This window comes from Mus caroli, unplaced genomic scaffold (assembly GCF_978045245.1).
Source record: "Mus caroli unplaced genomic scaffold, Mus_caroli_1 scaffold_9, whole genome shotgun sequence".
Taxonomy (NCBI): domain Eukaryota; kingdom Metazoa; phylum Chordata; class Mammalia; order Rodentia; family Muridae; genus Mus; species Mus caroli.
This window is the reverse complement of record NW_028227264.1, coordinates 125,549,486-125,621,574: the sequence shown is the minus strand read 5'-3', so window position 1 is coordinate 125,621,574 and position 72,089 is coordinate 125,549,486. Positions and strand designations below refer to the sequence as shown.

Here is a 72,089-nt window from a genome sequence, read left to right as displayed (position 1 = left end):
ATGCCCCTTTAGCAGAATAGTATTAGTAGGTCATCTTCTGCGGCTCCCTCTTCCCACATCCCATGACCTGTCTAGCCACAGGTTCTTGCCTCAGATATCAGGGCCAGGTTGATTTTCATGTTGTAGAGCACACCTTCAATTTGATCAGAAAGTGATTGGCTACTCCCATGATGTTTATGCCACCATTAAACAAGTGACTATATCCTGCCTGGTCAGTAATGCTGTTCCTCTCAGAGTTCACACATGAGTGAGATTAAAATAGTTTGTGTTGTGTTCTAACGTATGAAAAGCAAAAACTGAAGCCCATATAATGTATAGGAGTTAATAGAAATTTAAATTATTTGGGCTCTTTTTTTTTTTTTAAGCAACTTTAAAGATGGATCTGTGTGATGCTGAAAACCTTAATAAGCTTTTAAAAGCCGTGTGCCACAGAGTAAATGATCCCTCCAGAAACATTAGTAAGCTTTTAAAAGCCGTGTGCCACAGAGTAAATGATCCCTCCAGAAACATTAGTAAGCTTTTAAAAGCCGTGTGCCACAGAGTAAATCATCCCTCCAGCGTTCAAATGGGTATGAACGTCACTGTGCACATCACATCTGGTAGTCAGTAGAACCAAACACCAAACACATTTCACTAAGCATCCATCCATGTTTTACCACAAGATATGTGACAAGTGTTGAGTGCTGGTATATCTGCCTCAAGATAGAGCCATATTCTTGTCACCTGAGGTGCTGGACCCACAGGGTCATTTTCCCATGCCCAAGAGAACACAAAATGATCACATAAAACTCAATGTCTTGACTATCAACAGTGACCTTCTACGGGGAGTTATTTTTTAATATAGGTCAGATAAAACATAAATCTTAAAAGTTTTAATTTCTTTTCCCTTGAAATTACAGAACTAAATTTTATACAGAGAAGTCAGAGGGTTTATTTTTTTTTTTAACCAATTATGCTTAAAGGAATTATTCCTTCCCAATTCAGTTTTCTTAGCGATTTAAAAGGATCTTCTATAGTTGGGCTTGTGTGCATTTCTTCTATCTTTAATGACTTGCTCTTGGAAAGCAGGAGCTAAAATACAGCTACTGCTGTATGTGTAATCAGCCAAGAAGGCTGACAGTCAAATGCTACAGATGTCAACTGTCCTGTGCTGCAAAGGGCGAGTACCACTTTATGCTAGACCTCATCTTATTCATAGCAGACATTACTGACATGGGACAGAGTGACTGTGGGAGGAAACATGGATGATCGATTGATCATACCTAGAACAATAGGTGTCACTCTTCCTCCTGGATGCGGCTGCCTGTTTGCTCTGAAAGGAGCTAAAGAGTCCAGCTTTACTGTTGCTGTGTAGATGCCATCCCAAGTGCTCACACATTAGCATAAATAGCAAAGAGTGTCTCCCTTGTTGCTTATAGACAATAATCACCCACTTTGCAAATTGCTGATAGTTAAGAGCACAGCCATTAACATTTGTTGAGCAGGCCCTGGGTACCTAGGGCACTACCAAGAAGAAAGGGGAGGAGAAAGTCATGGCAAAATGAAGGGCAGCTTCATAAGCTCAGAAAAATCCTAAGTTAGCTTTTGTTGTTTGTTCGTTTGCTTGCTTAGTGCTGGAAAGGGCACCTTCAAAAGTTTCCATTTTATAGTCAGGAAAAAACTGTCAAGAGAGGGTGACATTGTAGGCCTTGTATCCGAAACCTTAGAGATGTCTCAGGTCTGAACATTGTTGTCACTTAGGAAAGGCTACGGAGCATGAGGAAGCCTTAAATTGTTCCCTGACAACAGTGGGACACAGCAATCTGAGCCAACCCTTGAGGTCTGAGAGAGCATGTGTCTTCTTTGTTTAAAAAAAAAAAGGAAGAAAAGAAAATATTCACCTTCTTTAGATTCACCTTCTTCTTTAGTAATAACTTTATAGGTTGGACAAATATTCTCTGCTTTACAAAGGAAGGAGAACCAAAATTATCACTTAGCTGGAATTATGTATGTATACATATTGTGTAACAGACACACACACACACACACACACACACACACACACACAAAACCTATGTTGCAGAAAGTGGTGCTTTGAAAACATCTTTTCTTAAAATTAAGGTGGTTAGCCTAACAACATAATGATTTAGACATGATGAAGCATTTCATAACAGAGGAAAAGAAATAGATGGATTAATAAATGGCCTAAAAAATAATGCTAGAGCAACTAAAACTGATAAGTCTCTTCCCCAGTCAAATTTAGGGTAGACCATTATTTAAATTAAAAAAAAAAAAAGGCTGAAGGGACTGCTGATGGCAACCTCTCAACCTGGTATGGAGATGACTTACTACCATCCCAGCCACCATGGGAGAGATAAGCCAGAGGCTTGACTGAGAGTAGTAGGAAAATTGTTTGAACCAGATTAATACCTCAGGATTAAGTTAAACAGCACACCTGGAAACATTTGCAAACTTTATTATTAAGCATTTTATGGTTGATATATAAATGTTGTTTATATGCTCATTAAAGACTAACATTCTAAAAGACTGAGCAAAGAAATATTGAATAACAAATTCAGACACTCACAGAAAGAGGCAATAATCATATAAACGTGCAGTTTGGGGTTGGGGAGACGTTTCAAAACTCCTTTTAAGGATGAAGCGAATTCTCATGAGGAAAGGCCTTCAGGTTCCTTGGACTCTGAGATGTAACACACCTAAGTACTCAGGAAATACCCAGACACAGGTGATTTAAAGCAAGCTGGTTACTCAAACTAGCCTAACTGGCAAGCTTTTGGTTCAAGTGACCCTGGGTTCAGTATATAAGGTAGTGTAGAATTGGAAGGATGGAGCCAAGAAATGCAAATGACCAACGTCTCGGGCAATAGCCAACTTTATTCAGAGCATCAGACAATTCATGCTCTGAAGGTTAACAAAGGTCACATGAGTAAAGTTCCCATGAGTGCAAGCTGTTCCTAATCCAAGGACAAGGTAAGCCATGTTTTTCTATAGAGGCATCTAAACCAAGAACAATAGCCAGTTATGGTGAATAATCTGAAGTGAATTCACTCCTATCCTCTTCACTTCCAAGAACAATCCTGAAAACAACTGATGTCACAAGACTCACCTGGTCTTGGAGAATTCCCACAAGCACTCAGAATTCTCCTCACACGACCCCATTCTTGGACCATGCTCCGAAAGTGAATGATTGACAAAGATATTCAATATTAGCCTTGGACCACCATGAGTAAACACACACACACACCTATACACATGTGCCCCAAAATACACATACACACATGCATGCATATTATGTATACATTCACAGAACAAACAAAAAAACAAAACAAAACAAAAAAGCAAAACTGAAAGACTCCGAAAGGAGCCCCTTGCTCAGGCCTCAGGACAATAGTGGACACCCAAGAACTCATGATAGACCAAGCTTGTTGCAAACCACATGAGGCTTTATTCGGGGAAAGCCAGAGCTCTGGGGACAACTCATATCCCACGCAGGGGTAGAGGAGTAGACCTCGAGGGGAAAGAGGATCCAGTTTTTATAGTCCCTCAGGGGAGAAAGGAAAAGGGGGGGAGTAGGGGATTTCCAAATCTAAACAATATCTATTCTAAAATGATTGATTCCTCAAGAAAAGGGTATGGGAGGGAAACAAGGAAAGAGTCCAATGAAGGTGCAGCACTCCGGATTGGCCCCAACTATGGTTGCTGGGGAGATTTCCTGACTCTTTCCCAGCGACGAATATCACAAACACCTGGCACTGAGGTGCAGCAATGGGCACACACCTGGTCAGAACATTGGCAGACACACAAGTTCGAGGAGCAGCCAGAGCATTGTGCACCTCTATATTTCTAAATCAGTGAAGCTAGTTCTACTAACAATGAAATCTATTTTGCAAATTTCAGGGCTTCTGTGACCTTTTACATTCTGTCAGGATCTTTCAAAACAAAAACCCATAAGTCCATTCGGTTTCAAGTTAACTCGGTAAATGTTAAAACCCAGGATTGGCTGGAGATGATACTTCACTCTCTGCTCCTCCAGAAATCTGGAGTTCCATTCCCAGCACCTATGTGGTGGATCACAATCATCTGTAACTCAAATCTCAGGGGATCCAATGCCTTCTTCTGGCCTCCAAGGGCACCAGGCACACGCATGGTACACATACAAACATGCAGGTAAAGAGTCTATACACACAACAAACAAACAAACAACAACAATAAGACCTTAGAAAACAGGCTCGACTACAAGCTAATTCTTAACATAGAATACGTTTTCCGTTTGACAGTTTAGATCGTGAGAGAGTATTTAGGTTGTGTTTCATGTTCCCTTGGCTGCATTATAAAGACGCGGATAGGATTACGTCACTTTATCTCCTTCATAGGGTTATTATGTAGATCAAATGATGTTATTTGCTTTCAGGGTACTAAAAACTCTTTGGCATAGGCACTAAAGAATCTTAGCTAAATTAAAATAACAGCAAATTCTTTCATAGTTCAAATTATCAAATATATAGACAATACTTCTAATAAAACTTGAGAAATTGAAATGTCACATACATATAAACAGCTCAAATTCAACTTAGTGGGTTCCTTTTTTTTTTTTTTAAGGGGATTGCTCAGATGTTCAGGGCACTTGTTGCTCTTGCAGAGGACCCAGACTCTACTTCCAGTAGTTACAGAAAGGCTCACAATAACTCCAGTTCCAGGGGATCCAGAGACCCCTTGTGACCTGCATCAGTTCCAGGCATGCATATAACTCTGCCGAAAGGTTTTTATCCTTCCCATAAATAATCAATATGCTCTTGGACATACTGACATATAAAACTATAGAGAATTAAAAGCAATTAGATGAAGTAATGGTACTTTATTTTAAAAGGTCACACGGGACATATTAAAATTTTGAATTTTTCTCTAAGCGTAGCTGCACTGCTGTTCTTGGCTGTAGGTCCTCCGTGCATCTGTGAGAATGCCTCTTAGATCTTACATAGTCCTCAGCATAGCATTAGAATGCCTGCTGCAGTCTCGGTTGTGCTGGAACCTAGGGAGAATATGGAAAGTGTTATAATACTCACTTGTAGAGAGAATAAGAAAATATATTGAAAGCTACAACTTGCCCTCCTCTCTCCACACGCAAAAGGTAACTGGTAGGTTCCATTAGCTTTCTCGAAACAGAAGTGGGTCTAGGAGAACAATTCTGTTCCTGAGCCCTTCTGCCCTCAGCCATTAATTGTGGAAAATATAAGTCACAAGTGCATGGCTTGCTGCTGCAGTCTACACCAGGAGTGGGGGAGAGAGGCTTCGTCTCTTTAAATTACTCCCAAGGAACTGAGCGCATGTCTAGCCACCGTCTTTTCTTTTACAATTTTCCAAATAATGAGTCCTCTAATTGCTTCTGCTGGAACCCTTGGCCACCAGTATTTTCCCTCCTTCCCTCCATTCTGCCCACATGCTCACAGATCTGAGCATACTCCATCTTTTTTTTTTTTTTGGTCTGTATTTGATGAAGGTCTGGTTTTTACCCTTCAAGGTCTAATTGGTGAATTGAATCACACAACTTGCTTTGCTCAATCATCCAAGGAGTGGTTTAGGAGCTGGAGAAGCATTGTATCTGCAACTGAGCTATCCACCTGTGCTGACAGCGTGGAATTTACTGCTGCACTGAAAGCCTTACAACCCGCACCTCGGAAATCCCACCTTCTCCTGAGCTGCGTTATCACAGAGCATTTGTCAGGCAGCCAATTATGTCAGCCCCTAATTGATTTACATTAGCATCCGTAGAACAAAGTGGGGGAGGGGAGGGGAGTCCAGGGTCCTGGTCTAACTTCCTGAGTCCCTGGGAGACACTGCAGGATTGCATAGACACTGGGGTCCTCTTTCTTTCTTCTTCTCCTTCTCCTTCTCCTTCTCCTTCTCCTTCTCCTTCTCCTTCTCCTTCTCCTTCTCCTTCTCCTTCTTCTCTCTCTCTCTCTCTCTCTCTCTCTCTCCTTCCCTCTCTCTCCTTCCCCCCCTCTCTTCTGTTTTAATTTTATGTGACATGTTTAAGATCCTATTCATGCTACAAAGCCCCCAGAGCATTCTATGATTTTTCCTAAACGTGAGCTCATCCCCTCTGTGCCATTATTGCTAAACTCGAAAGAACACCTGGCCCTAAAAGACGGCCTTCATTTTCCCTGGGGTGGGAGCACTGTTTAATGAAACCAAAGAAACCCCTTTGACATTTCTCTTCTACAGTTTTCATTTGAAAAAAAAAAAAAAGGTTGTTGGCTTTAATAGCTTGTTTTTATATATGCAGACCCAACTTCTGCTGGATTAGAAGTATAAATCTATATTACTTATTCAGGAACACCTGGTCTGAGGTGAGCTCCAAGTTGAGGGAACTAGGGAATTCAGCCAGAAGGAAGAACACAAGAGCTTCATTCACCACCCTTTGGAGCTCTGGAACAGTTTTATGTATGTAAGAGTTCCCAAGCTAGCAGTGTAGCATCCAGAAGGTGTTGGCAACGTGCTTGTACCTGTTGGCATCTCAGGTTGTGGGGCTGGCCTCTGTTGACACATACATGTGTAATAATTTCTACCTAACCATCATGTGCTGGGCCCCTGGGATGGTCAACCTTTCTGGAGCTAGAGTGGGTATTAGAAAACAGAAGGATGAAAGAAAATACAAGGGTTACCCTAAACCTCTGCCTGGAAGACAGCCCCCACCAGGAGCGACTACATGCATGTGGTTGGCATCCCTTATGCTTCAGTTGCTTGTTACTATGTACCTGGCTACTATGAGTCTCTGTGTACTGGTATCATCTGTCCTATGGACTTGGCTACAATGTAACTTTTGTTTGAAAGAAAGAGCAATAATTGGAAACAATCTTTTGGAGTTTGGGAATTCTCTTGGAAGTCAGAAATAGGAATCCAGAAGTGAACTAAGAGAGAGGTGTGGGCACTTACCTTTAAAATTACATTAATGTGCACTTGGTAGATATTAGTTTTGTTTATTTGTTTGTTTGGTTTTGGTTTTTCGAGACAGGGTTTCTCTGTATAGCCCTGGCTGTCCTGGAATACACTTTGTAGACCAGGCTGGCCTCAAATCTGCCTGCCTCTGCCTCCCAAGTGCTGGGACTAAAGGCGTGCGCCACCACTGCCCAGCTAGATATTAGATTTTAACTGTCCCTTAAGGAACCATGTGTTAAGGGTTTAGTTTTCAGGGTTTGGTACAACCATAAGATAGTGGCTCTTAAAGCAGCAGAGCTTAATGGGTAAAAGGTACAGCACTGGGGTACGCCCTCAGGTTTCCCTCTCTTTGTTCCTAACCATCTGAGGGGAATAGCATTCATCCACAAGGTACTGAACACCCTGAGGTACTACCAAGCCCTCAAACACAGACAAGATAGATAACTTGGTGATCTTTTTAACTTGCTTCCCTCTTGTTAACCTAAGTTGTAATTTTTTTTTCAGGTATTTTATCATGGCAATGGGACTCTGATTAACACAGCTCTCTTAGTTAGGTTTCCATTGCTGAGACGAAACACCATAGCGAAAAACAAGTTAGAGAGGAAAGGATTCCCTCTGTTTATACTTCCACATTGTTGTTCATCACCAAAAAAAGTCAGGACAGGAACTTGAACAGGGCAGGAATCTAGAGGCAAGAGCTGAAGCAGAAGCCATGGAAGGGTGCTGCTTACTGGCTTACTCCCCATGGCTTGCTCAGTCTACTTTCTTATAGAACCCGGGAGAACCAGCCCAGGGATGGCATCACTCACAATGGGCTGGGCCCTCCCCTGTTGATCACTAATTGAGAAAACGCCTTACAGCTGGATCTCATGGAGGCATTTTCTCAAAGGAGGCTCCTTCCTCTCTGATGACTCTAGCTTGTTGACACAAAACCAGCCAATACATCTGATGCCTTGTCAACTTGACACATAAACACACCACTACTAAGGCCCAACCCTTCCTTTCTTATTCCTCCCCAAGATTTCTCATTAAAAACATAAATAACTTTAGAAGTTCCACAGTCTTTCACACATTCAAACATTAAAATTTCAATATCTTTTAATTATCCAATCTCTCTAAAAATCCAAATCTCTTTTAAAAGTTCAAAGATCTTTCAGTTGCGGGTACCCGTATAAATCAAAATTAAATAACTTCCTCAAGAGAGACGAACCAAGGCAAAGTCACAGACTGAACCAAGCAAAACTAAACTCCAACAGTATAAATACCTCGGTTTGCAATGTCTGGGATCAACTCACAGTCTTTTGGGATCCTCCAAAGCCCTCTTCAGCTCTTTCCTCTGTAGCACACAGCTTGTCTTGTAGGCTGTGGCTGAGTCCACTCCACTGCTGCTGCTGGTTTTGGTGGTCGTCCCATGGTAATTTTGATTTATATGAGTACCCACAGCTGAAAGACCCCATCTCCAAAATGATGGGGTCTTCTGCTGTAATTGGGACGCACTTTTACCAATAGATCTCATAGGCTTTCTTCCTTTTGTCAAGCCTCAACTTCTGTGCCATGACCCCTTTAGTCCTCGCCCTTCAACTGCTACTGATGCTGCACCTTCACCTACAGCCTCTCCTGGCCTCTCGCACTGCCACACCTCAGCTGCTCTCCATGGTCCCCTCGTGCCTTCAAGACCAGCACCATCTGCGTGATTATTTCACAGTACCAAGTCTGGCTGCCAGCACAAGGTACAACTTTGGCCGCCTCTGGAACATAGCTTCTTTGTGTGCTCAGGAAACTCTTCTCAGAAGGTTTACTTCAGTGACGCTGGTCTCTTCTTAATCACTGCTAATTTCTTAGCCTCAGCTGGCCAGCATCAATTGTGGCACTAACTCAAAGGTTTCCCTTTAATGGTGCTGGTCTCTTGTTAATCACAGCTGATTGTTCACCCCCAGCTGACCAGAAAGAACCACAGCCTTCTAAATCAAAATAGCAAACGGGCCTGCTAGAGTCTTTAATCTTCCCTCTGAAATGTCACAAGCCAGGCCTCCAATCTTCTGCACAGCTCTCAACATTCTTATCTTTCAAGCTCCTGCAGAACATCCCATGGAGGTCTTCACACTCAATGGTTCTTTAAGCCCAAAGTTCCAAAGTCCTTCCACAACCCTCCCTCAAACAGTCAGGTCTGTTATAGCAACAACCTCAGTATGCTGGTATCAATTTGTCTTAGGGTTTCTATAGTTATGACAAATCAGCATGACTCAAAAAGCAAGCTGTGGAGGAAAGGGTTTATTCAGCTTAGACTTCCACAGCACTGTTCATCACTGAAGGAAGTCAGGACTGGAACTCAAGGAGGGCAGGAAACTGGAGGCAGGAGTTGATGCAGAGGCCATGGAGGGTGCTGCTTCCTGGCTTGCTCCCCATGGCTTGCACAGCCTGCTTTCTTATAGAACCCAGGACCACCAGCCCAGAGAATGCATCAGCCACAATGGGCTGTACCTTTCCCCATTGATCACTAATTGAGAAAATGCCTTACAGCTGGATCGCATGAAGGCATTTTCTCAACTGAAGCTCCTTTCTCTCTGATGACTCTGAATTGTGTCAAGTTGACACACAAAACCAGCCAGAACGACAGCATAGCAAAAATAAGATGTGCTCCGGGAATGTTAAAAATGAACATTTTGGGCCTGGAGAGGTGGCTCAGTGGTTAAGAGCACTGTCTCCTCTTCCAGAGGTGCTGAGTTTAAATTCTATCCTGACTCCAGTCAAGTTATTCTCACAAGCATTTTTGATTTCCATATGACCTACAGAATCTTGGGCTCCATTTTTCTTGACCTCTTAGAAAGTTGCAGGTGGTCAGAGGTCAGTCTATGCTCCTTGACACATTTTTTTAACTTGATTTTCTGATACCACCACTCTTCTTGCCTAGGTACCAGCTCCATCTCAGATCTCAGTCGTCTAAGATGGGCTCTTCAACCAGATGCTTTGTTAGTGGCCCCAGAGCCCAGGCCTCTCTCTCTCTCTCTCTGTCTGTCTCTCTCTCTCTCTCTCTCTCTTTCTGTATGTGTGTGTGTGTGTCTGCTTTCTCCCTTAGTAAATAAGTTGTTCCAAAGTCCTTCCATGATATTTTCTATGTTAATGATTTCTGAGGTCATAAATTCATCCCAGATTCATATACCTGACAGCCAACCTGACATTTCCATTTGAATATCACTCAGAATTCCTGAGTTGGGTCCAAAACTGAGCTGACATTCTTTATAATAAACCTTGGTGTTCTACATTGTCCCCCTCCTGGAATTAGACAACTTTCCATCTTTATAGGCAACCGGCTTACTTCCAACGCCATTCACTTTAGTCTCTTATCAAGACAGCCATAGAGTTAACATGGTTAAATACAACTTAATAAGCACATGGCCTGACTTATTCCCCAAGCAAGTTGCTATGAATATATGTCTTTCTTTTGATCAAAACCCTTCATATACATGAATGTTCCACAAAGAAAAGACTAGATAACTGTCTTAGAGTTTCATAGCTGTGAAGAGACACCCTGACCAAAGAAATTCATATAAAAGTAAACATTTGATTGGGGCTGGCTTACAGTTTCAGACGTTCTGTCCATTATCATCATGGTGGGAAGCATGGCAGCGTGCAGGCAGACATGGCGCTGGAGGAGCCAACAGTCCTACAACTTGTTCCAAAGGCAAACGGGGAAGGGTCTTGGCTGCACTGAACAGAGCTTCAGCTCTCGGAGCTCTCAAAGCCCACCTACACAGAGGCACACTTCCTTCCACATGGCCACACCTCCCAGTGGTGCCATTTCTCATGGGCCAACCACATTCGAACCACCACCACTACTTCTCTTTAGTGCCCTGTCATAGATTTCCGTGCTTCTACCACTCCGTCCTGCCTTGCACACCGTAGACCAGCTGCTTGTTCCTATAACACCAGTGTATTTTCAGTTTGTCTTAAGCATTGAGTGCTGACCCCTGACATGAACACCTTTCTTAGGACAATAGATAAAATGAGTGAATTCTTGCAGTCATCTAAGGTAACATTTTATTCCCTACCACTGATATTGCAACATTTGTTACTTTGTAGCATGCCACACACCATTCATTTGGCTTAATTTGTTTACTTCACAATACCCTGAATGATAGAGGTAAGTTTTATTTATTTGGTCATTACATTTCTGCAGGTGGTACAGTATGCATTAAAAAGTACTCAGCATACATTTTAGATCATAAGGTTTCTTTTTTTTTTTTCACCCTGATGAGGTGTTTTCCAGAACATTCCACTCCATCTGTGTGTGTCTTCTTCCCCTGGTTTCTCTTACCTGCATCTCTGTAAATATACAACCTCCACACACAGACCCAATTTTCATCTAGTGCAGTGGTTCTCAACCCCAAATGCTGTAACCTTTTAATACAGTTCCTGATGTTAGGGTGATCCTCAACCTTAAAATTACTTCATTACTACTTCATGGCTGTAATTTTGGTAGTTATGAATGGTAATATAAACATCTGACATGCAGGATATCTGATATGTGACTCCCAAAAGGATCACAATACACAGGTTGTCAACCACTGATATAGTGGTTTTCTACCCTCTTCCTTAAGACTATTCTGTATGGCAAATGGGTGAAACTTGAGAATATCATCCTGAGTGAGGTAACCAAGAGCCAGAAAGATATGTATAGTCTGTACCCATTTATAAGTGGGCATTAGCCATAAAGTGCGAGATAATTATGCTACAATCCACACACCCAAAGAAAATGGGAAATAAGGAGGGCCCAAGGGAGGGGTATGAATATCACTCAGAAGGGAAAAAAATAGAGATCAGAAGTAGATGGAGAGAGTGACTGGGTGGGAGAGGGCATGGGAGGGGGTTATGGGACTGGAGATCAGGTGTGGGTAAGGGGGTGGGACAGGGCTGGGAATGAGAATGGAAATTGGTGGGGGACCATTTCTTGGACCAGCTGGAGACTTGGGATGGAAGAGGCTACAGCATATGTCTCTGACCCCATCTAAGAGTGCTAGCAGCTGGGGATATGGAGACTGAAGTGACCATCTCCTGTAGTCAGGCTGGACTTCAGAGGGGGACATCAATCCACCCACAAAACCTTCAACCCCAAATTTTTCTTGCCTTTAAAACATGCAGGGATAAAGATGGAACAGAGAGTAAGGGAATAGTGAACCAATGACTGCCCCAACTTGAGACCCATCCCATAGAAGACAGCCAACCCTTGATACTATTAATGATACTCTGTTATGTTTGCAGACAGGAACCTAGCATAACAGACTCTGGAAAGACGTCTCCCAGGAGTGAGTGGAGGCAGATGCAGAGACACGCAGCCAAACATCAGTTGGGGCCCAGGGAGTTTTGTGGAAGAGTGGGAGATAGAAGTGAGCAAGCTAGAGGGGTCAAGAACAACAGAGGGAGACCCACAGAGTCAACTAATCTGGGACCATGAGGGCTTCAGAGTCTGGAGCACCAACACAATAGCACGTGGGGGCTGGACCTAGGGTCCCTACACATTTGTCACAGTTGTGCAGCTTGGTCTTCATGTGGGCCTTCTAGAAAGTGGAGCAGGGCTGTCTCTACTTTCCTGCCATCGGATCCCCTTCTCTCTACCTGGACTGCCTGGTTGGGCCTCGGTGGGAGAGGATGTGCCTAGTCCTGCTGGGTCTGGTTGTTCCAGGGCAGGGTGGTTCCCAAGGGGGCCATCCCCTTCTCCTTAGGGCCATGGGGGATTTGTAAGGGTGGGGCTGGGAGGAAGGAAGGAATTGGGCTGTGATGTAAGTGTGCCTGCATGCATATGCATGTGTGTATGTTGTTTTTATGAGACACAATCACACACACAAACAAATGAGACGTGCTGTGGTTGATACCCACTGCCAATTCCAATGACTGAGTTTAATCCCTTGCCTAATGGGGTGAAAGAAGGGAAGTGGCTCCCATGAGTTATCCTTTGACCCTCACTCATACACTATGACACACACACACACACGTGCGCACACGCACACCACAGTCATGTGAAGCCCCTTTTCCTAGAGGAAAAAAAAAAATAATCTCTGGACACATCTGTTTACCCCGGCACAATACACATGAACTCAGCTTCGTGGTAAGTGGGCCATATCATCTAAAGCAGCGGTCCTCAGGCTTCCTAATGCTGCAACCCTTTAACACAGGTCCTCATGCCGTGGCAATCCCCAACCCTAAAATGACTTTTGTTAATACTTCATGACTGTAATTTTGCTACTGCTATGGATTGAATAAATATCAGTGTTTTGGGATGGTTCTTTGACTCTCATTGGGTTGAGAATCACTGATCTAGAGAGTGTTTCAAAACAAACAGAAACAAACAAACTGCAGGAGTTGGAGCTGTGTTCTCTTGGTTTCTGTTACTATAACGAAATACCGAGGTGGGGAACTTATAAAGAAAAGCAGTTACCTCGTGGTTTGGAAGCTAAAGTATGGTTTGACGTTCTGCTGGCTCTGGTGAGGGGGCAGATGGCACGAAGGGGACAGGACCAGGTGTGGAGGGGATCACAATGTCAGACAGGAAACCAGAGTTCAAGGGGGGCCCCAGCCTGGCTTTTTTAAGCAACCCTGTCAGTGGGAACTTGCAGGTCTCACAAGAGCTATTAAATTCCTTCTGAGGCTGTCTCCAGTGACTCAGTTGTCCTGCACTGGGTCCCTCCTTCAATAGACCCATCACCTGTTACCATATTCAACACCACACTGCTTATCACACATAGTCCCTTGGGGAGCATGCCACACCCACACCCGACATAACAATTTCACGTTTTTATTTTTGTAGAAGCTGCCCTATTGGCGTACAGATTGACTCTATTTAGCGTTTACCATGTATCACAAATGGATTCACTAACACTACTTTCTTATGATGTTCTCCTGGTAGCTCAGGAGTGAGAGAGGAAAAAGCTTGCATGGATATGATAAAACCACAGGCTTGGTCCTAGAGAGGCCAGCCAGGGGAGCCAGGAGGAAGAACAACCTGGGCAATAATTGTTTGTGTTCAATTAGGGATTCAAGGGAATACTGGTTGTAAGAATAAATATTTATTTGAGAGTAAATATCATGGGGCTGATGAGATGGCTTAACAGGTAAAGGCATCATCGACTTGCTTGTGAAGCCTGACATCCTAATTCTATCTCCCAGCAAGCCTGGTAGGAGGAGAGAACCAGCTAAGGTGAATTGTACTATGAGATCCACTTCTATTCTATAGCACCCATGTGAGCATGTGCACATGTGTGCACAGGCACACACACACACATGCACACACACACACACACACACACACACACACATGTAAATGTTAAAAGAATAAATGTTACAGCCATAGCATATAAGACAGCTCCTCAATGTGTGTTTTCTAAAACAAACATGACAAGGTACCCTGCACGAAGGTAGCAGTGGGCAGGCACCCTGTGCTGAGGCTTATAAGAACTATAGAGTTGAACTATAGAGTGGAGGGCAGTGGTGGTGCATGCCTTTAATCCCAGCACTTAGGAAGCAGAGGCAGGCAGATTTCTGAGTTTGAGGCCAGTCTGGTCTACAGAGTGAGTTCCAGAACAGCCAGGGCTACAGAGAGACCCTGTCTGGAAACCCAGTCCTCCAGGAAGGAAGGAAGGAAGAAAGGAAGGAAGGAAGAAGGAAAGAAAGAAAGAAAGAAAGAAAGAAAGAAAGAAAGAAAGAAAAGAGAGAGAAAGAAAGAGAATGAAAAAGAAAGAAAGAAAGAAAGAAAGAAAGAAAGAAAGAAAGAAAGAAAGGAAGGAAGGAAGGAAGGAAGGAAGAAAGAAAGAAAGAAAGAAAGAAAGAAAGGAAGGAAGGAAGGAAGGAAGGAAGGAAGAAAGAAAGAAAGAAAGAAAGAAAGAAAGAAAGAAAGAAGGAAAGATGGGAAGAGGGAAAGAGAGAAAGAGAGAAAGAAAGAAAGGGAAAGAGGGAAAGAGAGAGAGAAAGAGAGAGAGAGAGAGAGAGAAAGAAAGAAAGAAAGAAAGAAAGAAAGAAAGAAAGAAAGAAAGGGAGAGAAAGACAGAAAGAGAGAAAGACAGAAAGAAAGAAAGAGAGAGAGAGAGAGAGAGAGAGAGAGAGAGAGAGAGAGAGAGAGAGAAAGGCAGGCAGAACGAGAGTGCTATGGGGATGGGGTGAGGGCATGAATCACCTAGTTACCCTGTAACTAGGATTTAAAGTTAGCTACGTGAGGATTTTAGCACGGACATGATCCCTTTGGATCCACTTTAGAAAGCTATTTCTGGTCATTGTGAACACCGTGCATGGAGTACGGAAGGGAATGAGACTTGCTGAATCTCTGCTGCAAGAGACAGATAAGAGTGTGAATTCCGACTGCCCTGTGGGATGTGTAGGATGCAGAGGGGAGAGGGCAGGGCAGACCTTGAGACCATTCAATAGGACCGGTGAGGGCTCACAGGTAAACAGGGAGAGCCTGGGCTGGGATTGTTCTGTCCTGAGGGTGGAGAACACAGATAAAATAGCTAAGGCTGACGCACTGCTCAAAGTTCTTATCAGGCTTCCAGGTTACCGGGTGAAGAAGCAAAGGTTTTAGATACAAAGTCAGTGCCACCGAGGCTTACCGGGCCAGAGCATTAGCACTCGGCCAGGATAGTTAGCTAATCGATAAACTCTTACTGTCCTCCGATTCTTCTGCTCATTTTCAAGTAACCTGGGGAGAATACACAGCAATGTACATAAAGGACGCTGGGCAAGGGAGTTAATCAGTGAGCTGGCCAAACTCAGCCCTGAGCTGGAGACAGACCAAAGAGGCCACGTGTAGAAAGAACAGACCACTAACGGGCCTGGGGATGTAGCTGTCCGAGAAAGCTCTCTCCTAGCTCAGTTCTGCATCTCAAAAAAACCCCACAGCAAATCAAAATGAGCCACAAACACAGCATCAAAACCATGATAAACAACAATAAATGTAAACAAAACCAACTTCATGAAAACCATGATAACCTCTTGATGACAGTCACTGCTGTCTTCCGACTGGACCCAAGACTTTAAGCCTGATAAATAAAAGTCGCTCATGAGGCCCAATGAATATTTGAAGCAGAGAAAATAATTATAATCGTAGATAAAACCTAAGCATTAACTTATCACAGCTGTGAATTGCTTTCATTCTTAAGGATCTTTAATAACATAAATGCAATAAAAAGCTCCGAGAGTATTGGTTAACCTTTTCTTCATCCCTGGGTATCTAATATATGATACAGAATTGAGGATCAAGTATTCCAATCCTTAGTATTAATTAAATCAAGTGAGCAGGAAAGAAAACGAACCCAAAATTTGTACAATAAGGATGAATTGATCAACTATGTAAAAATAAAACATTTTTTTATCAAAAGATTCTCTATCCAATATCAAATTTCCTAAAGAAAAATAAAAAGACAAATGGCTCCAGATAGTGGGATAATTCTGTAAATGCACATGAACAAACCCTCTAACCTATGAAAAGATTGTACCAACTACTTTTAAGTCGTATTTGAAATCTCTCAGAGCCTTTTCCTGTACTCTTGTGTTACAGACTTAAGGAAGTCTTTGTGAAGAAAGAGGAGCCCTGGTAACTAGATATTTCTGGAGTACTGAAATGATTTAGGTCATGAAGGGAGGGGCCTCTCTTTGAAGACTGATTTTGGAGAGATAAGGCATGTGTCCGATGTATTAATAGCATGCTGTATTAAAAATACATGTTCCAAATTGTCCTATGCATACGCCTCGTCATTCCGGATCCCGAAATCAAAGAAGACAGAGAGAGCAGTCTGCAAGGACCCCCGTCCTCACTTCTCTAAAACAGCAGCACAGCACATCTGTGTAACACCGGCTACACGGCATTTCTCTCACTTTAACAACACAGTACAAGGACCAAGCTGCTTTATGCACTCTTATCTCTATTCAAAAGGCACCGACCACCCTGCTCTGAGAAACCACTTGTGCCATCCTCCTGTAGGAAAGCAATGAAAACCATATTATAGAGAGATTCTCTTTTGAGCATCACCTGTCAATAAAAAAGCTGATGGCCAATGAGCTGAGGCAGAAAAAAGGAGGTGGGACACTGGCAGGAAGAGAGAATTCTGGGAAATTCTGAGACTAAAAGGAGATGTGAGGAGAGATGCAGAGGAAACAAGAAGGAAGAATGGGGCTAGGACTGAACGGGACTGGGTAACTAACCCTGTGGAAGGGATAGAATAGTCTGAATGGGTTACATAAATTATGAGCTAGTCAGAGAATGAGCCAAATATGGCTTGTGACCTAGGTATCTATTAGTAAATAGTCTCAGAGTTGTCATTCCAGGAGCAGGGTCTGGGAAAGACGAACAACGGATTTATAGTTTTGTTTGTTTGTTTTGTTTTTCGAGACAGGATTTATCTGTGTAGCCCTGGATGTCCTGGAACTCACTCTGTAGACCAGGCTGGCCTTGAACTCAGAAATCTGCCTGCCTCTGCTTCCCAAGGGCTGGGATTAAAGGAGTGCACTACAACTGCTCAGCCTGGATTTATGTTTTTAAGCCTTGTATGTTACCGTGGGTCTTCCCTACTCTAAGGCCGATTCCAAGATCTTAAACAGGTCAGGATTAGACCTAATAAATGTCTCTATGCCAACAGTGCGATGAAGAATAATACTACAGTTCTGTGAACACCTATTAAGATAATGTTTATATGAGGTGAGATTTACTATCAGAAAACAAACAAACAAACAAAAAGCCTATGCTGAAAGTTAAGTATTTTGCCTAGAAATAAACCAAATTTTAGGTCAGAATGTAGTTCAGGGGTAACACATTGGTTTAAGGTCCTGGGTTTGATCCCAAACATTACAAAAATAAAGTAAAATGAGCATAACAAGCAATTTAACTTGTATTGGCATTTGCCTGTTCCTTTATGTTGTTTTATAAGGATTTGATGCCTATGTATTGGATGTTCATCTGATATGAAGCATACATGAACACAGCGTATACTTGTCTTAGGGTTTTACTGCTGTGAACAGACACCATGACCAAGGCAAACTTTATAAGGACAATATTTCACTGGGGCTGGCTTACAGGTTCAGAGGTTCAGTACATTATCATCAAGGCAGGAACATGGCAGCATCCATGCAGGCATGGTGCAAGAGAAGCTGAGAGTTCTGCATCTTCATCTGAAAGATGCTAGCAGAATACTGGCTTCCAGGCTGCTAGGATGAGGGTCTTAAAGCCCACACCCACAGTGACACACCCACTCCAACAAGGCCACACTTCCTAATAGTGGGAGTCCCTGGGCTGAGCTTATATAAACCATAACAATACTCTCCTTGCTGATGTCAAAGAAGTTCAATTTCTGAACTTTTTTATAGATAGATATGATTTACATTTGATCCCCAATGTTGGGCCCCTACATGGTAAAATCATGTTGATGAGTCCAGTGTTTCCTTTTGTTATTTATTTTTATGTTACATGAGTTTTTCTACAAGCATGTCTGTATATCATGTGTGCTTCTGGTGCCTGTAATACCAGCAGAGGTTGTCAGAACTCCCTGGCACTGGAGTTAGAGTGTTGTGATCCGATATATGGGTGTTGGGAACTGAACTCAGGCCCTCTGTGAAATCAGCAAGGGTTCTTCCCCACTGAGCCTTCTTTCCAGCACTGGAATCCAGTGTTTCAGCTTAAGGTGCTGATTTAAACTTTTGTACTAAAGTTAGAAGAAAAAAAAAAAGCTCCTTTAAAAAGACGTTCCCAATTAAGAAGCCCACGTTTGCAGTACTTGGGGTAACAATACAGACGAAAATGACTAAAATCTACAACCTCAAGGTTTGTTTTCTGACTCTTTTTTAAATTTAGTATGCTGTGCTATCTCTTGTCATGACAATTTGTCTCAGACCAAAATGTTTTCTTTAAATGGCACATACAAACCAGTATTCCCCAACAATACATGTCCAGTTTTATCACAAGAGTCTTCCAATGCATAAGTTTATCTATTCTTTTTCTTGCAGCCATATTATGTAGTGTTGACAATCTGCTCATTCCTATGTGCATGAGCTTGGCATGTAACAGTCTCCCGAATACTATTTATTTTGGTTTTTTGTTTTGGGGGGCGGGGGAGACAGGGTTTCTCTGTGTAGCCCTGGCTGTCCTGGAACTCACTCTGTAGACCAGGCTGGCCTCAAACTAAGAAATCCGCCTGCCTCTGCCTCCCAAGTGCTGGGATTAAAGGCGTGTGCCACCACTGCCAGGCTCCCTAATAGTATTTAAAGCAGACACCTTAAATGACCTTCGGTATTGGAGTAACACATTCAGTACCTTAAATTCCAACCAAGTAGAACTAAAATGACAAAGTTGGAAAGATATGATCATTAAAAAAAAAATTACTTCAGAATACCTTCAGAGCACTGTGCACATTCCAGCCACATTGGTATGTGTGCACCCACCACCTCTTGTGAAGACCAGTAACCAAGTTGCTATGTGTGCACCCGTCAGCTCAGCATAGCAGGATAGTATCCCATAGCAGCTGCAGATGAAATCCGATATTCACAGTATCCCTTTCCACTTCAGAGACATGCAACGAAGAGCCCCCTAGTTATAGCATAAGCCACTGTGGATGGGAAGCTCCTGGGTAGACACTAGATGCAGGCCCACAAGGCATCAGCTTCATGAAGGAAACTTGGATTGTGCAGTCACATCAGCTACAGTGGTGGCCAGACCGCAGCAGCAGCAGATCTGTTTGTGAAGCTAGAAATATGTTTCTGATGGCTGTGAGTGACTCCTCATGTAGTGTGCTTGGCTGTGGACCACAGATGTCAGTCCATTAACACAGCACTCCGGGGAGGTGGGAGGAATGGGATGTTTAGCTATCCTTTAATATACTAAATATAACTTTAATTCATTTGAGATGTGATAACTGGAATGAGTTAGGTCTAAAATGCATTGGAGACTATTATGGTATAAATGGGGCGTGGCACCCAATGGCACATTTTATTAACATGGTGTGTGGAATCGTAGGGAGCGAGCGACCGCCACTCCGAAGAGCGAGTTAAGACGGGGTTATTGAAAAGGCTTCAGTACTCCATAAAAGAAATCTGGTTTTATAAAAAATACATAAAATAGTCATGGACTCATACCATTAATTTACATAAGCTATTTTCATATAAAACAAAGTTATAAAATACTTTTAAAGACGTATTTTTTCATATGAAAGTTATTCCCGGTATAAAATTTTTATAACGTTTTGTAATTTTGGTTCATCTATATAAATAAAGCATCTCTTTTTTTTTTTTCTTTTTAAACTTTGTAAGTCCGTTTAAAACCTAGGATTCTGTCTCCTTTAAATAGAAGCCCAGCTGAGGTAGCGTGTGGAAGCTTTTTCTTGGTCCCTTCTGGTCTATGTGTCTGAATCACAAGGCTGGCAGTCTGGAGTCCTGTAAGTGTGGAATATCTGTTGATAAGTACACCTGTGATTCTCTTCCCGAAAATCTGTCCTTTCTTTGTCATCTTCTTCTGATTCAGAGTCCAGCTCTGGCGAGGAAAGCGAGTTCCCGTGACAGGGCCTTGGCTGACCGTCTGGCGGTTGTGCGAAGCTTGAAAAGGCATCCAGGTGTGGTCTCCTCAGAGGTTTTCCGAAGGTTCCTGAAAGAAAAGAGACCCCATGAACGCCTGGGTCCTTCTGCTAGCACCTGAACGAACCCTGAAAGGGACAAGGGTGTTTCCACTAACACGGGAACCTCCTCCGTAAGTGCCTGTGCGGTGTAGGTCCTCCCTGAGAACAGGCTATTTACAGAACACAGCACTGCACACCCGCTTACTTAGAACCATCAGATAAATGCGTCCATTTTATTCTCTGCTCACAACTCTTAGGAGCACTCATCGCGGAACAATGAAGTTCCTGAAGTCTGCCGAGCCCTTGGCTCGAGGATGTGTGAGCCCACAGTCCAGGATTCTCCCTGAAGGAGGACTGCACAGTCGGGAAGCCATTCTGCCTGAATACAGCGGGCCTTCTTTCAAGATTTGGGTCCTGCCTTTTCTTCAACTGCAGCAAAAACTCATTCAACTAACTAGAATTCCTTCCCTAGTTATATAAAACATACTTCCATTTTCTTCCCTTCAGGGAGGTATATAAATAATCATACTGGGACACAGGGTAAACACTCAAGTAGAATCGTTTGGAATTCTCCTTTAAAAACAAACCAAGAACACAAAAACACACCAGGGCAGGTTGAGGCTTGCTTTTGTTTCTTCCCCTGATTGCTTCACTCCATAAAAAGAGCATCCACTCTCTGTTCTTCCCTCCAACGGTTTCCACACATGAGACCAAAAAATTCACACTCTACCCACAGTGCTAGCTGCTGTCTGAATGCGCTGGCTTGTGCCGCGGGCACCACAGGCCTCCTCAGCTGAAGGTTGTCTTGCTTGTCTGAAGCTAGGCTAGGTAGGATGTTGCCTTCCCCACTGTGAGTTCAGTCAGAAGCCACAAGACATCTAAAAACCACAACCACGCAGAGTATACAGCTCCGCCCCTCAGGCCGCTGGGACCCAAAACCACTTTTTCCACACGGCTGACAAGCTCAGCTACTAAGTCATCCTCCAAACTCTTGTCTCCTGCACGCCACACACAGCACCATCCAGAAAGCTCCTGGGCTTAGGTACAGATGAAACACATAACCACACACAATTCCCACCCAAGTGTATTTCAGAAACTCAGAGGGTTTAGAACTCGCAGGATCTCACGGTGACATCAGGAATGAAACTATTGACCAATGCTTAGAGTCTGAGTCAGAGACGTCAGCTTGACAAACGTACCCATGAAAGAGTTACTTGAAGTAACCGATCCTGGTTCCGGACCTGTACTGAAATCCACGGAGGACTTGTTTAGACACAGAGTCTGAATTGTGTGTCCCTCGTTCGGAGGATACGTGGAGTTGGTGAGCTTTCTGGAATGTGGCCATGGGATGCTCTTGAGGCTCCGTTCACAGGGTTCCTCTGAGGGATGAGCACAGGAGAAGTGGTCCTTCTTCACGTAGCTGGACTCACAGTGATCCATTAAAGTAGTCCTTGGGTCAGAACTGCAACCTTTTCAAGTTGGAATCCATAACAAAAAGAGACAGAGTTAGTATGCTAAGAAGTCTTCCCAGGAAACAAAACGGTATTCAAGCAAAACAAAAACAAAAACAAAAACATACCTGGAAGATAAACTTCAAATGGATCTGGGCTGTACAGATTTCCCTGTAGATACACAGGGCCTGTGGAGTCCACGAATGGGCAAAGAAATGGGTCAGGGGCAGCTTCCACATCAGCTTCACTGCTGTCGTCAAAATGGCAGGTCCCTTTAAAACACAACCTTCAGTCAGTGAACCAGCTATACTCAACACTCTCTCCGAGTCTGCACTTTCCTTATTTATAGAAGAAAACTGGGATAGAATGTCCTAAGGAGGAAAAAGTGGACACGCACGGAGTAATTTTTCAAACTTCCTGAGGCCTGTGAATCTGGGCTCCCAATGGCCTGCTGAAGCTATCCTTGGTCCAGAACTGTAAACACTGCAAGTTAGGATCCACCAGCTCGGGCATCTAGAGCGAGGCCTGATTATCCATTGAGCTAGGTATGCCAACCTTGTAACTAGCCCCACTCGAGTTTTAAGGGAAATGGATCTGTGCCTACAGCCATGGTTTGAACTCTCCGGACTATTGCTTTCCTGAAAAACGTCAAAACTGACTAGAGCCAGGTATCAACATTTGCCTAGTCACCTCTTAGTTTCCTGCCTCAAAGAGGAGTCAAAAACCAAACCATCTCAGGGTAGTCAGCAGTCATGGGAGGACTAGGAGGAGGACTACTGATAGGATCTTATTGGAGTTGCCATGGCAACGGGATGGATGCTATGTGCACTAAGAGAGAAGCACACTGTGGCTCAGCAATGTTTGGAGGTCCTGAAGCTGCTCTATACCGGCATCCTGTCCCTGAATGGGTATTAATCATGTGTTCTCAGTCTCATCATACCTGGCTGAGGTTGGGTCTCTGCTCTTTGCCAATCTTCACACTCACTTCATGCTTGGATCTTATCGCTGTATCTGCTTACTGTCTTGCCAAGCATTTCTGCATAGCTGGTTGGTGTCTGTCTGTCTGTCCTCACCACCCTCCCCATGAGCATTTGTCTCACCAGTGACTAACTCTGAAGCTGAAAGGAAGCACACTTCCTTCCCAACCATACAGTCTGATATCGAGCAAGCACAAATACTCAGTATGGGCTCGTGCTACACATAAAATGCTGAGAAGAGCCAGCAGCAAAGCAGAGTCCGTGGCATGCACCAAGCATGCGTATGTTCCTTTGAACCACCTCTCTGGGCAGCGTTGCCACTGCCTGTGCATGGAGGGAATGAATGGGTCTGAGCGGGGCTGCTCCTACATCACGCTCCCTCCGTGGATTGGCTGATATCTAAGGCACCTACAGTAGGGGTGGCATCAGCTTTTCAGCTGTAGTCTTTAAGCCTCTGACACTATGCAGGAGATGCCAGCTGGGGACATTCAGTGCCCAAGAACAGTCACAATGTGAAGGAAACGGGACGGTCCTCAGAGAAACGAAATTTGACCAATTTGTAATTTGTCTCTTTTTTTACCATCAAAAAAAAAAGTGCTTTTCAAGAATTTAAAAAAGGATTCAATGTGTGTGTGTGTGTGTAAAAACATAAAAGAGAAGATCTCCCAGAGCTGAAATTACAGGCAGTTCTGAGCCACTGGGAAGCAAACCAATGTCCTTTGGAGGAGCAGTAAGTGCTCTTAACAGTTGAGCCATCTCTCCAGGCCACCGGCGCTGGAATCTTGTGGCCGTTGCCATGAATCTGTAGATTGTTCCTGATCGTATAGCCATTTGCCTGGATATTGATTTTTCCAGTCCCTGAGCATGGGAGGTCTTTCCATTTTCTATCATCCCCTTCAGTTCCTTTGTTCTGTTTTTTTACATGTATTGGTCTTTTTGCTTCCTTGTTTAGATTTATTCTCTGAGCAGTTATAAAAGAACCCTATTCCTACTCAGAGCAGGTGGATCCTCTTTCTCTGAGAATTCACCCGCTGTGTGTCTGTCCACAGCATCTAGTCTTTAATACAACTTTTATGTCCAGTCTCAAAAAGCAGATGTGGGGAGGGGATGGTAGCTTTGTTTGTAACCTTGGGCCAGGCCCTCATCACTGTTAACAATCTCTTCTGTGAAAAACTATTCCACCCAGGACCCTCTCCGTGACCTCAAAACAGCCCACGGACATCTCAGACACTCACCAGCACCGTCGTGTTGTGGTAAGAAAAATCCGCCTCCCGAAGAAGTCACGAACTGGTGGTGACTTCCGCTTTCTGAGGAGATGTACCCGTCCTGCCTGTCAGCTAGTGTTCCCTGAGATGATAGATAACTAGGGATGTCAGCCGGCAAGTTGGTCTCATCTGTAACCAAACAACAGCATTCCATCAATAGTTGTGCTTCACTATGGTTGGTGCAGGCAGTACAATTCAGGCTGTTTTTTGTTTCTATAACATCAGTCAGGGAAGAGATCTATTCTGGGAAAACCAGGGATGGCAAGGGATGGCTTTGCAGCTCTATGACCCTAGCTAAGTTTTACTTTGTTACCCAGGGAATACACCCCTGCCCAAATTTCAAAACATGTTAAATAGGAAACGACTCAAAACCATGACTCCAGGCCTTTGACCAATATCTCATCCACAGTGGTGCATCCTCACAACACACAAAATGCTGCGTGTGCTCATGCACACACAGATCATAAACTAGGACAGCATGCTGGAGACTCCCTGATGGCTCCTGCGTCCCTAGATCCATCCCAGAGATGAAGGGCTATTTCACTCTGCTTGGATTTTCTGTCTTGGCCACCAGGAGTATCCTGATGAGGTTTTAATAACAGGGTTCACCTTTGTGCAACTCGTTCTTTCAGAATGGTATCACATTTTAGCTGACGACATCCCTGCAGCATGCAGCCAATGAGTCATCTCCCGAGACCGACTCGGACTGGGAGACACGTTCTAGCAGCGAATGTCTGTGAAACCCACCGCAAGCACACATGATGGCTCGTGTTTACACACCTGTGTTGGTAATGCTGCAGTCTTCGTTCCTCCGCCTTGTGTGGTATATGATGACCACCCACACGAGGGATGTGCCCACCACACAGCAAACCACGGCTATGATCACTACACCCACGGTGGCCCATCCATCACCGTCCAGCGATGGGGCAGTCATGTGAGGGGAGTCGCAGGTTGGAGTAGGGATCACACTGAGGCGAACGTTGCCTCTCTCGGTGCCAAGGGTATTGGACATCTCACACGTGTATTTCCCTGCGTCACTGACGTCCGAGTCCACAATGATCAGCAGCTGGTTGCCTGCTGCAAAAAAGTGCCTCTCGGTCACCACCAAAGGGCTGTCATCTTTCGTCCAGTTCAGCCGAGGGGGCGGGCTCCCTCCAGCAATGCACTGCAGGACCGCTGTCTCTCCCTTGGTGACGGTTCTGTCTAACAAGGGCCGCAAAAATGACGGTGTCTCTGAAAGCACAAGGTTTTAATTTCCTAGATGAAAACCGGGTTCCACATAAGACCTAGTGGGTGAACTTATTTAAATTGGACGCTCGCTCCTACAGATCGCCGGACAAGTGTATTAAACAGAAGCTGAACAAAGCAACCTTGGGTCATGTCACTCCTCCCACCAGGTTAAGGGTCAAACTGACTTAATTTTTATCTTGACCTCCCTCAGTTTTGCCAAGGTTAACAAATTTTTAAAATCTAGAAAGTATGTGAATTTAATGCGTCTCGGATGCTTTTAGAGATTTCCCTTTATTACTTTTTATTATGGGCACTGTACTTGTGAGTCTGTCTTTGGGAATGTGCATGCAAGAGAGATGCCTGTGGAGACCTGAGATGATGGGTTCCCCGGAGCTGGAGTTAAAGGCACCCAAGAACTGTCCAGTGTGGGTGCTGGAACCAAATGCAAGTGGTCTGAAACAGTACAAATTCTTAACTATGGAGTCATCTCTCCAGCCCCACACTTGATTCTTTTAAAATCAAGTTTCTCATGTCAGTTACCTGGGTCTGTATGAAAATCTTGGACCTGCTTCTACTACCTGGCACCTTGCATCTTGGTGGGTTATTGTAACTCATCCAAAGACACGTGAATCACGAATATTTTCCTAATCTGACAAACAGGTGAGGTAAGGTAAGGACTGGAACTTCTACACAGAGACTCAGCAGGAGGAACAGAGACAACAGGTCTTCCCGATCTAGCTATAGATGCACTCTTACACATCCTTTATAACACAGAGAGGACCAATGGTTGTGAATAATCCCTGTACACAAGGGTAACCCCTGGAGATTGTACTTGGAGCCAAGGGGACAGATTCATCTCCCTGACCACAGACATGAATGTGTAATATAACCCTGGATTCAGAGCTACCCAGAAGCTGTTTATAGTTTTTTTTTGAAGGCAGAGCTCTCTGGCTCTTCACCCCGACCCCTTGCCCATCTCCCAGCAGCTTCTAGCATGGAGGGTCTCTGTGTGAGTTGGGGCACTGGAGATGACTTTGCAGTCTTCAGAAACTGCCTCACCTAGCACAGTCAGGGTTGCGTTTGCAGAGACGCTCCCTGCACTGTTCTGAGCCGTGCAGCTGTAAACCCCAATGTCCTCAGTCTTCACGTCCACGATGAAGAAGACGTCATCCTCGGGCATTACGTGCATACGTCTCTCTCGGGCGGCCGGGAAGTCCGTGCCTCCATCCTTCTGCCAGGCTATCTGTGGGGCTGGGTGCCCCACGGCAGCACACTCCAGGCGAGCCATGGCCCCGGCACGGATGGTGAGGTCCATGGGGGTCTTGGTAAAGGAAGGCAACACTGAAATCACAAAAGCAATGTATACGTGAGGTAGGTCCTCTCCCCAGGTGAGGTGGCTGGCTGTGGTAAGAAAGGGTTCTTTCTAACTCAGAGTCAGAGCCATAGACATAAAGTTTACAAAGGTACAGGTGTGAGGGAGTCAGAATGACACAGGGTTGCAGGATCCTCAGGTGAAGATCCTCCTGGCTTTCTCTGGCCACATTTGAGTTTTCTCAATAATTTAAGTGTGAGAGCTTGGCCAAATCAATACATCTTTCTGTACTGTGAATATTCACGTCATCTATTTCTTTCCAGTCCTGTAGGACCTAACACTTTGTGACTTTATCCCATCCTACACTCTAAATTCTCCTATGTGCCAGGCCTTGGCACCTGCCTGCTGAATGAATTCAGTATGAATCATCATCTAAATGTTCCACCAGGCAGACGTCGACAGTCAAAATGATAAAGGGAGGAGCAGGGAGCACCCAAAATACAATCTTAGAATGGTAGGATTGTGTGCCTGTGGTACAAACGATGCTACAAGGGCTACTGTTTATTAACAGTGGCTGCTATAAGTAAGCGCCTCACGGAGCATGCCCAAATGTGAAGGCACTACATATATAAATGTACATGTATGTATATGTATGTATATATATACAAGATGTATATATGTGTGTATGTATTATATATATAACATATACTGTAACATACATAACCAAACACAAGAATAAATACACATACATGTATGTATATATGCACAGGTACTCCACCAAGCCTCTGACACACATTATCTTTTCTATGAGTCATGACATTTATATGAAGTGACACTCAGAACCTATATTTTTTTAAGTGCGTTGGTGTTTTCTGTGTGAGGCTGTTGGATCCTCTGGAACCGGAGTTAGAGACAGTTATAAGCTGCTCTGTGGGTGATAGGAATTGATCATGGCTTCTTTAGAAGAACAGCCAGTGCTCTTAACCACTGAGCCATGCCCCCAGCCTCCTTTCTTAAGTTGAAAGATACAGGGAACAGAGTTAGTCAGTTGCTGAGAGTCGCACAGCCATATTCCAGGAGTGGCGGGATTCACACCCGGAGCTCAGTTAAAGGCCATGTGCTTTAAACCTATACTCTGTGGCCCGTCACATTGCTGTGTCCCAGACAAAGGGTCTGGTTCATTTTAATCCTGGTTAACCCTGTCACATTTAGTGAGATATAAATAATCACCAACCGTGTGTGATTTTGTGTTTCGAGAGGCAGGGAAGGGGCTGGGTGGGAAACAATGAGAGAGAAAAGCATTGGGATTGAGAGGGGAGAACGGGGAACAGACAGACAGGACCGCTTTCTCTAAACATCTCTAAACAGTGGCAGGGAGTGGATTACTCACTGTTGATGGTGAGCTTGGCTTTGACGGAGTACGACGAACCGAAGTGGTTGGAGATAACACACTGGTATTTCCCTTCGCTGGCGAATTCCACGTTGCGCAGCCTCAGGATGGTGGTATACTCCATCAGCTCGCCTCCCTGGGCCCGCAGGTGCGCGTAGTTCTCCATCTCCGCATCCTGAAGCGCTTCGTTGTCTTTCTTCCAAGCGAACGTCATAGGGGAGTCACTGCTGCTAGCAGCCGAGCAGGTAAAACTCACGTCGGAGCCCTTTATTGCCGACTGCGTTTCCGGCTGGACGGTGATCTGGGGTTTGGGAAAATCATCTGTTTAAAATGGAAAGAAGGAAACAAATGACTTGAGGGCCTGAGAGTACACTGGCCTAAGACGTCAACAAGACAGAAAGAGTCTAGGGCAGCTAGGGTTGATGCCCTGCCTGGGTCTCACAGACATAGCAGCTGACGCAGGAATGAGCAACAACCAAAAGAATGTGCATATGTAAACTGCCCAGTGGGGACAGAGGTTCCACCATTATTTACCTGAGAGAAGTGCTACCCTGAAATGATCATAAGGGTTTATGCCATGTGTCTGGTGTTATGTGTAAGCACAGGAGGAGTAGGTAACAAGTCATGAGGGACCTAGAGTGACATAGTGGCTACCATCGCCTGACAGCAATTACGTGACGATTTCAGGAGCCTGTGGAGGGGATGTGCAATACTCCCAGCACAAAGAAGTGATTTAGGTTTGAGTTGATGGATCCACCAGGTAGCCTGATCTTGCAGCACAACTTCCTATACTGAACTGTCACAGTGTATCCCATGCACACATATAATTACCATATTAATTACCATTAAACATAAGAATACATATATACATACATGAATTTATATTTACATTTATATGTGTGTGTATTTATTCTTATGTTTGGTTATGTATGTTACAGTATATGTTTTATATATATATAATATATATACACACACATATACATTTTATATATATACACATACATATACATACATGTACATTTATATATGTAGTATACATTCTAGCACATATGTTTATGTTACATATACAGATTACACACATGTACACACACACATATATGTGTGTGTATATATATATATATATATATATATATATATATATATGTGTGTGTGTGTGTGTGTGTGTACATATATATACACAATGCATACACATACATTTTTGTTTTGGTTCGGGTTTGGCCTCTAGAGTGCTGGGATTAAAGGTGTGTGCAACTACTACCCAGCAAGAATATTTTTTTTAAGGCAGACAGAAAAGCAGATTAAACACCTCTAGGCTCACAGATGGTCTTTGAATGTTATTCTCAACTACTGCAACCTTTTGCCCAGGCTTGCCGTCAAAAACAAAGTAAAACATATGCAAGCAAAGAGCAATGGCAAATGATCCTAACCCATATCATCAAGATGGTAACTGGCTGTGCCTGCAGAGGACCTGGGTTTGGTTCCCAGCGCCCTCTCATTGTCTGTAACTCCAGCTCCTGGGGTTCTAATTCCACTTCTGGCCCTATAGTCACCTGCATAGACATGATGTACAAACAAACAGGCACACACATGCCTAAACAGATTAAGAAAAGACAGCAAAGAACAAAAAGAAAGCAAGCAAACAAAAAAGCCAACAATAAATAGAACAAATGGAAAAGCTCTGCTAAGGCCTGAAGCAGGTCAGTCCATCAATCAGGCTGCACTGCCTGTCAGGGCTACATTGTAATTAGAGCTGGGCGACTCTGCTTCTACACAGTTATTTTTAGTTCCCTGTTACTTTTTGGAAGAGTTACCTTTTTTTGAACTTCAGTTTCTCAGAGATGGTCTACACAAACCCAAAGGAAACTACCAGACCTCCCAACACTGACTTCTGGATAACAGCTAATCAGAAATCACAAGTTTTCGGGGCCACGAGCTGAAGCAGGGTGCTGCTATGACCATGGCTTAGCTGCCGGCCTTCTACACTATGCCCATGCCTGTTATATAGAACGGTTTCTCTCTGTGGGTTTCCATCCCATACATCGTTGTTCTGGTCACAATGGAGAAGGAAAGAAAAGGACAAGCACTATGGGCAATGTGGATGGGTTTGTCTCACAGCCCGCAGAGAACTGGGAGATTGTGGGGTAAAGATATAAGAAGGAATAACATAGGCCCTTGTGGATGATTGCCCAAAGCTTACTTGCATCCAAAAGCCTATATCAGAGGTTTTATTTCCAAAACTTGCTGACACCATTAAATCCTGCAACCTAAAATACATATATTAATATATTTAATATGATGATATGCAATATATTAATATGTGATATAGGCTATATATAGTACATGATTATATGCACAAGTTATATATTTATATAAATATATACATTTGTGTGTATACAATATTATACACACACACACACACACACACACACATATATATATATATATATATATATATATATATATATATATATATGCAAAGCAGTGTTAGTCACACTTAAATGTCAGTATAAAATGGGGGTCTGTAGTATTTTCTCACATGAGCTTAAATTTAAGCAAATTTAGATTTTGTGTTTTATACACACATTTATTTTTGTAAAGAGTGAAGAGCTGACAGAAAGCTGAGTCAGAGATGAAAACTGTATTTTTTTAACCATGGTCTGTTCCTAACTATATACAGGAACTCTGGGAGATTTCAAATTCTGAGACTCGTGATTGCTAAGACAATGGATCTTTAAGTTATTTACAACAAATTCAAACTTGCCATTCCTAACGCTTTACCCACCAGCAGTTAATATCTCAGCCGCCCTAATTCTTTAGCTACTTATTTATTTTTTTCCTACAGGCCTCTCAAAAAACCCCAGGGATAAAGAGCAGAAAGCAAACTGCCCCAAAATACAAGGCTGGGTCATCAATATTTCTATCTTGGCTGCTGGAGGGGCTCATCGCTAGCCCTACTCCTCCTTGAGAGCTATAGGCAGTTAATGGTTACTGAGGGATGGGGAATCACAGGCTACCATGCATTGTCCTTTCACACAAGTAAATATTTCACTCATCCATGCTCACACAGATAACTCTGGTTAAACACAGCAGGCCACCAAAGAAAGGAAACTTGGAACCCGGTTCTGGAAGAAGGGGTCTGGGGTCTGGGGGGTGGGGGAAGGGCTGCAAAAGGATAACTACACATATATGTGTATGAATTCATGATTTTTATGAATTTATAATTATATGAATTTATGGATTTATAACTTTTAAAAGACAGCATACTGATTTTTAAAAGGGGGGAAATGGCAGTTAAGAAGTTTTCAAGTTCCCTGGACTGGTAGGTAGCTCAGAGTTATGACCCCACCTACGTAGAAGGCTGGACTGTAGAGAGAGTTCAAGACTTCTCACTGAGATCCCCCCCCCCCCACACACACACCTCAAATATTTAGAAACAAAGAAAACAGTGACAGGTAGGGAGCTGGTGGTGTGGCTCAGCGGTAGAGCACACAGAAGCCCCCAGGTATGACTGCCACTAACACAGACAAATGCAGTTCCCAGGTCCAGGGACCATGTTTGAAAGCGACTACTAGGAACTACCGTTTTCCCAACAGTCTCTAGAATTAAGAGAGCAAGCCTCAATGTAGTATCATGACAGACAAAGGTGCATACTATGACATTTTCAGAAGCGGTACCAAAACCCAGGAAGGGTCTCCATTGCCTGGGTGCAGGATGGTGTGGGGGAAGTGCAGTGAAGGGGAGCCAGGCCGACTCTCAGCTCTCTCAAGCTCCCATTTCATTCCTGCCAGCAAACCACGCGGATGCTAAAACAAATAACAAAACTCTACCAACATCTGTAAAACTTTAACAAGCGGCAGACTACGGATCCACTTCGTCTACCTCAGCAGAAAAAGAAAAGCTTATTCAGAGGACACAGATCTCTTCGAAACCATCATTTGGACAAAGGAGCGGGAAATGAAAGAGAATTAATAAAAACCAAGGATGGCGCTTTCCTTACCGCACACAAAGCCATCTGGGCTGACAGTGAAAATGCTCCTCCCTTTCAGCAGCTGAGGGTGGGCACAACTGGCATTTACGAAGCTCTGAAAGTTGTTCTCCGCCACCCACTGTGGGAGCCATCTCAGCTGGCAGTCACACAAAAGGCTCGACGTATTTAAATGCCTGAGGAGAAGAATTACATTCATTTTGTTTTGCACAAAATGCAGATTTCTAAACATAAATCAAACCTGCGTAAATATGAGGCAAGCGGGGGTGGGGGGGGTGGGAATCAGGAAACCGAACATGTGATGTTGTAAATATTCTATAGTCTACGGTAAACGTAAGAAACAGAGCTAGCAGGGCCCCTGGTCTTTGCTGTTCTTATTGTCCTATGGAGGAATAAGCACCGATACATCAGAAATTCCTAGCTAATGGAAAAAACGAGAACTATATTTAGGAACCATACTATATATGGTCTCACGAATTTAAGCTACAAATTCAAAACAGAAAAAGAAATTCCAGTTGCAACCAAGGGACTAAATGGCCTGGCCCGCTCCCCTTGTTTCCCAGTATAACCATTAATAATGTCAAGAATGTGCTAGACGCTTTCTTGTAGATGTTGCGTCACGTGACGTCCCCCTTGGGGCAGAAAAAGGGAAAACTTACAGCTGCTGAAGTTTCTTCATTTGGGAAAACGCATTGCTCTGTAGAGACATGATGGCGTTGCCACTCAGGTCCCTGGAAGACAGAAAATCAAACCCATTGATGAACTATGGCCAGGGTGTGTGTCCTTAAAGCCTGGGCCACACCCTACGACCCAGCCTGTTCACCAACCAAACACTTCATGCTGAAATGTGTCAACGGGACAAGCGCAGAGGAGCCCCTCACAAAGCTCCAACCAAGGCACCCAGAGTCTGGTCAGGGAAGTTATTTGTGTCACCCGCCCAGGATGCCCACTCCTCAGGGCTCTCAGGCTGATCTGCCTGCTGTCTCACTTCATTTCTCATTATTCAAATTCACTATTAATTAGGGGTACAACCTAGGAAACAACCCTGGTAGCCCACTTTCTGTGAGAACGTGCCGCGCCGAGTGATTTTAGCATACATTATCGCACATATCCCCAAAGCAACCCAGCTAAAGATGGCTTCACTATGCAGCTTGGCATGAAGGGGGAAGGAGGTTGTGAAGTCCATTATTTTCTATTCCAGCCTGATTCTGTCCCACAGAGCTCACCGCTGCAAAGGCAACAATGTATTTATTAAACCAAGTAATGTTTCAGGCAGGACATCTATAAAATGGGAGGACATTTTGTGTTGGCTTTATTTTTAACTGGTACTTTGTAGCAGTTTGAAGCCACAATGGTTACATTCCTCCCTCCCCCATCCCTCGTGTGCACGTGCGCGCGCGCGCACACACACACACACACACACACAAACACACAGGGCTCACAGAACACAAAGGAGATTTTGAATGAGACATGTAGAAATAGAAAACAAAGACCAAAAGTGCCAGACTTGGATAGGGAAAGAGTCTGGGAGAGTCAGGGAAGGTTAAAGAAAATTGAAGCAGAGGTTAATACTCTGCTGATCCACTAATTCCACTTTCCCAGAAACGGAACGGGCCAGTTGACAAACCCTTTGGCTAGTTTTCCTTTGAAAACAATCCTTTTCAATAACAGCCATCCTGGCCTGATGCTGTGGCGCTCAGTTTTGCAGACTCATTCTGCCATTTCTAACTGCTGTGCTGTCCTAGGTGGGGCTGGCAGTCCGTGTCTCTCTCTCTCTCTGAACGACTGGTACAGTGTCGGGAAATGCCCACAAGGTTGCCAACAGACAGATCACACCCAAATTCACAGTCCCGGTGAGGTACAACCCAAATGTCCACTTAAATGATAGCATGTGTCCAAGTTAACACACAGGGAAACTGCTGGCTACAGCATTCCTCAATAAAGCAAGCACAGTCTAACCTACATTGTGATCTGGCTATCCAAATAGGAAAGTAACAGTTCGTTGGGCCAGCTTTCACAATATTAAATGTCTTCTTTAAGTAGCTGAGAACCTTCCACCCAGAAATCTCATTTTTAAAAAATGTGTGCCAAAGGTTCCTGAGACCCACATGGACTCAGGACCATAACCGGAGTGGTCAAGGGCTAAAGAGATACGGGATAGAGGGGAAAAGGGATAAAGGGATATAGGGTCTTTGTGAAGCCAGAGAAAGCCTATTTTCCTGGCAGTCCTCAACTGATGAGTGCAGACCAGGAGAAAGAAACAGAGAAATCTCAGCTGTATGTTTTACATCAAGCAATTACAACAACAGAGTTTCTCAAGATACCACCATCTGCCCTCAAATCCCCACCGTGGCACTCCCAAGGATTTCTTCTTGTTCTTTAAAATTTAAGTCATCTTGGCTTGGAAACAAACAGAACCCATGAATCTTCAGGGATTCTAGTTAACTTTTTAAAACAATAGCAACAGTTACTGAACAGAATTCTTGTTAAGTACTAACTAAATAGTGTGTGTGTGTGTGTGTGTGTGTCTCCAGACTATATTCTAAGAAAGCTAGAGATAAGCTACTGATGGTAGACAGAAAGCAAGATGACAGATGACAGGTAGATGTGTAAATAGCTTTTCCAACATGGGGAGGATATTGTCACAACTGTTTTATAAACAGAAACCCCTCCTGGACCACCCTTAGGAGAACTAAATTCCAAATACTCACAGGTGTTCCAATGTGTCCAAACCAGCGAAGGCCTTTTTGGTAATAGATCGAATCCGGTTTCCCTGGAGAATTCTGCAGGCGTGGCAAGAGGTATAATCACATTGTAGTTAACTTTAGAGAGCCATTCGGTAACATTATCTAACATGGGTTTCAAAGCACTCAACAGACTCCTCCGTGTAGCAGTTTGAATACGAAATGACCCCATGAGCTCATGTATTTGGACATGTGGTCCCTAGCTGGCAGAACTGCCACGGAAAGCTTAGGCTATGAAGACTCGCTGGAGGAAGTACGTCACTGGGGCTGGGCTTTGAGAGTTTAATTGTCTGGCACCAACTCTGCTTCCTGTGTGTTCAACGGAGATGTGGTCTCTCAGCTTCCTGCTGCCAACGGACGCCATGGCTTTCTTACCACGGTAGACAGCTAGCTGTCTAGACCATAAGTTAAAATAAACTCTTAAGTTGCTTTTGGTCAGATTTTATCCCAGCAATAGAAGAGTCATCAGCAAGTGCTCACACAGGTGCTACGGAAGTCTCTCTGGGGGTCACACTGCTCACTCCCGCCCAGTGCAGCTTGCTCCCCCACTTTCTCCGTAAATGCCCTTCATCATCAACTGAAAACAGAACAGTCTACAAGGCCATTTCATTGCAAAACAAAAGTTTGCATCCCTTAAAAACAGTCATTTCTACACAGTGACGGTCCCTAATGAGTAACAGCCAACATAATTTGCAAGTTCCTATCTAGGTAACAAAATGAGTAGTTAGACAAATTCCAGGATTGAATTTTCTTCCTTTCATCCAAAGACGGAAGAAAAGGTAATTATATGCACACACGTCATGAACCATACCACTTGCTTAGGAGAAGGACCAAGCATGCAAGCCTATGATGTCACCTGATGGGTCTGACTTCAATGAAGACAGCAATTTTAAGTCATAGAGGAGGCGAATCATACTCACAGTTGCCTCAATCTGTCGAGCCCAGAGAATGCCCCACTCATATCTTCGATGGTCCATGAGATTTCATTGTTTCTCAGATCCCTACAGAAAACACGGTATTCTCTTTAGAGTCACTTTTCAGAAACCTTAGCTGCTACCCAGGTGGTGTGCTATTTGTAACGAAGTCCTCCTAATCCCCCACCTTCACCCACTTCAGAAGAAGACACTCAGTTCCCCAAGGTGCCTTTCACATCCTGAACCCTGCACTCAACACTTTAAAAACTTCCCCCAAATCAAGACAGTAACCCTGGCCCTGTTAAGTCTTCTACGAAGATGACTAAACGCTCACATCTCAAACAACTTGAAATATACATTAAAATTTAAAACCAAGTTCCTTCCAGTAAGTGGTAGCACATGCCTTTAATCCCAGCACTTGGGAGGCAGAGGCAGATGGATTTCTGAGTTTGAGCCCAGCCTGGTCTACAGAGTGAGTTCCAGGACCGCCAGGGCTACACAGAGAAACCCTGTCTCAAAAAAAAAGAAAGAAAGGAAGAAAGAAAGAAAGAAAGAAAGAAAGAAAGAAAGAAAGAAAGAAAGAAAGAAAGAAAGAAAGAAAGAAAAGAAAGAAGAAAGAAGGAGAAAAGAAAAAAGAAAAACAAGTTCCCATCACAAAGACAGACAGGAGCCAAAGCATATAGCATGTCCTTCCACTCTGTAGCGGTTCAGATGGAACAGAGCACAGGTTTCTGAGTGCAAAATCCCGAAGCCCACATTAAATTAACGTTGGAGAGATTTTTCAGGTCAGTTAATGCAATACTTTTCTTCCTTAGGACAGAAATCAAAGGGTGGGAACCAGAAGAATAAACACTGGGCTCCCGTAAGGCCCTGTCTATAGTCCTTTCTGCTCCGTCTTGTTTTTAATCTGCGTTTTATAAAGACAAAAATTAGTGGACTTAAATTTTTCTTTTTTTTTCTTCAGCAGTTCTGAACTTCCTAGCGATGCCATGAAAGAGGAACACTGCAATCACCAGGCAGGCTGATCAGGGTCCTTTTAAAATCCCTTTAAGAAACACACATGGATGAAATAGATCTATTCTAATCAGACTGCTCTGGGAAAGATTAAGAACCCACTTTTGAGGCTGTACACATTTCCTCAACAACAAAGGAAATCTGCTGGGAGAAAAGTGGGCACATTTAGGAACCAATTAGGCTCGTGTACCAAGAGCAAAATGTGTAACTTACAAAGTCTTTAAACTGGTAAGCCCCCGGAAGGCACAGTCAGCAATGTAGCTGACTTTGTTATTCCCAATGTGGAGGGCATTTAGTAGGCTTAGGCCAAGGAAGCTGGAATCGTCTAGCCTTGATAAGTGATTGAAAGTCAGGTCTCTGCAAAAAACAACAACAACAACAACAAAGCTTTTATCTTTCCATTCAACATAATAATCTGGTTTCTAAAAGAGAGGTAATAAGTGTAACTACAATAATCCTGTTTTAACATTCTGACTTACAGTATCCAGGTAAACATTACTTCTAATCCCAGTAATTAAAATTAAATAAATAGTCCATGAAACAATGACCACTTCTGTCAACTCAACAAAGAACTGCAAAGAGAGGCATTGGCTCCAACGCATCACAGCCAAAAATACAGCATCAGGGGCACACAGGAAAGCGGCTGTCGCCTTGGCAACTTTGTTGCCAAATTTTCACAGGTTAGTGGTAAGAAACTCATACTCCAGCAGGATCCCTGCTCTCGAACCTGAGGAGAATAAAAGGCAACTTACAGCTCACTGAGTTTCTGGCAGAACTCCCAGGCATCCGGGCTGATCCTGTTGATGGCGTTCTGGCTCAGATGAAGTTCCCGCAGCATCAACAAGCCATAGAGCCAGCCTTTGGTGATCTCGGTTAGGTTGTTATGGTCCAGCTGCCTGCATGGACAATGAGAACCAAGGGTGGGATCCAGAGTTCATGATCTCTCTCTTCAAAGCCATGCGTAGCTGGCTGTAAGCGACTGATGACAATCCCTAATGCGCCTAGAGAGTCGGCTTTGATATATAAGGAGATCAGCAAAAGATGTATGCAGTTCACCTGGAACATAACTAAATGATTATAACTATGATTGTATAGCATGAGAATTTAATGAGGCTTTTCAAAGGAGAGCTACCGAGTGTCCACTGAGTATTTGGGGGTCAGTGTATCTGAGTGGGAACTTCAGTAACCCACACTTACAGGACTTCCATGTTGCTCAGCCCCCAAAAAGCTCCATCCATCAGCTTTGTCACTCCGTTTCTTTGCATTTTCAGAGACTTCAGTGCACCAAGCCCTTGGAATGTGAGTCCATCCACGTTCTTAATCTTGTTTCTGTTCAGCTCACTGTGTTGGACATTACAATTAAGCCGTTAATTCATGTGACAATTAAATTCTAACGGTAAGAAAAACGTGTCATACACTGCAATATATTTAACCCAGTCAGTGCTAAAACTGCCAGAATATTTTCCATTTCCCAGGCACTTTATTGACAAGGATTTCATTTTTTCCCCCTCCAACTTATTACAGGGAGTGAATGCCTATGTAAAACACGATATTTTTTTTTTTTTGGAATAATACAGGAAACACACTAGATTTTCATTTCTAAATGGATGTCCACTCAGGATAGCCAGTCAACAAATTTATATTCAGCCTTTGTTGATGCAGAACGAGCATCATAACCATCCCAGAAAAGCAGGAGGGGTGCCGGGGGGTGGTGTAGAAATCCTGCCCCGCGTGTATGCAAAGCTGTACCGTCATTCCCAATTAACGTTCAGTTTGGTACCTTCCTGCAGGCTGCAACGCTTTCTCTGTCTGCCAAACACTAGAACCACCTAGGGAGCTCTAAAAGTTCTCGAAGCCCGAATTGCAACCCCCAGAGGTTTTAGTATAATTGGTCTAGGGTGCATCCTGGGCGGGCTCTGGGGTTTTAAAAAGCTCCCCAAGTCTCTGTAATGTGCAGCCAAGGTTGAAAAGTACCGTTGCGGGAGCCTTGTTCACAAAGCATTCTACCATTCTTAACGAGACAGTTCTTTACTGCCACTTAGGCTATCAAAGCACCCTGAAGTTGTGGGTATTATTCTCATAAACCACAGCTATGGAGAGACGCTGTGGTTTCCCCAGGTCCACAATGGCACCTTTGTGAAGGGGCAGCAGACTGATCACCCTGCTCCTTCAGCCACCATCTAAACATGTCCTGTCAGGCATCTGCTGGCCTGAGGTAACTAACTGGCAAGCCTTTTCCCAATCAGGAGATTCCACCACTTGCGCCATGAAAGCGAGGACAGTCACCTGCTTGCCTCTAAACTTCTCCTGTCCCACTGTGGGCATCAGGCCGAGACCCCAGAGGCTCAGAGGTGAGAGTGTGATCTCCTAGAGGCCATGTTCACTTACAGGTGCTGCAGCTGAGGCAGTTTAAACATCTTGGGCGGGATGGCTGAGATGCGGTTCCTGTTCAGCTTCAGCACCAGGAGGGTGCTCGCCAAATTGTCAAAATACCCTGGTTCCATGGACGAAACTCGGTTGTTATTGATATACCTGTAGAGAGTTTGAAGGTCAGCAGAGGCTTGCTCAGGTTTCCTTGGGAAGTTAAAGTGCTTTCCACCTCCCCACGGCAGAGACTCTCCAGTGACCATAAGTGCACCCTTAACATTGTTAATACTGAGTTCCCCGTGAACAAATTAAGGCTTACACATATGGACTGGGATATGGCTCGCTGGCAGAGTGCTCGCCCGGTAAAGAAGCCCTGGGTTCATATCCAGTACCAGGAAAATAGTAAATAAAGATAAAAAGATTCACACCCTGTAGTTTTAATATAAAATGTCCTGTGGAGGCTCATGAGGTCTGACACTTATTGTCCAGCAGGTGGCACTCTTTTGGAAGGTTGTAGAATCTTCAGGAGGTAGGGCCTAGCTAGAGGAAGTACACCACAGAGGGCGGGACCTGAGGTTCTATAATCTGGCCTGACTTCCTGACCACAATGTCACAGGGCTGCCTGCCACTTCTCCCAGCATGCCCTCTCTGCCATGATAAAACTGTGCCCTCAAACTGTCAATCAGAACAAGCCTTCTCAAATGGCTTCTTGTCAGGAACTGAGTACAGGCAGCAAGTAACTAATATACATATACTAACAGCAAAGACTGACAGATCTTTGAAGGTGACAAATAGTTGTTACATTATATATATACTTTGTGTGGAATGTGTTACTAATGCCCTAGTTTGGAGCATTTGTTTTTAAATTGTGATACAAAGTTGTAAGAAAGAAGATTGAGCCTATTCAACTTATTCAAATCCGTGAGAAAGTTACATTCCGCTCCACAGTAGTGAAATCGGGTTCCCTGCATCTTAAACACAGCCCTGCCCCCAGTTATAACAGTATTCTCACTGGGTGGGTGGGGGGGGGGGGTAATTTATACTTACAGATACTTGAGTTGCAAGGGCGGAAAGGCAGTTCTCAGGTCTGAAATATTATTGTTGCTCAGGTCCAAAGTCTCAAGGGACTGAAAGGCTTCCAGCTGTTCAGGGAGGATTTTGTCGATGGCGTTCCCAGCCCTATCATTAAAACACAGTCCCAGCAACTGGTCAGCAGTATAATCCAAAGGGAGAAGAGAGCGCCTCCTCCTGACCTGTTCTGCAGAAACTAGTTGGTCCAAACCGTATTTCTCAATGACAGTCAGCAGCCCATGGCCATGTATGCTCTGAGGTCATCCTAGAGCATATGAAGAATGCCCTTACACCAATCTGACAGGATAATCAGCATATAGAGTTGCCATGCTTTTAAACACAACGCATGGTTCTTTTTTTTTTCTTTCAGATTATTTTTCTATGTCTTCCTGTTTTATTAGATAGTAAATGAAACATCTAGCACAGAATGGGAACACCAGCCTACACTCCCTTATTCCACATTCCATAATATATATTATAATATATTATGGGTATTGTATATATTACATATTATACATATAATATTACGGAATATTATATATATAATACAATGAGTATTTAAAACACATATATGTACACTCATGTATTTAAACTTAGTGTAGTTATTACTATTAGTGGGACAGAGCTGCACACGTGGAGATCGGAAGAGTAGTTTGTGGAGTTAAGTGTTTCCCTCCCATTTCTGTGTTTGCAAAGGCTCTGGGCAATCCTGGTCAGCTGGGCAGGCTTGCACTGCATGCAGGCATCTCTACCTCCAGAACCGCCTGGCCAGCCCTGTGTCTCCTGACTGCTAGTCTGATTCTTCTTTTAGAAGGTACTCTCACACAGCAGTGCCAATCAGAAGGTACTCTCACACAGCAGGGCCAATCAGCTCCCTATCCTTACAACTTTGTGGCTGCTTTAGCTCCTGGCTAGAAGGAGGCCCTGTTTTTACAACCAGTTACTAAGTTGGCAGAGGCTTCAGTACCAGAGAAAGTATTACATAGTTATCCCAAAAGAGCTACCACCTAACACAGTCCCTAAGGACAGTCGATTAAGAGATACTTGACATTACCAGTCTGGACAACAGATCAAAATAGACCACAATGGTAGTCACTGGCTACATACAGCTCTTTATGAGTATGTAAATACACACACACACACACACACACACTGGCTACATATAGCTCTTTATGAGTATGTAAATACACACACACACACACACACACAGTATCTGTCACTGAGCACGAAGGCACACACTTCTAATGTCACCACTCAGGATGCAGTGGCAGATGTTCTGGGTCAGTCCAGCTATATAAGAAGACTATGTCTCACAACAACAACAACAACAAAAAACAAAACAAAACAAAAGGCTTCCTTGATTATAATATCTATATGTCAAGAGAGCAATAGCCAATGTACCTGACAGCATCAAGTGAGACAGAACATTTCCACCATTTTTCTGTTGCATTTCAAATGGGGAAATGCCCAGCCAAATTCTCACAAATGGTCATAGGTACTAGAGGTACCAGTACTACTACTATTTAGCACTATACTGATGAGTTCTACTGGACAATCTTAGTAGAAAACAGGAGCGAACTGAACTTGCAAGCCAGCTCAACTGTCACATAAGTTTCGGTAGCATGGACCTTTCCCCCCCATTAATGTTTATTCACTTGACATCCCTATTCCCTATTGCTGGGTGCCCCTTCCCATGCTCCGTCCCCCCTTCTCCCCTTTCCTTCCTCCTCTGAGAGGGTGGAGGTCCCCACTGGATATCCACCCCCCCCAATCCTGTCACATCAAGTTACTGAAGTACTAGGTACATCATCTCGCCTGAGGCCCGACGAGGCAGATGAGTTAGGGAAAGAGGATCCACAGATAGGCAAGAGCTCTAGGGTCAGCCCCTGCTCCAGTTGCTGGGGAGCCCACATCAGACCATCCTGAACATTTGCTACACAGGTGCAGGGAGGGAGGCCTCCATCCAGCCATGTTTGGTCTCTGGTTGTTGATTCAGACTCTGAGATCCCCAAGGATCCAGGTTAGCTAACTCTGTTTATCTTCCTGTGGTACTCCTATCCACTTCAGGGACCTCAGGCCTTCCCCCAATTCTTCCACAAGAGTCCCCAAGCTCCGTCCAATGTTTGGCTGTGGGTCTCTGCATCTGTTTCAGACAGATGTTGGGTGGTAGCATGGACTTTTTAGACCATCGCATAGCAGGAGAAACCATGTTAAGTTAAAAAGCTGGGAACAACTGTAACATGGGTTTCTCTTTATACCCTACGGAATAGCCACGGGATCTGATCCTTAGTCAGAAAACAGTCCCCATGTATGTGTGTATCTCACGAGTAACTCAGACACGTCTCTCCATCTCAGAAGTTAGGTAGACCACTTTTATGGGATCCCACATTCTACAGTGCATCTTACTATAACACGCTCACCACCACCCTCTTCCATATTGCAAACTCCTTTGAGGCAGGAATTCGTGTTCACGCCGCTGTGTTAGAATGTCACGAAGCCAGAAATACTGGGGCACACAATAGGTGTCAACACCTCTGTTCAACACGGTTCACACATTACACCATCCACTCACAAAGTAATTTCTCTCTTTCAAATATAATCTAAAGTTGGGAAACTGGGGCTTTTTGCATAACCAGTCCAACTACTTCTGAGGCACCTCACATAGCAAGTCTGGGTCGGTCCCCTTCTGAGGCACCTCACATAGCAAGTCTGGGTCGGTCCCAGTCGATCCCCGGGTTCTTTACAGAGCACAAAGCAGCAGTGATATTCTGGCAGTTAACCCGCCGGCAGTTCTCACCGTATGCATTCCTTCAGAAATATCTGCTACTTCTTACCTTGACCAAAAAAAATCAAATTCTATTTTCAAACTGATGTAGTAATCCAACTGGCTCACTGATCCACCATCACAGGGATAACCAGGGCCCCTTGCAATCTGTGCCTGCACTTTTCTCCTGGAGGAGACAGACTTCTAGGGAATCTGTGTGCTCTGTGCCCACTACAGTTAGAAGAAGGTCGACTTCCTGAGACTGCAAAGACCAGGTGCTGCTGTCTCCACAACAGTAAGGAGAGAACTCCAGAGACGCAGGCTCTAAACAGCGCTCGAAAGCCTCTCACACTGAAGTCAAGGCCCATAGTCTAGTCCCTTTAAGTTTAGGGTTATTGTCTGTTTGATCTTTAAGAGACCCAAATCATCAGAGAATGTAACTCCACGGGGGGGGGGGGGGGGCAGGGAGGGAGAGAGAGACAGACAGAGAGACAGACAAGAAAAAAATCCTACACAGGATAACAAAGAAACAAGCTGAGATAATAGTAAAGTTCAAAAAGAAAAGAAAATTCAGCAATTCTACATACAAGTCACAGATTACCAAGTTCCTCGGATTCCCATAAAGCATTACAGACTTTGTTTAGAGTCAAGTCATCCATGACCTCTGATTCTGACCATTTCCCACATCTGGATTTGCCAGAGCACAAACTCCTTGATCTAGCTGTGAGGTACAAGTGAGACAATTAGTCAATCTCTAGGTCCCGGAGATGGAGGCAGGCAGGCTAAGCCCAGCCAAGAGGCCTTAGGGTCAGGGTATAAGGGATGAACAAAACCACAATTTGGGAGACAGAAATTTTCTCTTAAATACATAGACCAATGTTTCTATCACCAGGATGTCCTCCTCCAAGTCACCCAGCAGCTAAAACACCCAGACCCACCCCCGTCTGTCTCACATCTCTCTTCAAGTCTGCACCTGGTTTGGTCCAGGCTGTCTGGGGCTAGACTACCCAAACTTAAACACTATTCTGCAACAACAAAAAGAAAACAATAGTGTAGTGTTTAGTTGTGTTATTATTAGGAGGTTTTTTTCCCCTAATAAATGGAGCACATTAGTTTTTTGAGGTAAGGAGAGAGAGGCCCACCAGGTGTCTATCATATTGGTCAAATAAGGCTAGGAGTTAGATAACAAGCCACACAATCTCTGGTTTATATATTCGTTTGTTTATAAGGTAATTATGAACAAGGTATTAAAACTGCCAATTACTTGAGTGACCAATAAAATTTTCCTTGCAGTAAAAGTATGGTCCAGCCAAAGCCAGCAATTTCCTGAACTGCACAGCTCCTAAATTGCAGTGTGAAAGTGCCCCGCTCGAGATGGAGTGTGCACACTGCGCTCTTTGTCAGCCTCACTGCCCAGCACAAAAATCCCTTACAACCGCCAGGATAATAGCCCCTGTATCACAACATTTAAATCTGCCCTAATGGAACTGAATCAAATCCAAATTCGAGTTTCTTATTACCTTAGACTAACTGGCGAATTACCACCTGATAGGTACCAGTTTAAAACGAAAACAAACAAATACATATTTAAAAAAAAAACTTGCTTTATATCATGAAAGAGGGTTTTAAAAAGAAAGAGAGAGGTAACTACATTTTTAAAAAATGAAAAAAAAAATTCTCACATCACCTGAAAGTCTCAAAATAAATGTAATCCAGAGATTGGGTCCTAAACAACTGGTTGCAGAAGACAAAGATCCAATTCAGGCCCAGTTTTAGCTTTTCTCCAAATAGGGATAAATGCCAAAATTCATCAACACATCGAAAAGCGCCACAGCTGATTCATACTGGGGCAGAGTGTGCACAGGGCTTGATTAAAAACAAACTCCTTATCCATCATTACCATTACATGTACATGGCATCTTTCCACTGCCCAAATAACGAGGCCTGGAGGGTGTTTCAGCCCCGCACACACCCGTTGGAGACTCGGAATATTTAGTCCTCCGTTTGTTGATGGTACAGAGAGTTCCTCGGTCAAATCACTGCTGAGGTGACTTATAATTAGTCCCTTCAAGACAAACAGACCTCTGGGGCATGGCTGGTGTGAGCCTAAGACAGTTGCTTCCTTCCAGCTACCAAAGAGGCCACAGGACAAACAGTAGCCCCAGGTATTTCAACCTTGGCTTCCGTTGTCCAAAAATAATGGCTTCATTTTGTCACCAACGCCACCTACCAAGAAACTATGCCAAACACCTTAAGATGAAGAGGCAAATATGGCACACCAGTTTTCTCTGATGGTATTTACTCTAAAAATGCTGGAGAGAGACCCAATCATGAATAATATCAAGACGCCCTTGACGTCCCTGGAAACTGAGAGACTGACAGAGGTCAGTATTAGGGTTGGTTCTCTGAAAAGGAAGAAAGGGACAAGGCGAAACTCAAGCATCAGGCACCTCAAAGGCAGTGGGAAGACCATAGTGAGGTTGGCAACAGTTACCAAGGAAGTCAATGATGAGACTCCAGGTGTGCAGAATCAGCCTGGCAAGTGGGAGGCCAGGCCAGTGTTGGTGTGAGCAGAAGCAGGGCTGCAGGTCAGCTGCTCAAACAGCAGACACAGAGAACGAAGCAGAGTGTCGTTTCAAGGAAATGGTGTGTGCTTGACTAGCCGGGATACAGTGCTTCACAGATGTAGACAGAAAGGCTGACATTCAAGAATGAGATAGCTGGGTGTAAAGAGATGGCCCACAGGTTAAGAGCTCTTGCGTCTTTCCCAGAGGATATGAGTTCAGATCCAAGCACCCACAATAAGGGGCTCACCATCCCTTGTAACTGGAGGTTCTCAGATCCAACACTCTATCCTGAGGACGCCTGCACTCATGTGACATAAACACACAGATATGTACATATACATAAGTAAAAATGATAAACCTTAAATAAAAAAAGAATAGAGTAGCTGAGATGAGCCTAGGTCGTGGGATCTCCTGCAAGGAGAGGCCTGGGGCTTCCGAGTGATAGGGTGATGTCATTACCAGCTGAAGAGTGGGCGAGAACAGATGTGGGGCACCATGCGTGAGGCTTCCAAATCAATAGAGAGGACAGAAGATGACACTGTGGTGGCACGGCCACGATCTGCTTAAATGTTATGTTTGGGGGTCACAAACCACCCTTCTTCTGGCTTCTAGAGTCCAGCCAAGGCTTTGTTCCCGCCTGCACACAAGTTGGGGTTCCCCTCTCTACACCTTTGGCCATGGGACCAAGCTCAACTCCAGAGGAGTTTGCATTCAATCTGTTACTCTCATGTTTGGTGTTGGGTGTGAGGTGCAAGACTCTGTCTTGCGATGCATGTATGAAGCGTTGCAGATGGAAATGATCCACAGCAACACTACTTCAGCAATGCCCAGAGCTTCTGGGGAAATGGTAGAGCGCACAACCTGCACATACTAGGAATACGCTCCTTTATCCAACACTCAGAGTAAACCGGCGTGGTATCACCAGGAGCAGAACACAGCCGAGGCCAGGATGGCTTCTCACTTTCTACTTGCTGTGGTCTCCAGGATGTACAACTGTCTCCAAAGCACTCACACACGCCGTGAAGTGGATTGCAATGGCGATTATTTACCTCCAGGCTGAGGAAAGGGACTTTCAGAATGGAATGGTCTCTGTTGGTGAGGAGCAGGAATGGCAGGTTTCTCTCACACCGGAATTCCTGAACCAATCTGGCTCCTTGATAAGTGAGGAACCTCTGCCAATAGTTTCGGCTGTCTTCTACCTATTGCGCCAGATGAAAGGCAGCTCAAGACCTTACAGGCCGAATGTGTCGGGGCATGCAATCTTGGCTACATAAGGATGCTATGTGCAGGAGGCCCTCTCTTTTGGAGAGGATGGGAAACCATGTTTCAGATGTGGCAGAGCCTCTCGGAATGCTTCCCCCTCCCGCCCCACACTTGTATCCCTCCAGTTCTGTTCTGCTGCCTTTACCAACTATTGAATCTGTGGCCATTCCCTGCAAACATCACCATGCAAGCACGTTAAATATACTGACAGTCTGGCCTAGCTATGGGAAAATACTGATCGCTATATATACTTACGAGCAACCAGCTTAACACCATGTATAAAGAAATCACAAGTTACTAATGAAAACACAACACTGTCCAAAGACATTAAAGGGCACTTGTTTCCAACATTCGTCACATACACACACACACACACACACACACACACACACACACACACACACCATTTCTACCCCAGTCAAAAAGAAGAAGAAGAAAAAAAGGTTTCCTTGAGCCTCCTTGAAAGCTACTTTGGCGGAATCAACTAATTCCCCATAGGGTCCGACTTCTTTTCAAAGAAAAAGTTGGCAGGAGAAATCTGTGTCTCTCACACAGATGAAAATAAACAACAGCCTTTGCTCGCCTCTGTGAACAAGATAACGAGGAAGTTTCATTAAGAGAGCACACGTGCCTAGACTGGCCCACTAGCACCATGCCGTCATGGAAGGGGGCCAACCGTGGAAGCTTCCGAACAGAGTCTTGATTAAGGACTGATGCTGTTAACCAGCAAGGGAGCCACGGTGTGGGGAGAAGGCTGTCACTTCTTCTCAGCTAAAAGCCAGATCAACACGGAGTATAATTATCTTTTGGATCACAAGCAGGGTAAGGATGGCCACAACACAGTATTTTAACAGTGGCTCCACAATAATCAGGGCTCTGTAAGACTGCCAGGTATAACACATGTTAAAATGAAAAACAAAATCTGTGTCAAAAGCCCATTCACACCACACACAACACAGCCCTTCTGTGGTCCCAGGTCTAGGTTCAAGTTGGTCCTCTGTGCAAACAGGAGTTGACAGCAAATTCCAAAAGAGGATGATGAAGGAGGAAGTTACTGCAAACTTATTTTAATGTGAAATAACGTAGGTGCGATAAAGCCAATTCCGGGGCCAGAGAGATGGCTCTGCAGTTAGAAACACTTGCTGTCAGACCTGACAACCAACCTAACTCTGGGCCCACGTGGCAGATCTGTAGTCCCCATATTGTCCCCTGACCTCCACACTTGTGCTGTACATATTCATGAGAAGGACGACCCATGCCTCTGTGCACCAGAAAATGGTCCACGCCTCTCTCCGTCCCCCAGGAGGGCAGGAAAGCAAACACACCCATGGCGACTTACATGGAACAACTGGCTCAAAGTTAAGGCCCTTTGATACAATAATTCCAACTGCGGTGCCTGAGAGGACTTTAATCTCTTCCCGGTTCAACGTCCTGCTCTACTGTACTTGGTGAACCGGATGGAAATGAAAAACAAAGATCTTGCCCAGTCATGATCAGCTGGGAAGCGAGATTTGGATGACAGAGCACTGTGAATGGCCAGGTTTGCTGCAGAGGCTTCAGAAAAGAACTGCAGCATCTGACTCCAGAGACCTCTTTTACAATGTGCCCCTGTACCCCCTGATCGTTCCTGGTATCAGTTTATGCTCTCATTTTACCCCACACCTCATCTTCCATTAGCTTCTCCATGTTTGGTAACGACCGTGAGTCTGGCTGTTGTCCAGACAGGAAGAGGCTGTCCTTCAGGACTGGGAAGGCTTGGTGCTTACTGATGGAGTGTTAAAACTCAGGCCCCTTCACCCAGTGTTGCTCTCAAACCTGAGCCAGCATCCGGGCTGGAAGAGGGGATTCTTGAGGCAGGATTGTGTAGACTGCAGCATCACTGGGGTTCTATTCAGTGTGTGTGTGTGTGTGTGTGTGTGTGTGTGTGTGTGTGTGCAGAGGAAGACTGATCTAAGAGTCTGTGTTTCTGCCATGTTCTCTGGAGGGTCCTGCTGCTAGGAGTCCTGAGGCAGGATCAATGCCAGCCAATCATCCTGAGAGACCTTCCTTCAAGCTCCCCTCCTCTCAGAGCTTCTTGCCATGGTCCCACCATGTTGAAATTTCACAGCAATGTCCCCCTAGAAGCCTTTTGTCTTTTTCCACTGTGGTGGCAGACAGTGGGTCCATGTGCTGACACACAGTAGGCCCTTTCAAGAAAACTATGTGGCTTCTCAGTTCTAAGATTGTTTTTTTCCTTGCCCGTATGCTTGGTAATCTTTTTCCTTAAACGTCTAAGGATGTCTTTTGGTGGAATCCAATGCACAGGGGAGCCTGCTTTCCCGGGCAGTATTTCCAACCTCCTCAAGTTCTCCTTCCTGTCCCCCACCCCCACCCCCTTTGCCCTTTGTTTCTCTCTGGGAGGATGTTTCATTCTCCCAGCACGTTTATTTCTTTGTTACAATGACTCGGTACTCTTAAGCCCAATTTTCCAGCTTGGTGAACATCTGCACTCTCCTCTCTGCCTCCTGAGTACTCCTGGCTATCCTACGCTGTATGCTCTCACTAGGTTCTTTTGTTTGGGTGGGTTGAGTATCTCATCTTTTGGCACCAAAGAGATTGGATCTGTTTCTCCCTCTAACGTCTCCAAATCCCTTGTTTCCATTTGTTTCAGACCCTCACTTTCAAACGCAGCAGATATTCATTCATATTTTCTAAATAAGTGCTTAAGAGAAAAGAAAGAAAAGGTCTTACTAAAGCCAGGCAGGATAGCAGGCACATGTAATCCTAGCATTCCGGAGACCGAGGCAGAGAGATACTGAGTTCAAAGCCATCCTGAGCTATTTAGCAAGAACTTATCTCGAAACCCCAAACCAAACCAAACTAAAACAAAACAAAACAAACAAACAAAACAAGCAGACAAACAAACAAAAATCAGCTGAAAGGGGGCAGGGTGTAGCTGAAGGTAAGGTGGTGGAACACTTGCCTTGCAAGCACAGATCTCTGGATGTGGTCTCCTGGACCACATACACAAAGCACAGCAGCAGCCTCCATTAATCCCAGTTCTTAGAAGAAGAAAGCAGGAGGATCAGAAGTTCAAAGCCATCCCCTGATTTCCAGGGAAGGTACTGAGGGCCCTGAGAGCCGTCTCATTAAGAAAGTAGGGAATATAAGCTAACTAAAGACTTCAGGCAAGCATGTTGCTGAACGGTAAGCATCCGCATAGGTGACACAGAGGAGTGATCTTCTGCTGGGTGCCCCCGAGGGAGATGTTTGTAGCTATCCCCAGGCTGGAGGCTATGGGTATAAGCATGGCTGCCGCCTGAGAAAGCTAATGGAAATAAGGGGAGAGGATGTACCCTAAGCATCATGTCTGACTCTGTTTCCCAGACTGAGGCAAAACCCTCCATCCCACCCAAACTCCACAGAGTCTGCTCAAGTTGTTCTGGACATAAACTCGCAATCCCGTGTGTCAGATGCAGGGCAATCACTGGGCTCTGAGCCGGGAATGAGAATGCGGTGTCAGGTTACTTCTTATAAAAGAGTTGTAGCTAATTGTCTTTTCAGTCCTATGGTGCACTTCCGCCTCTACAGGTTTTCAATCTTTGAAATATCCTGAGGATCAATAGCATATGCACATGTGTATACACATACATGAACACACCTGAGCCCATACACATGTGCACACACACACATGCCCATCTACACATACACACATATGAACACAAATGCGTGAACACATGTGCACACATTCACAAACACACACACATGCATGCACATATACAAGAACACACATGTGCACACATACCCATGCACACATACATACACATGAACACATGTGCGCACATGCACACTCACACACTCTCTCTCTCTCTCTCTCACACACACACACACACACACACACACAGTATCTCTCACTTTCTCCCTCCTTAAGTTTATGATTTATCCACTTGCTTGCAAACTTTTGTGGTATTTTCATTTGGCCTGTTATCTTCTCTTCGTTCCTGTTGGTGTTTACTTTGATGGTTTTCTTTTCTTTCTTTCTTTTTACTCCTTTTATTCTTAGGTGGCTACACGAGAGAACAGAGCAGGATAAATGTGCTCAGTGTAACATGCTTACTACACCTCTTCTGCAGTAATTCAATCAGTCACACAATATTTACCATGTCCTTATCAGTGAGCAAAAGACAGACCTTTAACTCTGCTTCTCTCATACACGTAACCTGTTTTATTGGCTGATACAGGGATTGTCACTTAATAATAATAATAATAAATAAATAATAATAATAATAAAAACCCACAAGAGAATACCACTGTTTGAAACCACAAGCAAATAACCAGACGTCATAGAGAGATTCGGTGTGCATGTATCCGCCAAGCTAAATTAATTCTATTTTATTTTCTGACTTGGTTCACAGAGCAAGTGGCAGCATATCCTGGTATCATGATGTCAGTGGTCCCTCTGAGCAGACACAGAAACTATGTTGTCTGTGGTCCCATAGGCAGGCGTGCTCACACTGCTGCTCTGTACGCACACTGACAATAAGCTTAGGGATCGCTATCACCACACAGGCTTCCTGAGCAGAGCTGGCCAAGCCTGTAAGTCATGCAATCAAGGGACATGAGAATTTAAGACCTGATGTGGAAGGAGCCATGAATGGCAGGGATGCCTGTAGTCCAGCACCGAGAAGCTGAGTCTACAGTGTGAGATCCTGTTCCAACAAACAAACAATAGCCCAATGACTAATGATGGACAGGAGGCCTTATAAAACAAACAAACAAAAACAAAACTTAAGTTTAAAAGCATATAGTGCCCAAACTGGAAGTTTCCTCCTCGCCACAGAGAGCTAAGTTCTAGCTTACGGCCTCCCTGGGAAAGATGCTCACCAGAAACAGCTTCTGCCCAAGAGGATTTCAGGGCCTTGATGGGGAGAGTCAAGAATTTCTCTCTCAGGGATTCTTTATTCCCATAGAGAAAAATGCCTCTTCTGGTTCCAAGTTATTACAGTTGTGCATAGACATTAATAGAAAAATTTTAAAGTGGGTTACAACAGTTACAAAACATCTGAAACGGTGTCTAATTCTTTGCAAATTCTCTTTGATAACCACATAGTGTGGTGAGGAAGAGAAAAAGAATCATTCAATGAACTGACTACGTGCCCAAATCTGTAAGAATTTTTTTCCATCTTGGAAGAATTTTGCCATCTACTCTAGGCCAATATTATATGTGGGATTACAAAGAAAAAGGTGACCAAATTCAAAGCCCCCCTTCTGTGACAGATAGACATGCACATATATACATACACATATATGTGCATTTATGTGTGTATATATGTATGTATGTGTGTGTATTCATTTTGACTATTCTACATTACATTTCTTTGCTACAAAAAAATGTAAACTGGCCCATTCATAACAAATTTTCAGTTCACGAATAAATACCAAATTTTCCCTATGCTCTAAGGTACCTGAAGCGTGGCTATTCCCTTAAAACCGCATTCAACCTTACTCTATGGGGCACTCTGTCTTCTGGCTGAAGCCACCAAAGGGAATGAGACAGCCAGGCAGGTGGTATTAGGTGCTAGAAAGGAGGCGTTTGTGTTTATAATTGCCTTCCCTTTCATGTTTTGAATTTCGTGCTTAAGCAACTTTCATCCAAAGAAAGAAGAGGCGCTGTTGGTTACAACACTGCCTCATTGTTTTGGTCTCCAACAAACAAGAGTCCTGAACCACTGGTCTTCGGAAGCCATCACAGAAGCTGAAGGAAGAAAAAGAAGAGGCGAAAGTAACCAGACCAGAATAGAGCCGCATGTTGGGTCTTGCCATCCCAATCATCCCAGAGCTCAGTGGCTGGAACTTTGTTTTGTCTGTCTTGGCAGAACAAGCCTCACTTGGCACAGAGATGCTTCCTGGTAGAAGCTGTCCCACTGCTTCAAAGCAGCACTTGAAATGGCTAACCCAGAGTGGGGAAAGGAGGCAGGCTATGGCAACCCAGAAGGGTTGTAGAAAACATTGTTGGACACACTCAAGGGAATGGATGTTGACTTCAGGGACTTCACAAAAGACCTCTGGGGGAAAGATTGTCCAATAGAAGTTCTAAGAGATGGAAGACCAGAAAAGCTAACTGTGTGGTTAACTAGGAGCAAGCCATACTGGATTCCAGAATAGCCAAGACTATATAGTAAGACCCTATCTCAAAACAAACAATCAAACAAATGCCCACAAGGGTGGTGCCTAGACTGAGGCATAGGAATGGCAGACAGCAGAGAGATTGTGCTGCACAGGGTAAAGCACGAGTGACACAGCCCATCCTTGGACCTAAGGGATGGCTCCAGAGTGTCCAGTTTGAAGAGAGCTTGCAGAACACTGTAGATCACGACAAAGATTCCGAGTTTGACCTACCAAGCCGTGGAAAGACTCTGAAAGCCCTTAAAAGCCTGTGCCGACGAAAAAACCCACACACATTCCAAATTCAGTTATTCTAAGCAAGGAATTGAAAACCCAGTAAGTCTGTATTCTGGGGACAGGTTAGTTTAATGAGTAAAAACAAGGACAAACTCACACTGTGGTTACCAATACAGCTCTGTGCACAGTAAATTCTATGTGCAAGCTGTATGTAAACCCTTTAAAGCCCAATGGAAGAGTTCCTCGTAAGGTATTAAGATGCCTATGTGTTCACTTCGTCGGACTTTCACTCCAGGAGCACAGCAGCAGCTGGGTCACACGCACGAGAGAGGAGTGGAGGTCTCTAAGGCAAGACACCCCGCACAGGAAGACACCAGTCCATTTGTACACTGGCAGGATGCACGGGCTTGAGAGGAATTTTACAGTTGAGCTGGTCAAATTCCATCCTCTCCTCTGCAGCAAGATGTGGGCAAGCACTGGGTATGGTTTATGCCCACCTAATCAAAACAAAGCTTGTTGGCTTGACTCCCCTTAGAAACCTATGTTTTACTTTTGGCTACAGTTGATCCTCAAGTCTCTTAATTAATATGACAAACTAGTGACCTCTCTTCAAATATTGGCTTAACGAAGGTTTTGGTTAAAACAAGTATTTGTGTCTTTACCACCTAGTTATAAAATTATTCAGGTATGTTACTTGTTGAAATTTGTATAATGCTTCGCCTTCGGTCTGTGACTTGATTTCTGAGCAACAAACCTACTAAAATCACTACTACTGTATTTAAACATGATAAAATAAGCTGGATGAAGTCTTCAGATAAACTCAGTGTCATACAGCCAAGCAAAAGTACCTCAAGTGAATCCTAACCAAGCAAAAGTACTTCAAGTGAATCCTAACCAAGCAAAAGTACCTCAAGTGAATCCTAACCAAGCAAAAGTACCTCAAGTGAATCCTAACCAAGCAAAAGTACTTCAAGTGAATCCTAACCAAGCAAAAGTACTTCAAGTGAATCCCAAACTAATCCAGGAACCTGGTTTTTGGAATGCATGAGAATGTATAGTTAATATGGGTTGTATTCACCATATAAATAACAGAAATATATTTCTCCAGACTTAAGAAAGCATGACATCTCACCAAAAATATATGTGGAAATATTCTAAGATAAAAATGCATTTGACCAACCTAACCTACTGGCCATTCAAGCTTAGGCTAAACTTGTCTTAAACATGCTCAAACATATATTCACCTATAGACAGACAAAATCATCTAACAGAAAACCTATTTTACAACTAGGTGTTGCCTCGTGTAACTTATTGTATGTACTAAAAGCAGAAAGCAGGATTGTTGTTGGATCCTGCTTAAACCACCAGTCTAAATACTGAGCTGAAACACTGTAAGCTGGGGAGAACGTGTACTTCAATCTCATTTTGCTTTACCCTGGGCACAGTGCAGAAGCCAACCTTGTGTGCCATTCCCAGAGAGGAAAAACCTCCTTATGTGTCTCTAACATACCCCAGGGCTTGGACTACAGAACAACCACACAGTCTGTGGGCGACAGGTATGTCACATGGTTGGTTCTCAAGGCCACATATGACACTTGATTTTGAAATGAACAGTACTGTTGACTATCTAAAAGGAAAGAGAGAGAAGAGGAGAAGAATGAAGAGAAGGAGGAGGAAGAGAAGGGGAGGAGGGACAGGAGGGGAAAGAAGAAAAGGAAAAGGAGGAGAAGGAGGTGGAGGAGGAAGAGAAGGAGGAGGAGAAGGAGGAGGAAGAAAAAGAAAAAGGAGGAGGAGAAAGGAGGAGGAGGAGGAGAAAGGAAAAGGAGGAAAAGAAGGAAGAGGAGGAAGAGGGGGAGAAGGAGGGGGAAGAGGATGAGGAGGAAGAGGAGAAAGAAGAGGAGGAAGAGGAGAAAGAGGAGGAAGAGGAGGAGGAGGAAGAGGGCACATTCCACACTGTATCCTTCCATTCCCATGCTCACAAAATAAAAAAGTTAAGAACACATCCTTATGTCCTTCCAAACCAGCCAAGCAGACAGAACCTCCTGCCAACTTATCTACATTTCCTCCCTGATGCTAATATCTTGTCCAGGTAGCAATCTCTGCACTGGAAGCCTGGGATGCCCACAAGCCACAGAGCATAACCCTCCTCCCCCTCTTTGGCAGCCTTTCCCAGCTTTGCTTCCCACTGCTCAGTGAAGCCACAGTAGAGCACACACTAAGCCCTCTTTCCCTGCTATCACTTGTCACACAGTTGACTTTGCTCTCAGGGGTCAAAGTTCACCCTAGAAACATGAACTCAGCTATAAAAGTTATTACTATCACGTTGTGCTTCATTTTGACCACGGCAAGAAAGCTCCAGATTCACTGTTAATTCACTCTAAATATATATATATATATATATATATATATATATATATATATATATCCTCCCTCTCCCTCATCTACTGCTGCCAAGATAGTCTTTAAATCCTACCTTCCTCCTGTGGCCCTCATGCTCAGGAATCTGTGTTGGCCAGCAGCCCTAGGCCTCTGCCCCCGAGCTGAGCCCACGTGGCGTGCAAGTGGAGCATCTGGGCTGCTGGAGCTCCCCAAGCCCTTTCAAGTACGGAATGCCATTTGATCCTTTGCGGGAGCAGAGGAGATAGATGGGCAGACATCTCTGACTGCTTGTACAGATAAACAAAGAAGAATTAATTAAGTCTGCCTGAGGTCAGACAGGCCCTTCCTGTGAGCCAGACACAAACCTGTGCCCCCAGTTCCAGCCCTCGACGCTCCTACTCTGGAAGGCTCTCTGTGTCTCCTCCACTCAGAGTCTCCCCGAATGGGACTTCCCTGGACTGCTGTAAGAACTTAGACCTCAAAAATATGCTGGTGTGAGATATGACGGATGCCACTAAACTCCATGGACCCTAAACTTGTACGAGTTCAAAACTAAAATCATCATCATCATCAATAAGTAAATAAGTAAATAAGTAAATAAATAAATAAATAAATAAAATCAACCAATCTCTGGTGGACAGCTAACCTCACTAGCCACCAGTCAGCTCGACTGGATTGATAAGTGCCTAGTAGGTTAGTGATGAATAGCTCGAGCTGTATCTGAGAGTGTCTGCTGACAGGGTTAACTAAGAAGTAACACCCAGCTCTGAACCAAGGCAGCACCATCCCATAGGCTTGGGGCCCACAAGGAACACAATGGAAACAGAGCAAACCCTCTCTCTAGTGCTTTCCGGCCACCAACAGATTCCTTGTCCTCCCTGACAGGCAGGACTCAAACCTCGACATCTGAATCAAACATGATGACCTCTCTTCCTTAAATTTAGGAGAGAATTCTGTTACGAAGGCAAGAGAACCTGGCTAACAATCACCCTTCCAAGCAGTCTGCAGAACTGGAAGTCCCTGCCCTCACATCAAGGACCAACACTCCTTGGCACACTATAGTGGTTTTTTTGTAGTTTTCCCTGTGGTCTACGACCCCACACCAGAAGAAAGTGTGATTCTCAGACCTCTCTGTGCCCACAACACATCTCAGGTACAACAGGACACAAGATGGGATCAAACTGCTCAACTGTGTGTGTGTGTGTGTGTGTGTGTGTGTGTATGAGTGTGTATAAGTGTGTGTATGTGTGTATATGAGTGTGTGTATGTGTGTATGTGTGTGTATGTGTGTGTATGTGTGTATATGAGTGTGTGTATGTGTGTGTGTGTGTATGTGTGTGTGTATATGAGTGTGTGTGTGTATATGAGTGTGTATATGTGTGTGTATGTGTGTATATGAGTGTGTGTATATGAGTGTGTGTGTGTGTATATGAGTGTGTGTATGTGTGTGTGTGTGTGTATATGAGTGTGTATATGTGTGTGTATGTGTGTATATGAGTGTGTGTATATGAGTGTGTGTGTGTGTGTATGAGTGTGTGTAAGTGTGTGTGTATATGTGTGTATATGAGTGTGTGTGTGTTGTTTCTCTGCTTCTCTGCTGTTGCTTCCACTCAGGACTTGATAAGGAAGTTTACTAAGTGAAAGGCACAGTCACCATGAAAACCCTGTGTGTGACTTTCAAAGGTAAAAGAGAAGAAGGCCATGGAGTTCCACGGGCCACTTACTCTCTAACAGGCTCTCACCGAAGAGTCCCATAATGGATCCTGAGCTATTTAAATTGATTCTCTTATTCTTTTTAATTTGGTCTTTTTAATTACTGTTACTGCTGTTGGGATAATTTATTATTATTACGTTACCAAGTATGCACGGTTGAACGCTATAAATATTTAGCCACAGGTTTAGACTATGTGCATACAAGGTCTGTCTGAATTATGCTAGTACACATGGCTTTCTATAAATATTCCCTAATTCATATGTTAATTAAGCACTAACTATATACTATATACCTGTACTAGGACATCAGCCACAGAAGTCTACTGACACAGAGGAGAACAATAGAAACAAGACTATTGGATAACTGGGTAATAGTTAGATCCACAAGGCAGGTGGTGTGTATGTGACAGGGCAGGGCAGGGAGGGTCAGGGTGAGGAGGGGCAGGCTGAAGGATGAACCCCAGACTCCAACATACACTGTGAGGCCCTCGCTGAAGTCTCAGCTTCTCGGTAAACCCTTTTCTCTCTGCATCCCTTTATATTTTTATATTTTTATTTATTTATTGGGGGAGTGCCACAGTGAGCCATACTGTACTATTGGAAGTCATGTGACACCTTGTTGGAATTGGTTCTCTTCTTCTACCATATTAGGTATGGGAAATGAACTGAAGTGCTCAGGCTTGACAGCAAGTGCCACCAAGCAATTTCACTGGCCTCCCCTTTAAACTGTCAATCTTCTTTGGCCACACCCACTTCTCAGACTCTTTCCAGCTTTACGTTTCTCTCCAGGATCCACCAACCTCTGTGGACAACTCATTCCCATTTGTCTCCGGATCCCATGAGAAGATGAGATGTTCCTGCTAAGGTAGCAAAAATTTTCCATCTGTTTTGTTCATTGCTGACCTCTGAACTTAGGAAATTGTAACCTGACACATAGTAGGTCTCTGTCAATATTGACCTTTCCTGACCACATCAAAGGTCAGCTGCCAGGAATCACTAATCACACGTATATCAGAAGCCAAAGCCATCTTTTCCTTTGAAGCTGGATTACCCATCCTGTTTTTCTCTCTCTTCTCACGGGAATGAAGTTCCACCACAAGAGACAGATTTTGGGCTCTCCACTTGAAAGAAAGCCTGGCAGATAACATATATCCACTGCATTCTAGGTCAATGAATCACCTGTCTCCCTCCAACCATCACCTAGGGTATACCAGATGTCTTTCCCAGGTGTCTCTCCACAAATCCTCACAATGATTCTGGGAGACAGGTGCTGCTATCATTCTCCTTTTAAAGAACACACACACACAAAGACTCACTGTAGGCGGGACCAGCAGTGAATCCCAGGCCATTAGATTTGAGCTTTACTTTTTCAGTGAGTCGGAACATGTAGGGCCTTGCACAAGGCTGGCCAGCACTTCCAGCTTTGCTTTTAATGACTGTTCTAGTGGCATGCCCCTCCACAGAACAGGCAGTCACCACACCTCTGTTCTGCTGAAGGGGCAGTTGTCTACCACCTCCAAGCCACCCTCCACACCGAAGATGGACTGATATTTTCACACGTTACATTTAATCATCAAACTATTAAAATGTCTTCCAGGGCTCTTTACTGAAGCCCATGCTGTAAAGTTGGACCAGCAAAGTTAACCAGTACCTATGAACACATTACGAGGGGATGGCTCAGTGAGGAAAGTGCTGGACAGGAAGACGCTGAGGTTTGACAGCCAGTCAAGTTCACCAGCTAAATTAGCGCACTCTAGGCTCACTGACAGCCACCCCCCATTTCAGATGATGATGATGGTGATGCTGATGATGATGGTGGTGAGGAGGAGGAGGAAGAGGAGGTGCAGGGTGACGGAGATGCCCAACACTGCCCTCAGGCTTCCACATGCACACACACACACGAACTTGTAAAAAGATGACAATGTCCTCTTGATTGTAACATTGACCTGACTCTTACTTCAGAAATATTTATGTCAGACCTGATCAGAATCCAGAGGAAAGATGTGTCATGACAGATGTTCCTAGCTCTGCCCCAACCCACCAATTGGGATACTCTAGGAATGGGGTCAGAGGATGTGCATTCTAACTCCAGGGGCACCTCCGATAGCCAGTGACGTAACAGTTTTCATCTCTAGGACATATGGCAAATGTCTTCAGGTCAGCAGTCCCACTAAGCAATCAAGACTTGAGCAGCCCTGTTTAAGCCCCATGTTTCACAATCAAATCTCCCTCACTCTTGTTACAGGTTTCAAAAAGGCTTAGAACATGGGTAAGTCACGCCATCCCACACGAAGCAGAGACAAGCATGTGATCAACACTTTTACTTTGAAAGGTACTCAAGCCAAGGATTTTACATTTCTAAAATCTAAACCAAATCCAAACAAACCTATCCTATCCTGCCATAGCTATGCAGTGATTTGAGGGAGAGAGAGAAATCAATGAATAAAAGATACACACACAAACACATACACATACACAAACACACACAAACACACAAATACACACAAACACACACAAATACACATACAAATACACACACACAAACACATACACACAAACACACACAAATACATACACATACACATACACAAACATTCACACACAAATACACATACAAACACACACACATACAAGCACAAACACATACACATTAACACACACATACACAACCATACACACAGAAATACACTCATAAATACATACACAAACATACACACACACAAATAAACACACATACAAATACACACAGAAATACATACACAAACACACACATACACAAACATACACACACAGAAACACACACAAATACACACAGACATACACACACACTCTTATGCGCACACTTGCCCCAGCACATCGCTGGGACCTGAGCAGTCTATTAGGTCTTTTGCATTCTAAAAGATGTGTTATCCCGGTAGAGATAAGATTTGTTAAGAGAATGTTCAGGGACTCTCCAGCCAGCATCCCCCATTACTCATACCAGGCTTCCGCAGAGCCTGAGTTTGTCTTTTGCACATGGGAGGCCACTGGACCCAGCATCAGCACTTGTCTCCTCCAACTACAGACAGAGACAAATACTTTACCAGTTAGTCATCTCTGAAGCCAGCTACCCCAACTGGGAGGGTCCCATGGCACCGAGAATAACTGTATGAAGCTGGAGAATTAAGTCTGTGTTCTTAAGATGTATACTATATACAGAATATATATATATATGTATATATATATACATATATATATGTGTGTGTATACATACACATATATATCACAAATATGATTTTATATAAAGATTCTGAGCTCCTTAGATATGGCTTAGCTTAAGACTCCATCTAATTTTTTTCTTTTTATATCACATAAACAGACTTAAAAATGTTTTCCTCCACAAAAATGTAGAAACAAAGGGGGGGGGGAGCACAAAGTCAAACAGTTTTAGAAACTACTTTGAAAAATGCAGTTTAAATATAGAGCGAAGGCAAGTACTAAAACTGACTCACCATGTTGATTTAATGCTTTTTTTTTCAATTTCAGAAATGTATTTAACAGTACTGATATTTAGCTGAGATTACTTTCAAGGGTTTCTCTATAGAGGAAAATGTTCTATCTATACAATATGGCACAGAGGATATTAACGCTTTAGAAATAACCATATATTGCAATATTCAGAAGAGCCCTCTGGAGAAAAATAAAACCTTTGTAGAAAGAAACCACCAGAGAGGTAAACTTTGCAAGACGTTTCATGGGCATAAGAACTCCTTTTCAGTACCCATATTGTATGAGCAGGCTCCTCACATAAACCACCACCTACAGGGACTTCCTAAGCTAAGCAATAATTGGGCCTCTCATTATGTGAGACCAAAACTTCGGCTGCCCAGATGTCCTAGGACCAACAAGAGGGAAAGGAAGTGAGATTATTGAGGCTAATTTGACACACAGCCTCACTAACGCCAAACACATACAGAAACAGCATGTGGACAATTCATAACTTTCGGGCGGGAGTCATTCTGGCCTCTAGCTTTCTAGCTACAAGTGATGGTATTCAGGTTGCTACTTAGTTCCAAGAGAGTTCTGTAACTTCCTCACATGCTCTTTGGCTTTGGACCCTAAGCCATGCTAAACTACAGGCAGTTACCCTACCCTACCCAGAGGGGAAAAAAACACCCCACATTGCCGACCCTTGGCCACCACGGTGCTAGGCTCTTAAGCACGCTGATAGAATCTGCCAGAACACAAAGATGACAGGATAGAAGTCTGAAGAATACCTCCGATGCTCCACTATCCCTTCCACTCGGATGTCATTGAAACATGAAGAAAATAGGTATCAATACTAATACGAAAACTTTCTTTCTTTTTTTAATTCGGTGTTTATTTGACAAATACCAAGTGCCTTTTCTTTCGTTCGTCTCTGGTTCTGATCTGTGAGAAACCACATCAGTATCAAATGCCACTCAGCTCTTACTCAGACAGAAGAAATCAGACAGGGTGGCTGCAGGGTGACTTGGCTGACCCGGGCCTTCAGTAAAAACAAACCACTATAAATCACCAGATGGAAGCAATTGGAGAGTGATCACTTTAATTGATTGACCAGCTCGCCTGAAATTTACTATATAACTTCAATCCGCCCAACACCCTTACTAGAAAAAAGAAGAAGAACAAGAAGGAGGAGGAGGAGGAAGAGGAGGAGGAGGAAGAGGAAGAGAATAGTGGTTTTTATCAAACCATGTAAAGAACATGTTTTAATCTTAGAGACAAGCAAAAATTTCAATTACTCAAGATCAAAATGGGAATTGGCTTGATTTTAGAAATTAAGACCTGGAACGTACAAACTGCTACTTCTAAATGCTGCAAAGACAAGGTGGTCCCCAAACTGACCTCAAATACATTATCTAAGCTGAAAATACAGAAAATTTGACACAATTTTAATTTTATCTGAAAACTTTGCAAAGTAACATTTTGACTTTACTTATTGATTTAACTACCGATGTCCACATTTTCAGTTGGGGTTTCAAACCCTGGTTCCTATACCAGGAGCTATGGTTAAGAGGTGGTGTGAGGTGGCTCAATTCCCAGCACCCACATCCAGCAGCTGATAAACGAGTCAGGGCATCCAGCACCCTCTTTTGGAATCTAAGGTCACTTTGCACTCATATTTGCACAAATCCACACACACGAAGCTGGAAATAAAGATGCCCCCATGGCACATAAGGAGGTTCCATTAGCCTCACACAGTACGTCTGACCATTCTCTACAAACATTGCCCCAGTGCACAGTCCCTATGCCAACCACTGACGCAATGACAGAATTTTAAGTTCTAGTCTACAGAATATAATCCAAGCTCAAAGTAGCTCTTTTGAATCCTGGAAGTCAAGTTAGCAAGTATGAAGTGTATAGTATTGTTTTGTTAGAAGGATGTTTGAGGGGGTTGTCGTTTAATGGATTGCCTAGCAAGAAGCTCTCTCAGTTCCAGTCTCAGCATCATAAACTAAGCAGATAAATAAATAAAGAAAGAAAGAATGCTCAAAATTTAGAAGTGGAAGTGAAGTTAATCTGTAGAGGCCTTCTTTGTTATGCTTTGGGGCAAGAATTCAAAGTCTGCTTGTAAGAACTGTATGCTAGTCCATACAGAGCAGTGGCTCTAAACCCTCTAATGCTGCAACCATTTCTCAGAGCTTCTCCTGTTGTGGTGACCCCTCCCCCAACATAAAACTACTTCATTGCTACTTCATAACTGCAATTTGCAACTGTTACGAATCATAATGTAAATATCTGATATGCAGGATATCTGATATGTGACACCCCTCCCACACTCAAAGCGGTCACGACCCACAGGTTGAGAACCACTGATCTAGCCATCATCCACTGCTCCTATAAATGTACCTAGGAACGATTCACTTACAAGGATAGCTGTCTAATATTTGCAGAGATGGATCCCAGGTTTGGAATGGTCTCCAGTTCATTGTTGTTCAGCTTCCTATAAATGCCAAAAACAAAACAGAATAAAACCAATTAGATCTGAAATCCAAAGACATGGAGACACCTTATAATATTTAAAGGCATCACCCAAATTAAAAGATTGAAGGACTTTTTTATCCAAAGGTTCGTCCCTTGAAATGGTCCCGGGGGAGGGGGGGAATACTTTATGCAAACCTCAAAAGAGAGAAAAGTGGGACTCACACTTCTTGAAGGCTTTGAAGGTGGCTCAGGGAACTCGTCTGGATAAAAGATAATCTGTTGTGACTCAGGTCCCTGTAAGAAAACAAAAGTCATATTACAAGTAGTTTCTTAAATGTCACTAATATCACTTAATGACCAACTAGGCAGAACAGGGGCTTTGAATTCTTTCTCTCAGCACCAGTGACAAGCAGAGAAATAATTGGATCATTCTGTCCACAAATTAAATGGCAACCAAATGCCAAAGTCAAAACAACAAACTCTGAGGACAGAATTAGTTCAAGAGGCTGGCAGGTTCAAATCCTTGAAGCCTGCAAGCATTTTAAGAGATGTTTTCTGGCACTTGGTGAACAGGTCTTTTGTGAAGTGTGCTTTGGCTTCATCGCCTTAACCCCCACTCCCCATCTGATGCAGTGACATCATAAACTATGAAAAGTGGCTAATTAGGCAGGTTACTGAAACAAGGTCTCCGAAAAAACACTTTTATTATCACAAAATTAAGTACCAACGTGCTCACTACAGTGGAAGAGAACAGAAGTTGACATCCATGGGGATTACTGGTTTCAATGTGTTAAAGGGCTAGTGTCCTGGTGTAGTGTGTGTGTGTGTGTGTGTGTGCGCGTGCGCGCGCGCCCGCACGCGAGCAACACACACACGCACACACACACAGCTCTGAAAGTACATGCTCAAAAGGATATATCACAGCCTGAGTCCTCTCTTTCAAAAACTCCTTGAATTTCAACATCTAGCAATGCAGGACACTATTTAAACCACACTAACCATCTAAAATTGCCTGGCTAATGCTACAAGTATCCTGTGAACATACTACAGACACTAAAACAAATGTGCTTCTCCAAAGGCTCAGTCAAACAGTAACAATTCCCACAGGCAACAAAGTACTAAAAGTAACAAACTCCTGTCCATACCATACTCAGTACCAAGATTTGAAACAAGGACCAAAATCCAACAACTGTTTCAGCATCCTGTCTACATGCTGCTGCCAACCTAGTATTTTGGAGATGAAATGGCAGAATAACCACTAGAAACCAGGCTTAAGCACAGTGTGGCTAAAAGCCCCTCTCTGGAAGAGGCAAGCTGACTCTAAGTTAATTCTTCAATGTTTAAAATGAAGATTTTTTAAATAGCCAAAGTGTTTGCTAATTAATGTTAGTTGCTGACAAGCATGAGCTATGTACGGTACATCAGAATGGACTCCTACAGCCAACAGAAAAATAGAAATCACACACTCATTAAATCATGTTACTTCTTGCTTAGTCGACAATTCAAAATTAAGGGTACTGTCGTTCTCCAAACTTTTTGTTTTGGGAGTAAGCCCTGATTTCTGTATTTCACCTTAAAACAAAATTAAAAAGAACTTGCAAAGATTTTATTTAAGCTCTGTTTGCCTAAAGACCTACCAGGCAGTAACAGACATGAGTAGATTTGTTCTGGTAGAGTTTTAACATGAAGGGGGGAAAATCTGGCTCAGTTTTAAACTATAAAAATCCTGCAATTACAACCACTGCTGTGCACGCTCACCACGCTGGCTGGAGCCAGACACTTTCCCTCACAGTCCAGCCCAAGTCCATCTGGAGTTCATCAAGGCAGCCGTGAGCCCAACAACTCACGTTAGCAGTCAAACAAAACCTGTGTGCTTTAGCACCCCAGACAGTCACAGATTGCCCACAAGCCTTAAAACACAACCAAGAAAAGAACCCTCCACCTGGGACTTCAGCCTTGATCCACAGACAGTCATTTGGAGCCACTTAGCTCAAGAATGCTGAGCCTACCCCCACCTAACCTTGTCTCTTGCGTTGGAAAGCACAGAGGGACCAATCTGGTATTTACATTTAATACAGTTAATTTTCTTTTAAATTAAAAGAAAAGGAAGGCTAAGAACTGCTCTCTGTTCCTTGGAAGGATTATTTCACAGGGAGATACTGGGAGAAACGCGATTTGGGTGCTCAAAGTTTTCCACCAGTGATAGGATGAGATTCACAAAACCAAAGACCTTTGAACTGGGAACAGGCCTTCAGCCCAGTGCACATTCTGGGGACACTGGTTGCATGTCCTCCAGCAGGAGCTGGCAGCTATACATATTTCAGTTATTGCAAATGCTTCATCCTGAGCTCTGTGTACTATTAAAGCCACATTACATGTGGGAGGGAAAAAAAATGCTTCTTCAGTGACTTTTACTGCTAAATACTTAAAGCCATGAAACTTTTAATTTACCTAAATTTAGATTCTAAAGTAATATATGTTTCAGAAAAAAAAAATGACCTTCCTTTTAGAGGACATGGCGTTTCCCTACGTCTTCCCTATAGTGTTTTTATTGCTGGAAGACTAAAGGGAGATGTGGAGATACAATGTTTCCAGGGTTTCCTTGAACCCAGGAAAGAAACCAGTCAATAGTGAGGGCAGATTCATCATTATGTGAAGTTCTGTGAAAGAACATCTTCCACAGGAAACTTTTAAAAAGACTCGCTGTGATGAGGTCAATAGATAGGAAGGCGGGGAGGTGCTAATTTACCCAGAAAGCCACAGGGCATAGGCCTAGAGAAAGCAAACTCCCCTGTATATTGTAGAGTCACTCTCCATTTTGTCAGTGTATGTGAAAATTATTAATTTTACAACATTTGGTTCTAGCTATCATTTTCTTCTTTCTAAGCATTTGGAAATCTGACTTCCAATTCAAATTTGAAAACACAAATACAGCGTAGCTTCTTAATCAATCCCACAGGGGCCTGCCATGCTGCTAACTCAGCAGAAATATGGAAAGCCGAAAAAACAAAAAGGCAGGCTGTAGCTGTTTTAAAACACTGATCCAAAGCGACTCGTAAATCAGCCCGCTATGCTCGAGTTTTGGTCTGGAAAATATATAGAGAAACAGCTGTGGAAAACACAAGGCCTACTTCTCCCTCCCCACCCCCAATAGTAAGTACCCCGTACTAGAACTTTCATAACGGACAACACCAAAGAAGTCAGATGCGTACAAACTACCTTACGGACTTTCTCCTCAGCCCTGCTAAGAGCTCCCACATTTCTGCGTGATAAGATAAATCATCTGAAATTCCAGCTAGAATTTAATAACACTTGAGGTTGGCAATCAAACAATTCGCCCCCCTTTGGCTAAATAACGTTATTTTAACAAGCCCCCCTCTCTGGCTTCAGAGCTCTGCAGAGGCACAAAGCTCTTTGACTGAGGCTCCAGCAGTAACTTTTTTAACAGCGACTTTCATTAAAGATCTGCAGGTTCTTTCTGAAAGCAGAAGCCAGTACAGTGTTATTATTGTTTAGCTCCAACTACTCAGCTTTCCACGCCAGGCTCTCCTATGGCAATAAAGGACAACTGGATAAAGTGGGGAACATGTGCGCACACACACACACACACACACACACACACACACGAGAAGCACAGACATTCCTAACTTGTAGATTCAACCAAGGAAACAAAAGACAAACAGCATATTTTTTCCCCTGAACTTTCTCATAAACTATTCCAAAGACAAATGTTTGCTATTTTAAAAGCCCAAGGAAGGAGGGCTGCGGTGAACAATACACATTTTCTATTCACTCCTTGGTCTTGGAAGCCATCTACTTAAGAGCTTTTGTAATTATGTAAGGTTTAACTAGGAGCAGCTCACACCTCCTATGGCAATACACAAAATAACAGGGGAGAAGGATTGCATGTTGCCTTTTGCTCTTCTCTGAGGAGGGGAACAGACCTTCGAGAGTAAACAAAGGAAGCATTGACAATAAAGAACCTGAGACCACATGGCTTGGGGATGCCTCCAAAGACGGTCAGAAGTCACAGAAGTACAAGGATGGAAAGGCTGTGTGATGAGCGATCACAGCAGGGCTTCTGACAAGAGACCCAGCGCTTATTTATACAAGTGGAATGTATTTTCACATACGTTTAAGGAATGCAGACGTGTATTGAGACAATTTACTACTGGCGGAAATGTAATTAAAGACTGTGCTAACCAAATAAACTGTAATTTGTTTTTAGTGTGCCACCAAATTATCTGCAAAACAAAATCCTAATTAGGTCAGCTCCCTTTAAGAACGTTTAAATAGGTATCAAATCCCCCCTCCCCGCCCCCTTTTGATTCAACTCAACTTCCAATCAAGGTTCACACAGTTTTCTGAAATCCATCTACATCTAGTGGGCCACCTGTCATGGAGAAACTACTGGGTAAAGTTAAGATTTCATAAGCATTTCTAAAGGCACTCCAGGGAGACAGGGAAGGTCTTAGTTCCCCCCCCCCCCCGCCCTTCTAGCATCCATAGGTGCCCTCCCCCCATGCTCCATTCCATATGTTGTCAGTAGAGAGCCAGTCGGCTTTCAGGAAGGCAGCAGTGTGACCCCCCACCCGGCAAGAGGCAATTGAATGGAATTAGCCACAACTAATTGAAAGTCTTCCTGCTTCAGGCTCAGGTCTTTATCTCCCCTTTCACGAGTAATAAAAGCTGCTACATCAGACATTCCATAATCAGCCATTAAATATCAATCCAATTCTCGTTAATTCTATTTCCTTATTAAACTCCCTTTTAAGAGAGCGTGTTGTTTGATGGTCAACAGCTTATAACTGATGAAAGAATGTAGGTTGGGACAGTGGATCAAAACCACGATTTCTTAAGCCGCCTGGCCAATATTGTCAGGACCTACGAGTGTTTAAGAGCGGAGAATGTCTGCTAGGCCTAAATTTGGGAATCTTTAAGTATGAAGTGATTTGATTTCTTTTAAACGGGACAACTTCTTCTTCTTTTTTTTTTTTTTTTTAAAGTACAACTTTTGCTTTTTTGCTTATGGCTTAAACGCCCCCTCCAATTTTAACAAAATTAGGGGTTGGGAGAGAATAAAGAGAGCTGACATTTGTAAGGACTCGCATTTCCAAGTAAATTATATTTTCTTCCGTGTTCTATCCACACAGTTGGCAGTGACTTCGGGGTTTCTGGCTTCCCAGCTAAAATCCGCCAAACAGCACTCAGCGCAGGCTCTAAACTTGCCCAGATCTCGGTTGTGAAAGCCTACTTCCTTTGCTTAATCTACCCGATCAGTCTTCGCACCCAACTTCTCACAGTAACCAAGACGCATTTCAAAGTGGCCGGGGAGCGAGGCTGATGGTCTGCTAATGTGAAATTAAGCACTGCGGAGAGAAAAAGCCTGTGCGGCTTTGCTTGAGCAAGAGAGGGTTATAAGAGAAAGGCGCGCCTGCAGTGCGTCTAGGGGCCCCGACTAACCCCTGAGAAGCTACAGTTGGGCCAGATTCCTACATAAACTCAGATGAAAACTTGCAAAATACAGTGTCTCGCAGACTGACTCCCAGTCGCAGGCGTTGGGTCTGCTGGCCTAGGAGTGGCGACTCGAGAACCCACCTGCGCGGATGCAGAGGGAGACTGAGTCCCCCACGGGGCTCCGCTAGCGGCCTGGGCGCTGTATAGTACGCTCTGAGCCCCGGGCCTAGGCGGACTCTTCTGGTCTCGCACCCCTAGCGGGCCGGTCTCCTTCACCCCACCGGAATGATACTGATACTCACAGCCGTGTGACCCAGGCCGGGAGAGGATCGGGAAGGCGAACCAGCCGCCGCCGGCTGCAGTCCAGCAGGTCCCCGAGGCAGTGGCAGGCGGCTGGACACGGGCGCTGCGCAGCGTCGTCCAAGAGCTGCCCGGGAGCCCCGTGGCCTCCGCTCCCCGCCGGGCCCGCGCGCCCCAGCCCCGCGCACAGCAGCAGTCCCAGCGCCGCGGTGGCCGCTCGGAGTCCGGGAGCACCCATCGCCGCGCGCCCCGCCGCCTCCGGTTCGGCCCGGAGCTCTGCAACCTCGCGCACCCCCAAAAGCACCGACTCCCAGACCCGGCTGGACACGCCGATCGCCGGCCACCTCGTGCTCCTGGTGGCTCAGTCCCCGCACCGAAGGCCTCGCATGCCCCTGCACAGCGGGAGAGCCAGTAGCGGAGGACCGGCAGCCACGGTGAAGGCAGCCCGAGCGGCGTCCGAGAGCGGGATCGCACGCCGAGAAACTTTTCCGCCTGCGGCGGGCGGCGGGGCGCGATGTCCCGGCGCGGCGGAACGGCGAGGCGGGGCGAGAAGGCGGGCGCGCGCCCATTGGCCCGCCTGGCACCCGAGGCCACGTGACAATAACAAGGCTCCAGCCCCGAGCCGGCGCCCGGGAGAAAGTGGAGCTGAGATTGTAGGAAATTCCGAGTTACATTTTCCAGCGTCTGCAGCCAGCAGTCTCCGCTATGTCCTGAGAACCATAGATCAGATGGAATGGGAGGGCAAGAGCGAGCCAGCGAAGGACTGAGCCGGCTGGTGCTCTGAGCTGCAGTTACTTAGGGGAAACTTTGAGAGTACAGTTAAAGTAGTTGTCGTGTTCCGAGGCCTTTCAATTCCTAGCGAGAGGACTGTGTCGAATGAAACAGTGGCTTTCATTAAAAAAAAAAAAAAAAAAGTTTTAATATCAGTGCCAGTGAGGTCTTTTATGACCATAAATTGGACACATATAATGTATATGTATGCGTATTTGTATATGATGTGTATGTATAGCCTGGCAGCCCAGCACTGTAAGGAAGAGGCAGGCAGACCTATGAGTTTCAGGCCGGCCAGGACAACACAGTGAGACCCTGTCTCAAATGTATGTGCACATGGATGGATGGCTAGATGGATGGACAAAGGACATGGTTTTGGATATGGGAGCTTGGTTTATAATAGATGGAGCTGGAGGGAATGATAATAAATTAATAAATAACTAAATAAATTAATAAACTAAATAACAAATTGATAAATCCAAGTTGGCAATCAGATTCCAAACAATAGTAGCTAAGAGGGATAAAAGCAACCACACTAATATATGCTAAGACCTTGAAAGAAAAAGCACACGTGCGCATGCACATGCGCATGGACGCACACACACACATGCGCGCGCACACACATGCTTGCATACACTCAGCCTGTAATCTGAGTAGCAAGGTGTTGAAAATGATGGCGACCTCAGAGTTGATCTGCTAACACCTCAGGGAAAGTAGGTCCCAAAGAGATACCTAACATTTTGTAGGGTGACATAAACTAATTTTAAGGCTCTGTTTCTGTAGGTTGTTGGCTGCATGGTATCTGCCCAAGCATGTCTGTGACTTGGGTTACTTAATCAGCTAGTTGATGCAGGATGAGATAGCTGGTGGAATTGAGACTTTAACCCCATGACCATTGACTTGCACTGTAGCGTTCACCTGTGTAAGCACGGCCATTCATGGGGAAATAAAAGACTCTGAAGTTGGCACACCCTAGTTTAGGTAAGATATCCCCTCCCCTTCCTTCTGCCTGCCTGTAGCTTTGCCACATTTTAGAACGATAGACAAGAAATAGCTATAATTACGGGGCTTCCATTAAGATTCACAACAATTGGGCAATGGATTTTTCAGGTTCATCTTGCATCTGGCTTGACTAATGCGCATAAGGAAAACCAGGTTTGCTACTCTGAAGTTTTTAAAAGCAAGAGCAATGTCAGTATACACATGCCCGCGCCGTTACATGGCGTGGGTGTCTTGACTTGCTCCTGAGATGTCAGAGACAATTGAAATCCGTCATCGTTCGGTGATGCTGGGCTCACTTTTCCTAGGTACACTCAGTTTCACTTTCCTCATGAATTAAATTTACACTTCTATGCTTATAGTCACATTTCATCCTGATAACCTGATTTCCAGTTTAGAACTTTCTCTTAAATCACACACACACACACACACACACATATGCACAGCCAAATGCAATGCATCCAGAATCATTTTTCAGCATCCCTGAACCTCACTCCTTTTCTTCCTGTGTTTATTGACTCAAAAAAGGATGCTTCACCCCATCCAGGTAAAAACCCTAGACCCTAGAAAGCCAACCTGCATCCTTGGCACTGTCTCCATAACCAACCAGCAGGTTCTGTTGAAGCCAACCTAGAAAGTACCTGTCTCCCTCTCCTCTGCAAGCTCGGGCCCCAGGAATCAGAACAACACCTCCTTCTTCTGTCTGGCACTCCAGTTCTCTCCTCACAATGCAAAGAGAGCCTCAGAAAGCTCAAACCAGGGCCTAGGATCCCACTGCCCGATGACTCTCATGGGTTCCATTGTCTTAGAAGTAAAGTTTGCAATAACCTTTTTAGTTCACTAGAGCCTCACCCCCACCCCATAAACTTCAAACTCCCCCATATACTGCGTGTTTTTCTCTTTCACTTTCTGCTCCTTCAATGGCTGTCCCGATCACTCCGCCTCTCCTTAGCCTGGTCCATTTGTATATCAGGAATCCTGAACAAACACACTTCCCTAAGATCTGCTTGGCCCCCGGCTCTCCTGACCCCCCCCCCCACCTTCCCTCCACTGGGTTGAGTTTCTTAATCAGCTAGTTGTGAATACAATCAAAGCTTTTTTTTTTTTTTTTTAAATCAGGCTCCCCTCTATCATATCTTTGGATAAGTTCCTGTCACTCTCTGTCCTCTCTGTAATTCTGCTGACTATGGCCTAGGCCTCCTCTGGAGGCCACCAAGTCCTCCCTGTTATAGTCTTCTTCAGGTGTGGGCCCCTGACAATACCTGATCTTTTGTAGGTCCAGGCTGGTTTGTGTTCATAATTACACAATTAAA

General features: G+C 44.1%; 1 protein-coding gene across 1 annotated transcript; it reads right to left on the bottom strand.

Moving 5' to 3' along the window:
• Window positions 1–19,984: 19,984 nt before the first annotated feature.
• Lrig3 (leucine rich repeats and immunoglobulin like domains 3) lies at window positions 19,985–69,496 on the bottom strand. The gene is made up of 19 exons (XM_021174025.2): window positions 69,009–69,496; window positions 63,472–63,543; window positions 63,194–63,268; window positions 40,213–40,344; window positions 39,187–39,330; window positions 37,996–38,139; window positions 37,551–37,694; window positions 37,012–37,155; window positions 35,791–35,871; window positions 34,838–34,909; window positions 32,786–32,857; window positions 32,139–32,302; window positions 28,142–28,462; window positions 26,499–26,780; window positions 24,990–25,442; window positions 24,180–24,338; window positions 22,096–22,239; window positions 21,716–21,985; window positions 19,985–20,545 (listed from the first exon to the last, which is right to left on the bottom strand). Exons 1-19 carry the CDS (start codon window positions 69,242–69,244, stop codon window positions 20,301–20,303), a joined length of 3,354 nt encoding a protein of 1,117 aa, XP_021029684.2. The 5' UTR covers window positions 69,245–69,496; the 3' UTR covers window positions 19,985–20,300.
• Between the last annotated feature and the right edge of the window lie 2,593 nt (window positions 69,497–72,089).

What these genes read in the sequence shown, in the direction of transcription:
- Lrig3 (XM_021174025.2), bottom strand. Translation starts at nt 69,244, where the DNA reads ATGGGTGCTCCCGGACTCCGAGCGGCCACCGCGGCGCTGGGACTGCTG. An exon ending in CGCAACCCTGACTGTGCTAG is followed by an intron (nt 25,443 to 26,498) that starts GTGAGGCAGTTT and finishes TTGTGCTTTCAG; the next exon opens with AGACACCGTCATTTTTGCGG. An exon ending in TTCAAGTAACTCTTTCATGG is followed by an intron (nt 20,546 to 21,715) that starts GTACGTTTGTCA and finishes CTTTTCTTTCAG; the next exon opens with GAACCTTCGGAAAACCTCTG.